Source organism: Mustela erminea, chromosome 17 (assembly GCF_009829155.1).
Source record: "Mustela erminea isolate mMusErm1 chromosome 17, mMusErm1.Pri, whole genome shotgun sequence".
NCBI lineage: Eukaryota > Metazoa > Chordata > Mammalia > Carnivora > Mustelidae > Mustela > Mustela erminea.
The window spans coordinates 46,107,275-46,177,009 of record NC_045630.1 but is presented as its reverse complement, the minus strand read 5'-3'; the positions used below and the strand labels follow the sequence as shown (position 1 = coordinate 46,177,009).

At 51.1% G+C, this 69,735-nt stretch overlaps 2 protein-coding genes and 1 long non-coding RNA gene across 6 annotated transcripts; 2 read left to right on the top strand and 1 right to left on the bottom strand.

Annotated features, from left to right (window-relative positions):
• Positions 1 to 11,965: 11,965 nt before the first annotated feature.
• On the top strand, positions 11,966 to 24,264 carry CTSE (cathepsin E). Its single transcript, XM_032318331.1, has 9 exons — positions 11,966 to 12,158; positions 12,823 to 12,979; positions 13,534 to 13,651; positions 14,627 to 14,745; positions 16,678 to 16,877; positions 18,969 to 19,091; positions 20,312 to 20,453; positions 20,532 to 20,630; positions 23,519 to 24,264. The coding sequence occupies exons 1-9, from the start codon at positions 12,088 to 12,090 to the stop codon at positions 23,681 to 23,683; spliced, it is 1,194 nt and encodes a 397-aa protein (XP_032174222.1). The 5' UTR covers positions 11,966 to 12,087; the 3' UTR covers positions 23,684 to 24,264.
• Positions 24,265 to 26,047: 1,783 nt separating this feature from the next.
• LOC116576276 lies at positions 26,048 to 28,672 on the bottom strand. The gene is made up of 3 exons (XR_004280100.1): positions 28,554 to 28,672; positions 27,873 to 27,951; positions 26,048 to 26,225 (listed from the first exon to the last, which is right to left on the bottom strand). It is a non-coding gene; the product is annotated as an uncharacterized LOC116576276 (long non-coding RNA).
• A 4,986-nt stretch (positions 28,673 to 33,658) lies between these two features.
• Positions 33,659 to 58,202, top strand: RAB7B (RAB7B, member RAS oncogene family). Of its 4 annotated transcripts, XR_004280099.1 has the most exons (7): positions 33,659 to 33,967; positions 41,253 to 41,321; positions 41,784 to 41,910; positions 42,614 to 42,829; positions 50,287 to 50,412; positions 51,547 to 55,323; positions 56,074 to 56,145. XR_004280099.1 is itself a non-coding variant. In XM_032318332.1 (6 exons), exons 2-6 carry the CDS (start codon positions 41,269 to 41,271, stop codon positions 51,649 to 51,651), a joined length of 627 nt encoding a protein of 208 aa, XP_032174223.1. In that variant the 5' UTR covers positions 33,659 to 33,967; positions 41,253 to 41,268; the 3' UTR covers positions 51,652 to 55,881. The 4 variants fall into 4 exon arrangements, 3 of the variants coding, with proteins under 3 accessions (XP_032174223.1, XP_032174225.1, XP_032174224.1); XM_032318332.1 differs by lacking the exon at positions 56,074 to 56,145 and having other exon boundaries at positions 51,547 to 55,881; XM_032318333.1 differs by lacking the exon at positions 51,547 to 55,323 and having other exon boundaries at positions 33,670 to 33,967; positions 56,074 to 58,202.
• The last annotated feature ends 11,533 nt before the right edge of the window (positions 58,203 to 69,735 follow it).

Below are 69,735 nucleotides of genomic sequence, written 5' to 3'. Positions count from 1 at the left end.
AAGAGGTACAAACTTGCAGTTATAAAATAAATAAGTCGGAGAGATGAAAAGTACATAGTAGGAGCTATAGTCAGTAAGATTGTAATAATATTGTTTGCTGACAGATGGTGACAGCAGTCAGCATGGAGTAATGTATAGAATTGTTAGATCATTATATTGTACGCCTGAAACTAACATGACTGTATGTTAATTACACTTCAATGAAAAACATTCTATATCCGGTGATAATATTCCTCGAACGTGAGAGTAAAATAAATGTATTTTCAGATAAATAAAAGCGGACAGAAATCATCGCCTAATATGTAAGGGAAATGATACAAGGTAGAATTCAGTAAAAACGGGCCAACCAAGCATGTTACAAAATGTGTATGTAAATAGAAACACAACTTTAAAATAATGCCAAATGTTCAACAGTACACAGACCATGATCTCATAAAATTCAATTAATGAAATTAATAACAAAAAAGAAACAGGCTTTCAAAACCTTACTACCAGTTCTGTCTGTCCCTTCCCCCCGTACCCACACTTTTGACCCCAGAGCCAAGTTTCAAAGGGATTTAGATTAAGGGTATATTCCCTGACCCATTTCTTTTAATGTCAAAGCCTCAAAAACGACAGCGAGTTAAGATATGGTTTTGCCAAGGTGGAGAGAGAAAAATCACTCTTCACCCTGAAATCCATTCAGAAGAACTAACTACTGCAGGATACTTAGACTGACCCTCCAGAGACTGGCGGCAAGGAATGGCAGAACCATCTGGAAAATGAATCTTCAAAGGCCTTGTCCTAAGCCATTAGTGCTCATTGGATCAAGAGGTTTGAGCTGGGTCTGCGCTGGGGCTGGGGGAGCTTCCAGAGCTGAATGGCCTGCAACGGACAGGTCAGAGCTGCAACCAGGAGAGCCCCGGGACTTTGTTTCCTCCTACGCTCAACTTCAGCGAGGGGACAGGCTCTCGGAGTCCTGAAGACAACACTCCTCGGGGCATCCCAGATTTGATGTCACTCTTTTAAAATGGCTATTCAGGGAGGATTCATAAGCAGGGTTATGAAGAGACTTGGCCTTCCCCTCCCATCTGCTAAACAGATAATGAGGAGTTCTAGTCATCGGAGCAATGAGACCAGAGCGGAATTTGCAAGGCATGAAGCCGTATGTACGAATCGGCTCTGGAAAACACTAGCTGCCTGGAGGGGGATCCTTGAAAATGAACTTGAGGTTTCTTGCCCACCCACACAACGCAGACTCCCTTATCTGGAATTTGGTTTCCAGCACATCAATAGCAATCTCGACATAAGGAAATAACAGGTTATCAGACTGTTAAAAAAAAAAAAAAATTCTTAAGTTAAAAAAAACTCAACTCTAGGTGTAACCCGGGAGGGATTAAGCAACAAGATCAGTCTCATTCGGTTTCCTCAGCCAACAGGATTGGGATCACAAATGGTAAAAGTCCTCTTTGTTTTCAGAGGTGGAAGCTATGCATCCTAGGCCATTTAGTTACACTGGGGCCATGCCAGGACTAGAATTTTCCCAGGTGTTCTGAGAACCAGCCCTGGGCTTGTTCCTTGTACAATTTAGAAATCGGTGACAAAGAATAAATCATCCAGGGTCTCCCTAATGACTTCCTTCTGTGTGCAGGCATAATAGGACTTATGAATAAGGGGGGGGGTGGTGGGAACCTCCTGCAAACTCTATTTCAAATATGCAAAAATAAAGCCACATGCTAGGAGTTGGGGTGCGGGGCGGGGCGGGGGGAACTGGCCTTCTGAGCCAGGCACCTCAGGTTTTGAGTCCTGACCCTGTGCTTCTTTCCAGGCGGGCGATATTGAGCAAGTTGTCAGAGCTCTCTGAGCTTCAGTTTCTTTATCTGAAAAAAATCAATAAGGTCTACCTCGCAGAGCTGTCCTGAAAATAGATTGAGCTGGTGCTTAATAAAAGTTAGTCCCCCTCCCACTTGCTGCCACCCAAATTCCTTTATCCTAGAACAAAGGGATAGATTACATGGTACGAGCAACACATTTGCGAAGGTGTAATCAGTGATTCAACAAGTATAAAATACACAGGAGATCTTACTCTGGCCAATAAAAGATTCTGAGGCCTTTACATGCCCCGGGCGAAGGGCATCTCTCTTCTGATCAGAGAGCTGAGAAAGAGAGAAGGGGAGGCAAAAGTCAGGGCAGCAGAGACCAGACACGTCCAAGAGAAATGTAACACGAGTCACACATGAATTTGAAATGTTGTAGTAGTCACACTTTAAAAAAAGCAAAAAGAAGCAGAGGACTTAATCTTAATAGTATATTTTATCTAACCTGATATATAAAAAAATGACTATTTCAACCTGTACTGATATAAAAATTATTAGGATATTTTTTGTTCTCTTTTCCTATCAAGTCCTTGAGGTCAGTATGCATTTTACATCTGCAACACATCCCAGCTCGGACTAGCCCCCTTTCAGATATTCACCGCCTCGGACCCGGCAGGTGCAGATAAATTTCCAAGTGCCAACCACTGTGCTGGGTTTCAGAGGACTAGAATGTCTAGACTAGGGCACGGCTGCTGCCCTCAAGGTGCCCACCGTCTAGTTTGGGATCGAGGACCCATGGACCCATATACGTCTGTCCCAACAATACACATCTGCCTGCTATTTCCCAAACCACTCATCGTAAGGCGCTAAGCCTGCAGCTCAGTCCTTTTCCTGTAAGCCTTTAGACGTACCCCAACCACAAGAACAGGATTCCTCTCCATTATCCGCATACACAGTTGTCAGCCGACGCCTCTGGTGAGGGGACTGAGGGTGTATCACAGCACCCTAGGGAGCGGCGTAAGGAGAGGGGGTACGTTGCTCTCATCCCGTTAAGCCGCAGAGTGTGGACTCTACGACAGGCACGCCGGGGGTTCCAGGCACGTAGGAAAGAAACTGAAAGCGCGCTCGCAGCGCTCCACGGAACCACTTACCTGACTCGGGGAGCAGCATCAGCGGCCACAGTCTTCCATCTGGAAGAGGCAGCTGCTCTCACTGTGGCCGCTCTCCTCCGCCCTACCCCATCGTCTCGCCCCTGCCCCTCCCTCGAGAGCCTCTTCATTTCCTCCCCGGCCTGGCTGGGCTCAGAGGGAGACTCACACCCCACTCCCCGCCCCCCCCCCCCAAATCAGAAGCCACTGGCTGATGTGGCCCATCTCCAGGCTGTGCAGGTGTGGGCCTCTGCAAAACCACAAGCTGAGATTTGCTCTAGATTCTCTAGCATCCGTTTGGAAACACTTTCTCCCTTTCCGCATCTCCACCCGGCCCACACCCTTTTAAATGCTTTCTTTATTCCCACTGGGGGCAGTGGCCTGCCTGGCTCAGTCGGAAGACCATGGACTCCTGAACTCAGGGTTGGCAGTTTGAGCCCCAGGTTGGGTGTAGAGATTACTAAAAATAAATAAACCTTAGAAAAACAGAAAACCATTTCTTTCAAGAAACTAATTCATTCTTAGGAGTTAGTGACTCCATGAGTCTTCTTTCTCTGGGTATTTGCGTTTTCAAAAGCTCAGATAAATAGCTAAGATTTATTGAGAGCTTGCTAAGCACTAGCCCGAGAGGAGAATGTCTAGCTCTAGGGGAAACATGGACAGTGGTGGAATTCCAAGCCAGGTGACATCAGGTAAAACAGAGGTATCTTCTTTCTTTCTTTCTTCCTTTCTTTCTTTGAGGATTTTATTTATTTGACAGAGAGACAGCAAGAGAGGGAACACAAGCAGGGAGCAGCAGAGGTTAGAGGGAGAAACAGGCTTTCCTCCAAACAAGGAGCCGATGTGGGACTGCATCCTAGGGTCCTGGGATCATGACCTGAGCAGAAGGCAGACACTTAACAACTGAGCCACCCTGGTGCCCCCCAGAGGTAGCTTTTATTTTTTTATTTTTCTTTTAAAGATTTTATTTATTTATTTGACAGAGAGCGATCACAAGCAGAGGGGCAGGCAGAGAGAAAGGGAGAAGCAGACTCCCTGTTAAGCAGAGAGCTCAACAGGCTCGATCCCAGAGGCTGGATCCCAGGACCCTGAGATCATGACCCAAGCTGAAGGCAGAGGCTTAACCCACTGAGCCACCCAGGCGCCCCCAGAGGTAGCTTTTAAAAACATACTCTGTAGACAGCTCCTGTGGAGACTTACCCATGGGGAATGGTCACCGGGGCATTGAGAAGCCTGTGCTGCTTTCTTCTCTCTCTTTTAGGTTTTAGAGCCATCTTCATTATTTATGGATTGGGGGTAGAAGGATTAAGTTGGTTTGTTTTCCTCCACTTGTTCATTTAACAGATGTTCGAATGCCTACTCTGAGCCAGGCACCGGTGCTGGGGAGACAACCCTGAGGCAGACCACCAGAGCTCGGCTCTCGGGGACCTCACGGCATGGTGGGGACACCAGCAACAAGCGTAACGGGCAAAGCGGGCGAGGGAGCGTGATGGAGAAAAGCAGAGTGGGTGGTGCCTCTTCCAGTCTGGGTGACTGAGGGGTCTCTGGGAGGAGGTAATGGGGTTTCCTACTTGCCCACCAGCCTCCCTCCTGGCTTCTTCAGCTCATTCTCTCCCCTCACCCACCTGCGGGCTTCAGAACACAGTTCTGGAGCTTCTCCTCCTCCCCATCCCCCACACTCTTCCTGGGTGTCCTCAGCCCCTTTCATGGCCTTAACCACTTTCTACACGCTGATGTCTTCCAAATTTGTATCTTCAGCTTCAACAAGTCTTAGGAGAGCACAAGACCCACACAATCACGCATCAATCTGATATCACTCCTGGGAAGTCTATGAGCATCTCAAAAGAATTTATCCAAAACAGACTGATTCTTCACCTCTCCCAACCTGTGTCCACTCCCCTAATCCTGTACTCAGGAAAGAACACTATTATCCCTCCCCACCAAAAGTTTATACCCAAAGTGGAGGAATCATTATTATTATTATTATTATTGCATTTAAAATGTTTTTGAATAGGTTATTGTGGTAGGCAGAATAGTGGCCCCCCCAGAGATGGCCGCATTTTGATCCCTGGAATCTGTGACTCTGAATTACATGACTAACCCAGGTGAAATCAAGGACTCAATGTGGGGAGATTATCCTAGATTACCTGGAGGGACAGGGCTGGATCTACTCCCACGAGTGCTGAAAAGATGACTTTCCCCCACTACAGTCAAAGGGGGATGAGTCTATGGGAGAGTGCTCAGAGACATGCAATCCTGCTGGCTTTGAATGTGGAGGAAGAGACCACAACCTGAGGCATGCTGACAGCTTCTAGAAGCCAGAAAAGGCAAGGAAATAGATTTTTCTAGAGCCTCGGGAGAGGAATGTAGCCCCGCCGACCCTTTTATTTTAACATAGTGAGGCCCAGGTGAGTCCTCTCACCTGTGGAGCCATAAGAGAATAAGCTGTCACTGTTTCAAACCGATGCGTATGTGATAATTTCCTATAGCAGCAAAAGAAAACTAATAAAGGAATAAAGCCACATGAAAACTAATGAAGGAAGATAGTCAATGCCTCAAAACTCAAAAAGTACAATACAGTATCCAACAAGCCTCTTCACCCCACCCCGCCCAGCTTCCCAGAAAGTACCTGATGCTACTGGTTTCTTGGTAGAGCCTACCAGAGGTGTTTTATGCCTATGGAAGCAAAAGGGACTATACACCTTCTCCCCCTTCTGTTTTCTACAATGGTAGCCTACCAACACAATGTTACATGCTTTTTAAGCCAACTATTATAGACTACAGATTCTTCTTTGGAGTTTTTCATTATTTTGTGACTGTCCCACAGCACTCCATTGTAGAACTACACCATAATCATTCAGCATCTCTTCCTAACCCCCTGTTTCCAAGGTGTCCCATCACAAACAATGTTTGATAAATAAATAGCCTGGACCCAACAGCATTTCACACAAGTCTATGTCTGTGAATGTCTCTGTCTATGACTCTGGGGTCCAGGGTCATTCTTGATCCCTCCTTTCCTCCTCCTCCTCCTCCTTCTTCTTCTTCTTTTTCATATTTATGTATTTATTTGAGATAGAGCGAGAGAGAGAACAAAGTGGGAAAGTGCGTAGAGGGAGAGGGAGAAGCAGGCTTCCCACCGAGCAGGAAGCCTAACGCGGGACTCGATCTCACGACCCCAGGGTCATGACCCGAGCCATAGGCAAACGGCGCCCAACCGACTGAGCCACCCAGGAGCGCCCCTGATCCCTCCTTTCTTTCGTCCCCATCCAACTCAAGATTGGGGCCTGCGTGTTCTATCTTTGGAAGAAATCTAAGCTCACCACACAGTGTTCCATCCCCACTCCAGTCCAAGCCACTGTCACCTCCTGCCACCACCACCACCACCACCCCCCCCCCCGAGAACTGCATGCGAGAGTTTGTTGTGAAAGGCCCTCGTTTCCTGTCCTTACTTTCCACCCTTGAGGCAGGAAAACTCTTCTTGGAGCCTTGGATTTCTTGTCTCTGAAAAAAAATCGGTGAGATTCAGTGTCCCGATTTTTGTGTGAGTAAATGAGTGGTGTTTGCCAAGACTTTGGAAATGGAGCTCCGTGTGGAGACTCTCCGATCAGAGAAGCTTGTTAAACCGGAGAGGAAGATCAGACGGGTATCTTGGCGTCCTGGAAGATGCCTCACCTTAACCACATCTCTAGAATGTGTTTTCCCTCTGGTGGGTTTCCAAGGCAATTTAATGGAAGAGGGACAAGAGTGTGGAGACACACACACTTTACAAAGATCCCAAGATTAAACTTGCGCCTTTTTTCCTATTCAGCCGCAGCCCAACTCCTACCCTGGGGCCACTTGCAGGAGTTCAGGATGGAACCAGTTCTGAGGCCGGCAGAGCTGGTACCAGCAGGAAAAGATTCAAGAGCACCGTTGGCTGAGTATCCCCAGGCCACTAGAAGTCTGCAAACGAAAACCCACAGAGATCACGAAGGAAAGGCATCCATTTCTGTCATAGTTGCCGGAGTGCACTCTCTCTTCCCCTTATAATAAAATTTTAATCAAGTGTTTACGACACACTCACTGTCCTCCATCCATTTTCCCAGATGCTTTTATTAATCTTCCGAACAAATTCATTGTGCAGATAAAGAAACTAAGGGTCAGAGAGCATTTTCACTTCATACATTTTATTTATTTATTTTGCATTTCCCAGCCTTTAAATAGTCGAGCCCCTGATCATACAAGAAGAACTACGACAGACAGAAGTCTTGATCGCTTTTGTGAAACGTTAAAAGACATAAAAGCATGGTGGTCTCTACAACGTATTTCAGGAGCTAATACGTATAGTAACCTGGGGCACCAGGGTGGCTCAGTGGGTTAAGCCTCTGCCTTCGGCTCAGGTCCTCATCTTGGGGTCCTGGAATCAAGCCCCACATTGGGCTCTCTGCTCAGCAGGGGGCCTGCTTCCCCCTCTATCTCCGACTGCCTCTGCCTACTTGTGATCTCTGTCTCTCTCTCTCTCTGCCAAATAAATAAATACTTTAAAAAATATATATATATACACACAGTAACCTATATATAGACTACAGACAGCAGTGAGAGTTGTAAAAGATCGTGGATTCATGGAGAGACTCTTTGAGTTTATGCTCAGGTCCATCATTACCAGCTGTGTGACCTTGGACAAATTCCTTTACCTCTCCAGGACTATTGACCTCATGGGATTATTGGGAGAATTGCACGAGTGAGGATTTTTAAGGCACTTCGCACAGTGGGTGGCATAGAATGAGTCCTAGTCCAGGTCCAGCACCTGCCCTGGTCCGTATGGTGTAGCCAGGGCTCTAGCACTAAGTACTAACTGGGTGTCAAGCCCTGGGCTGAGAGACACCTGGAAAGCCTTCTTCCTGAGGATGGTCCCACAGAGTCCTCACATCAGTCTGCAAGGAAATCCTTCCTCTTCTACCACAGAGCAATCTGATGATCCTGAACAATGCCAATATCACACGTCCCCCAAATCCTGCTTTGTCTGCTTCCAAAGCCTGGGCTCGGTAACAAGCAGAGAAACAGACCCCTTCAGCATGCCGTCCTTCCCTGAACCAAGCCCGCGGCAGGAACCGTCCCCCCTGTTCACAGGTATAGGGACAAGTGCACATGCGCACACGGGCCGTGTTCAAGCGAGGAACGCCCCAGTGCCTGTGTCCTCTGCAGGGCATATGGCAATCATTTCTGGTCTGAGAGGCGCTTTCCCAGAATAGGGTTGACAGTAGTTTTGGAAATGACTCACGCGAACTGAATTCTTGACATGGCAAGATGCTGGAGACATCCGATCCTTCTTTTTTCCAGTTGCATGAAAACAAGAGACTTTGCCAAACCGAAGCAGATGAAGCCACTGGGGAAAGAACACCTTTGTGTTGGGAGCTCTCTTACAGCAACAAGCAAAAAATCCACTTAAATTTTAGTTTCAGAAGTCATTGTCTGGGTCAGCGGTAACTAGCGGGGGCGGGGGGATTTCTGCACCTGTCAGCGGTACAGTCATGATCCTTGCTCAGAGGCTCCTTGAAAGAAAATAGGAGATATTTGCCAAAAAGAAACAATGACAAAATTTCTTATTACACAGCGCCTCACCACCCCCACCACCCTGCACACACCCTTCTCTCTTCTTACAGTTAAAAGTCAAATTTTCCATCAGGCAGAAAATTATTCTCTCTCCTCCGTTTCCCGTCTCCTCCTCCCTCCCAGCCTCTCTCTCGGTCTTTCTCTTACAGGAAGAAATTCTTGAACGTCAGACCCTCAAGATCACCCAGTACAGATCATCAGCTTTGAAGTCCGACAAACCTGGGTTTGAATGCTGATTACAGCACCTAATGCAAGTTGCTTAAACCCTCTGTGCTTCAGTTATCTCATCTGTAAAGTGGGTTTTAAAATAATGTCTACCGGCTAGGGTCGGTATAGGCGTAGAATGAGCTAATGCTTCCAAGGTCCTTAGCTCAGAGCCTGGCACTTAGCGTGTGTCCTCAAAATGTTCCTTGTTGTCCACCTTCTCCATGGTAGAGACAAGGAAACTAGATTCAGAGAAAAGTGATTTTGGTCATACGGCCAGTTAGTGGCAGAGCCAAGACTAGACCCAGGCAGCCCAGCCCAGCTCTCTTTCTACTGTACCACGCAAAGCATTGTTGACTTTCCTTCATTTATCAGCTTCGAGCAGAAGTGAGGTTGGGACATTTTCTCGTTGGTCACATTCGTGCTGAGGCGGTCATGTTGCCGGAGCCAGGGCCCCGAGCATCGCGAATTCTTCCTCCTTGCCATCAGGAGCCAGCCGAGCACGACGGAGAAGCAGCTGCTTGGGTCTTACACGGACACACTCTGTCTCCGGAGCCCTGATGAAGCTGATTTCCACAGAGCACTGAGTAACCGTCCTCTTATTACTTATTTATCTTCTGAAGCTGAAGCTCCAGAAGAGAGAAGTTGATTGGACGGTGTCACACCAAGAGCTTTCAGATGTTCTGGAAACAGACAAAAGCTCTGCATCTGACCAGCCTCCAACCCACATGCCTGAGGATCTCTCTTTCCAAAGACCTTCTCCCAGGGCTAAAGGACAGGATCATTGCCCATACTATGGCCTGTTTTTGCCCACATGGTACCATTTCACTCCAAAGGCTTTTCCCTCTCTCTTCTGAAAGGACATACACACAGACACCACAACAGGCACATATGCAAGGGCTTTTTTTTTTTTTAAAGTGTGCTCCACACCCAGCATGAGTCCAACACATGGCTTGAACCATGACCCTGACTGAGATCAAGCCTTGAACCAAGATCAAGAGTAGGATGCTTAACCGACTGAGTCACCCATGCGCCCCCTAGGGCTTTTGTTCCCAAATCATCTGCAGTGATATTTGGTTCCAGCCTGAGAGGCTCCCCTAATCTGCCACCATGGGAGGCGAGCTTTCTGTCATTTCCAGAGAGAACAGAACCCATTCGTCTGACAGACATCTCCATCCTCCTGCCTCGAACCTGCGTCAAATTTTCTGAAACCCAGCCAGACCCTGCGGCCCCACCCGTAGTGGAAAGATCTTCGGACTGGGAAGGAGGAGGCCTGGGTCCCAACCCTAGCCCTGCCACTAAAGGAATCACGCGCACCTGGGGCTGTCACTCTGCCTCTCTGTGCCTCAGTGTCCTCATCTATTACGTAAGTGGCCTTGCCCTAAAGGCAAGAAGAAGTCTCCCAGTTCAAGGATTTTATAGTGAAGATCTTCAGTCGGGTGACACAGTACAGTTTTTTTCAAGTGCTTCCATGTACCATATTTTGTATTTTTGATCCTCCTTAAAACTCAGCAATGTATGTAGGCTCTTTGCCAGGTAAGAGATCTAAGGGATGTAGCAGTCGGGCAATCATGGGCAAACCATGACAGAGCAAAATGTCACAGTGGCTTATCTCAACGTCTAGCCTCTTCTGGCTCAGGCTGCCCTCCTGGAGGTAGGCGTCGGTCCCCAGTGAAGGTCAAAGCCAACAGCCAAATGGGCAAATGTTGCAGAGGCTCTGTGCCTTTGGGGTCAGCACTTCAAGGGTCCAGGCTGTTCCCTAAGTCCCTTTGATGTCCTCCTAAACATTTTTGGAGCCCAAGGCAGCACTCTGCTTAGCTGCAAACTCCAAGTCTGTCTGTGGCTGGGGCTCCTCAGATGGAAACAGAGCCAAGGAGGTAGCTAAAACACTGTGGAGATGGCTGGCTGGTCAGAGCAAAGCTGACCCAACCCTGGTTCTCTGCCTTCGCTCTGGAGCCTCGACGGCCCGGGTTCAGAGTGTCCCATAAACCTGGATCTGGGTCCTGGTCAGGCGAGGGTGCTCCTCCCCACCACCCTCCACCCTCACTCAAGGCGATAAAGCCCTCCCTCTGGTTAGGAAGTTGAATGGCCATAGAGATGGGTTCATAGCAGTAGCTAATCATGCTGAGCCCCCACTGCCCCCTACTCCAGGAACAGACTGAGGCTTCTGCTGTCTTACGCACTGAATTGTAGCCCCCAAAACTCTTATGCTGAGGTCTTAACCTCCAGTGCCTCGGAATGTGACTGTATGGAGATATCAGGCCTCCGAAGAGTAATTAGGTTGGAATGGGGTCTTTACGGTGGGCCCCAGTCCAACATGGCATATAAGGACAGGAGATCAAGATGCAGACACACTCAGAGGAAGAAGAGGGAAGGCAGCCATCCCAACAAGTCAAGGAAAGAGGCCTCAGGAAAAACCAAATCCTGTTTGTACCTTCATCTTGGACTACTAGCTTCCAGAATCCCGAGAAAATAACTTTCTGTTAAGCCACGCAATCTGTGGTAAGTCGTTATGGCAGCCCTAGCAAACAAATACAGGCACCCGCTCCAGAATCATTCCCCCCTCCCCCCACCCCACCAGGAGCTGTACCTCCCCACCCCCATCCCCAGCCCAGGGCTGCCTCTGTGTTCTCCAAACCTCCCTTCACAATGCAGCCCCACATTCATCAAGCCTTCGAGATGCAAAAAACCAGCTTCACAGCCCAGTCTCCCACGTCAGGGGCTTTGAGGAGCACTAGTCTCTGCCAGAGTGGACGGCGGGGGGAGGGTCAACCGCCCTGGAGGCTCCTGAGGGAATGAGGAGAGAGAGGAGGGAAATCAACCTGATTGATGGTATTCTGAGTTAGAACCTGTCCCACAGGTGACCACCGGGCTTCCAACCCCACAGGAGTCCTCAGCCAGACCAGTCGTGGTGACCCGTGAGCGGAGGGGTCCCGGCGTCCGTGGCCCAGGGCTCTCTCAAGTCATAATCACAGGGTTTCTAGGGGCCAGGAGAGGACACCCAAACTTCTGGGAGAAGCTGAACCTGCGCCGCCATCCTTCTCTTAGAGGGTGCGCAGACCCCCGAGTCCCACCCCAGACCCACGAAGCCCGCGCCCCGGCCCCTGCAGGAGGGAAAGGGGGGGCGGAGGGGAGGAAGGGATACACCCCGTCACGCTCGCTCTGTTTGTTCTGGGCCTGGCCATTGACGCAAGAGGCCTTATCATTGGGTCCTCGGGCTGGGTTGGGCAGGGCAGATCAGATCTGAGAGTTCGCGCGATTCGTCCCCGCTGGCTTGCGGGAGAGAGGAAAGGAGAGGGACCGGGGAAGGCCGCGGCCGAGCAAGGAGGAAGCTGCCGGCAGGGCCCATGATGAAGACACTCATTCTTTTGCTGCTGGTGCTCTTGGACTTGGGGCTGGCTCAACAGCAGCTCCACAGGTGAGGCCACGTCCCCAGCACCCTGTCCCCAGACCCCGTCCCCAGACCCCATCCAGTGGGCGCCGCTGCTTGCGCTCGAGCTTAGGGCTGCCCTGGGAGAGGAAAGCTGACGGGGAAATAAAGAGGAGAACGAAGGGCTGGGGGAAGCGGCCGTCTTGTGTTGGCCTTGACCTCTAGCCCATGACAAACCATCCCTCTGCCGCGACCTCTGACGGAACTCCCTGGCCAAGCCCCAGGGAGCTTCTCACACTACTGGAGAGCGGGAGCCTGCTGCTGTCGTTGGGGGCTCGGAGGACCGAGCATGTCCCCGAGGGAATGACCGTGGCTGCCCCCAGGAGTCTTTCTCTCCCTTTAAATCAATCCTTTATGAGGTTTACGCACAACGCGGACCGTTTTCCTAGACGACCTCGAAGAGCTCATGTCTGAGAGGGAGGGCCACTTCAAGTCTAAGGTTCTAAGACTCTTAAGGAGCAGAAACAAGACTGATAGGCCAGGGGCAGAGAGGGCACGAATTCTGGCCAAACTGTGGCCAATTCTGGCAACTCTGCTGCCTTGCAGACCTCCTCCTGTGTAATTTCCCTGTTTACCTCTGGAAGAATGGGGTAGGGAGGGGGAGGGTCTGAGGCAGAGCTGCACCTGTGTCTCACATGCGCTCTGTCCTCAGGGTGCCCCTCAGGAGGCGACAGTCCCTCCGGAAGAAGCTGCGGGCACGGGGCCAGCTCTCCGAGTTCTGGAAATCCCAGAATTTGGATATGATCCAGTTCACTGAGTCCTGCGCAATGAACCAGGATGCCAATGAGCCCCTCATCAACTACTTGGATGTGAGGCACTCCTGGGGCAGGGGCTGGGGAAGGGGGAGAGGTCTGGGGGATGGCTTGGCCCCTGGGCATGGCCAGTGTCAGGTCAGCGACACTGAAGGCCAGGGAGGATTTCTCTTCTAGGATAACCCATAGGGACCGACCCCCTGTGTCCCCGTGGATATGACCGAGCAAGCCCCGATGCGTCCAAATGGGCAGAGCTCTCTGCAGAAGAAAAGGTCTCCCAAACAGAAGGGTCCTGCTCTGTGTCCTTGGCCAAATGATTTAACTTTCGTGAGCTTCCACTCCCTGATTGTAGAACAAAGGCATTACAAGTCCTCGGTCTTGCTCACAAAGCAATTAAGAGAAATAATGCAAATGAGAGCTAAAGAAGTGCAGGAGACTTGATGTCCCCTGTGTCTGCTCTTCTACCTTCTGTTGCCACTCCCCAGGCTCTGTAAGCTCCAGTCCGTGCTAGCCCAGGCTCTGGTCCCAGAGAGCTCTCCCAAGGCCCCCTGGAGAGCACCTTCCCCTTTCCCACGCCCCACCCTCTGCTGCCTTCCCTGCATCCCCTGTAGATGGAATACTTCGGCACCATCTCCATCGGCTCTCCGCCGCAAAACTTCACAGTCATCTTCGACACTGGATCCTCCAACCTCTGGGTCCCCTCTGTGTACTGCACCAGCCCAGCCTGCAGTAAGTAGGGCCGGGAGCCCCAGCAGGGAATGACAGCTAGGGTCTGGCACTCTGGGGGAGGGGGCCTTGACTTCCAGAAACTGGCATGCATGCCACACCACCTTCCCTTCTCCACCTCGAGTCTGCCCGGGGAGTGCCTATGGTAGAGACAGTGCTGGGCCAGGGAGAGAGCTAAAATTGACTGCTAGCCAAGCTAGCAACTTTCATACAGATCAGAATTAATAGGAGAAAACTCAGCCACTGAAAATACAAACTCAGTACAAATCTTTGAATACACAATGACTCACTCTCTTTGGAACACCCAAAAGAATGTTGGGGGTAGGGAGAGTTCCATTCAAATGCCTGTTTCTGGGAGGGTAGGTGGGCTGGGTTCCAAGGCTGCCTATTCACCTGCTTCAAGAGGGTTTGGTGGCCCATCCCAGGATATCAGAGGTTTGACTGGTGGGGCACAATACAGGGGTGGGTCCATTGGCCCAGAGGTAACTCAGGCGTCTTTGTTAGCACTGGAAAGGGTAGAGCTAAAGACAGATGCCCTAGTCTATTCTGGATAAGTTCTAGAGACACGATGTCTCGGAAGACCTCAGGATTAGGTGTCTGCAGGCTAAGCAAGGAGTTGAGAATCGTTGCCTAGAGTGGGGTTTGTTTACCCCTGGGTTTCTTTTGAATATCAGGCTTGGAACCACACTAGTCGACAGAGACTTCTGCTGGCATCTGATACAGGACACTTATCTCGGTGTGCCTCATGAGGTCACTGTGGGTGGTCATGTTTGCCCAGAGATGACTAGTTGGTCCCTGATTAGGCCACCACATGTGGCCTACAAGTAACTCACTAAGGTGGGTCATGGCCAACCTTTCTAGAGGCCTCCACTCCATCTTGGGAGTTGAGGGAAGAGAGCTTGCATCTGTGGGGTATCAGAGCAGGAAAAAGGGAGTGAGCTGGCAGCCCAGGCAACAGCAGCATCCTTGCTTTTCCAGAGACACACACCAGGTTCTACCCTTCCCAGTCCAGTACATACAGCACACTGGGGAGTCATTTCTCCATTCAGTATGGGACCGGGAGCTTGTCTGGAATCCTCGGAGCTGACCAAGTCAATGTGAGTACAATTCCTTCATCTCTTCTCTTTTGGACAGAAGCTTGGGAAACAGAATATTCTTCAGAGCCATTAGGGGAACACATTCAGATCTACCTCAGGAAGAGGTGGAAACAAGGAACTGGCTTCCAGGGAAAGGGAGAAGCCCAGCCAGGCGGGAATAGTGCTTCCTGCTTGAGATCATGGCCGCGGGCCAGTCTGCTCAGGGTGCTGGGTTCTAGAGTGGCAGCAAGGACGAATTCCACCGAGAAACGGTGCACAGGGAATGAGTTAAGGCAAGAAGGAAGGAGAGGAAGGAAGAAGAGGGCGGAATTAGAGGGAAGAAGGAGAGGGAAGCCTGAAGAAGGAGAAGAAGAAAAGAAGAAGAATGAGTCAAAGATGCTCTCAGTGCAGTAAGGCGAGAAAATAGAAACTAGGGGCCTTAAGATTGTAAAAGAAGAAGCTCTATTGTCATTATTCACATATAACAAGGTGCTATACGTAAAAAGTCCAAAAATATGTACAGACCCTTTGGGTTTAATAATTATTTAGCAAAATTGCTGAATACTAGATTAACAAAATCATTTCTATTTCTGAATATCAGGGAAAAACAAATGGAAAATAGATTTCAGAGACACTTGTGATTACATCAGAAACATCAAATACCTACAAGTAAACTTAACCAAAAAAATGTGCAAGATCTTCACTCTAAAAACTGCAAAACATTAGTGAGTGAAATTAAGGAAGACCTACATAAATTGAAAATGACTAAGTATTTCATGACCCAGTATTATAGATAAGTCAAACTTTTTCAAATCCACTTATATGTTTAATGTCACCTCAGTCAAAACAATAATGATTTTTATTAGGAATTGATGAGCTAATTCTAAAATGTATGTGGATACATAATACACCAAGACAATCTAGATGAAGGAAAACACTACAAATATCAAGGCCTACTTTAAAGCTGTAGTAATCGAGGCAGTGTGGTATTGGCACAAGATAAGCCAAAGGACAAAAGGAACAAAATGGAAAATTCAGAAACTACTCTGAATTCTGTTGACCATGAAAACTGCAGGGGAGGAAATGAGAGTGTATTTATTAAATACAGTGCAAGGTCCTTTGGATAGCCACATAGTTAAATTAAACTAAAATTAAAGTTAAAAAAAAATCTTGACTCTGACCTCACACATTATCAAACTCACAATACACTGTAGATGTTTTACCTCTAGACATGGATATGTCCAACAGAGGTCTGCGTGCGTGTCCACCAGAGGACATGTCCAGGCAGCACTGTTAGCCATAGTCTAGACAGGAAACAACCCAAATTCCCAGCAGTGGTAGAATGGATAATGACAGTGTATTCATACCGTGGGATACTGACAGTGAACGAGATTACAACATAGTACCTGGAAGCCAGCAGACGGGTGTTTTTGAGGAAAGGTACAACCAGTTAGCAGCGTGCCTAAAACGGCTTCTGGTCTGGGAGCTCGCTGACCAGGGTGAGTTTGTGAAAACTCACCGAACTGTACACTTAGGATTTCTGCATTAAACTTATATTTTTTAAAAAGATTTTATTTACTCGAGAGAGAGAGAGATCACAAGTACACAGAGAGAGGCAGGTGGAGCGGGGGGGTGGGGGGGGCGCAGACTCCCCACTGCGCAGAGAGCCCCATGTGGGGCTCCATCCCAGAACCCTGAGATCACGACCTGAGCCGAAGGCAGAGGCTTAACCCACTGAGGCACCCAGGTGCCCCTAAACTTCAATTAAAAAAAAAAAATTTTTACATAAAGAACACTGAGGGTGTGGGAACGTGGTGAAACCCCTGGGCTCATGCAATCAAGGGAAGCTGGGTGAGGGAAGAATTCGCTTCAGACCAGAGGGAGAATCCGGGAATCTGAGACTCTGTGCCGGAGAGCTCCCGTGCAGTTTTCTTTCGGGCTCTCTCCCGTCAGGTGGAAGGACTGGTTGTGGTCGGCCAGCAATTTGGAGAGAGCGTCACGGAGCCCGGCCAGACCTTTGTGAACGCGGAGTTTGATGGCATTCTGGGCCTGGGCTACCCCTCCTTGGCTGTGGGAGGGGTGACCCCGGTGTTTGACAACATGATGGCGCAGAACCTGGTGGATATACCCATATTTTCCGTGTACATGAGCAGGTAGGCCCGTCAAGCCCACCAAGGTGAAGGTCAGTGACAACCCCAGGGAGATAACATGGTGCAGCCAAGGGAGCATCAGCATTTGCAGTCAGACGCCTGGTGTGGGTCCCTTGCTTCTCCTATTACCAGCTGCGTGACCTTGGGCTTGCCCTCTCTGGGCATTGAAGAAACGGGGTTTGCCTTACTTTGTAAACTGTAGTGCACTGAGCCAATGGGAGGAATCTCTGGGGTTGGCTCTTTGTTTGTGCAGTGAATAAATATTTATCAAGTCCCTATTACATGCCGAACATGGTGCCAGGCACCGGGAGCACCGTGAGACCAGGAAGCCAGTCCCTGCCCTCAGGAAGCTGGATTCCCAAGGGAGGAGACGGGAAAAATTCAAAAGGAAGCTGATGATAAAATAATGGGTTGTTAAGGGCATAATAAGATGCAGAATTTATTTATTTATTTATAAAGATTTTTAAAATTTATTTATTTGACGGAGATCACAAGCAGGCAGAGAGGCAGGCAGAGAGAGAGGAGGAAGCAGGCTCCCCGCTGAGCAGAGAGCCCGACGTGGGGCTTGATCCCAGAACCCTGGGATCATGACCTGAGCTAAAGGCAGAGGCTTTAACCCACTGAGCCACCCAGGCGCCCCCAGAGTTTATTTAATATAGACTATTATTCAGCCTGAAAAAGGAAGAAAATTCTACCACAGGCTACCAGAGGATGAACCGTGAGGACCTTAAGTGAAACAAGCCAGTCACAGGAGGACAAATACCGCTTGATTTCACTTACAGGAGGCTACCTGGAGTCTCACATTCACAGAGACAGTAGAATGGTGGTTGCCAGGTGTGGGGGGAGGGGGCATAGGAAGTCGCTGTTTAATGAGTTCAGGACTCTCCGCGTGGAAGTGGAGCACAAGGGACAGGGCTTGCGAGAAGATGGGGTAAGCCGACTGGCCTGTGGCCACTCCTGCCTGGGATCCTGAAAGGGTCATCTCACCTTCATCCCTACACAGGACGGAGATTTCGGACCTTTCCGACTCCTCCCCTGTGTGATCTGGCCTCAGCTCACCCTGTGTTCTCATAAGCCCCTGTCCCTTGTTCTCCACTTCCACGCGGAGAGTCTTGAATTTCCTCTGTTAAACTGCATGACTGAAATTGGGCCCAGCCCGGGCAGAAATGGGAGCCAGAGGGCAGCTTGCCCAGACCCCTCTGCCGCCCCCCTGCAAAGCTTCCTGCTCCCTTCCAGCCCGGAAAGACGGGGGAGGATGGGAAGGAGCAAAGGCTTTGCCCTCTGGCTGACCTGGACTGAAGCCCCGAGTCTCGGTTTCCTCAGACGGACACGAGGTTGATGTACGAAATAAATAGGATGAAGCAGGTAAAATTCTCCACCCAGGGCCCTGCACAAAGGCCGCCAACAAATGGGAGTCCTTGCCCCCACCTCCCTAAATCCGCTTTCCTAAGATGCCCTCAATACCTGCTTCCTTTCCCCTTTACCACTGTGCCTCGCGGCGCCCCGAGTTTTGTATTTTTCTGATCCTTTTCCTCCTACAAATGAATCAGTTTCTTGTCCTATTTCCCCAGAATCCTGTTAGGTGCCAGATCCTAGTCTGAAAAAGCAGCACCAAGGAAAGTAAATAGATTTTCCAGCTCTAGTAAATCATGTTGCATTCCCATGAAGTCTTCCTTACCTTGGGTCGCTGGGATGAGTCATACGGAAACTCCAGGCCCCATCAAAACAAAAGTGGGAAAGATACTTAGGGGAAAAGGCTTTTGGGGGGGGGGGGAGCACGTAAGTCACGTGGTGTGTGCACACCCCAGTGGTCCTAGCCTCGGTTCTGCATGATCGAGCAGCTGTCCCCACCTATTTCCTCCCTTGCCCTTTTATCAAAGAAACAAGAAGACGTCCACAAGCGATCAGGCAGAGCTATACTTCAACCTTTTGCTCAAAAAGGCCCAGATTAATCAACTTGCAGTAATCAGGAGCCCTGATCTCAAAGCCCGGGCTGATATTTCTGTCTGTCTAGATGCTTGAGGTAGGCGACCAGCTTGTTCCCACACTATCCCCGCGGCCCTTCCCCGACGATCTGCCTTTCTTTCCATGTAGTGACCCAGAAGGCAGTGCGGGGAGTGAACTCATTTTCGGAGGCTATGACCACTCCCATTTTTCTGGGAATCTGAACTGGGTCCCTGTCACCAAGCAAGGCTACTGGCAGATTGCCCTGGATGCGTGAGTATTCTCCCCAACGTAGTTATGGTACGAGGCAAGAACTCAAGACGGGCTCAAGGCAAATCGGGTTCAGTGAGTTGACCTGAATCAGCGTGCTGGTCCCCAGGAGAGGAGCGGGGGGCGGGGGCGCTCGCCGCATGAGGCTGGAAATGTGGAGGTGCAGGAGGGGGCCGCGGTTGCCAGGCCACTAGGTATGCGGTACCACCTCTCAGCTTCCCTCCTGGTCCACGTGCTGTGCCCTCAAGTCAACACGATAAATACAAACCCTCCGCCAATTATCCGAGGCTCGTTTCACATTAATTCACACACAAGGCCTGGGGTGGGTGACACGGGGTGCAGGAATGAACCAGACTCAGATTTCGCCTCCACGAAGTATGTCCGGAAGATCTCACACACACACACACACACACACACACACACGTCCCACTACCATCGTGAAATGGTTGGTGGTCAGTGGTCTGAAAGACCACCAAAGTGGCCCAGCAGAAGGGGCGGGACAGCTCCTATTCTGCTCAAACAGGGGTTTCCCGGAGGAGGTGACCTGGACTGGACCTTGACTTACATACATGCAGACATTGGGGGGGGGGGCATGGAGCAATCAGGGACATGGGACCAGATGCCCGTCACATACTGAGCACTGTGTCAGATAATGCAGGAATTTAAAGAAATACAATTCACGCTTCAATTCTGCCAAGGACATTTTTCTGCAGGTGAGAGCCTGTGTGAGCCACAAGGGACAGAACAGCGGAAAGCCTCAGGGCTCACTGTCTGCTCAGGGTTTTTCAAGCCAGCGGGTCTAACCCACTTCTGGGTCATGGTCTCATTTTAGGGGATCATGACATACATTTTTAATGAGATGGAATAAAATAGAAGATATCAGAGTGCACTTCACATACTAAGGTTAAGCCCTATTTTGTGAAATTTTTATATTGTGTGTGTGAGTATGTGTACGGAGTCTAAAAGTAAGTGTATTTCCAGTTATGGATCTCAGTTAAACTGACAAATCAGTTAAACTGAGATCAGTTAAACTGATCTCAGAAAAACTGACAAATATTGATGGGTGAGACCATCAGACTGGGTATCATTACTGTATGTTTGAGAGCCCGGCAGAGGGTGAGAGCCGCTGGGGAGCCTGGGGAACTCCGGGGCCGAGGGGAAGGGGGACTGATGGGGTGGAGACGGGGTGAGGGGTTGGCTGATGACATTTCTTTTGTCCTCAGAATCCAGGTGGGAGGCGCGGTGATGTTCTGCTCCGAGGGCTGCCAGGCCATCGTGGACACAGGGACTTCCCTCATCACAGGCCCCTCGGACAAAATCAAGCAGCTGCAGAAGGCCATTGGGGCAGAACCCATGGATGGAGAAGTCCGTGCCTGCTGGGTAGGGAAGAGGTGGGGGCGGGAGAGGGGGAAGGCCTCTAAAGGCCTCTGTGTTGTGTTTTAGTACAGGGTGGAGTGTGCCAACCTCAACGTCATGCCGGATGTCACCTTCACCATCAATGGCGTCTCCTACACCCTCCAACCAACCGCCTATACCCTGCTGGTAAGAACTGTTTCCTCATTCTGCAAGTCATAGGGCCTCCCCCACCAGCCCACCACTTCCTCTTTTCAGTCGCCTGCACTCAGGCTGCATTTACCCCGAGCCCCCCTCCCATCTTCTCCTGCACTGAAGGGGCATTCCCTCCAGAAAGGACAGAGCTGCCTGTGGTGGAAAGATGGTGGCCAGGCTGATTCTCTCTCAGTTCCCGTCCTGCCACGAAGCAGCAGCAAACCTTGGACAAGCCATTTAGTGACGTTTTCTGACAGGATTGTAGACTTTTTAACGGCCAAAACTTTAGCCCCTCAAACACCCAGTAGGATTGGATATTATTATCCCATTCTGTGGATGAGGATATCGAGCCCCGGAAAGTTTAGGAGGCTCAAGATACGAGCTACTTGGGAAGGAGGGACAGAATGAGGTTGTAATCGCATTCAGATGAACATTCTCCTCAGACAAGTAAATGTCTTTCACTGCAGTAGATTCCTAAGTTTGTAGGGAGAGGTAGAATTCCCCAGAAAGAGAATTCCTGGGGGAAACCTGTGATCTCTTCACACAACAGTTGGCCCAGATTTTCAATGTCACATGCGGTCCTTTGGTGACACTCAACATACAGACTTTACCAGAGAGTCACCCACAGGCCCAAGGTGATTGCATCAGAATGGAGGTGCTAAAGTGTAGACACTTTAGAGACTTAACTACCCCCCACACCTTGATCTCCATTAACCCCTTCCCCAAGCCGCCAAGCATAAAGACAGTGCAAGTGAAAACAAATGTTCTTTTAAAGTTTTTATTTAAATTCCAGTTAGTTAACATACAGGGCAATAATAGATCCAGGTGTTACAATATGGCGGCTCACCACTTCCATACCACCCAGTAGTGAACACAAGTGCCCGCCTTCATCCTCAACACCTGCCTCACCCATCCCCCCACCCAACTCCCCTTTGGTAACCATCAGTTTGTTCTCCGTAGTTAAGAGTCTGTTTCTTAGTTCACCTCTCTTTCTCTCTCTCCTTTCCTCTTTGCTCATTTGTTTTCTTTCTTAAATTCCACAAGTGAATGTGATCATATCATAATTGTCTTTCTCTGACTGACTTTGCTTAGCATTTTACCCTCTAGCTCCATCCACAACATCACAAATGGCAAGACTTTTTATGACTGAGTAATATTCATCTATTTATATATATATATATCCCACATTTTCTTTATCCATTCATCAGTCTGTGGACACTTGGGCTGTTTCTGCAACTTGGCTATTGTCTATTGTGGAAAATGCTGCTATAAACATCGGGGGGCATGTATCTCTTTGAATTAGTATGTTTGTATGCTTTGGATAAATACTTAGTAGTGCAGTTGCATAAAAATCCTAGAAGAGAACACAGACAATAACCTCTTTAACACTGGCCACAGCAACTTCTTTCTAGATACATCTCCTGAGGCAAAGGGGGAACAAAAAACAAAAATAAACTATTGGAAACTCATCAAAGTAAAAATTTTCTGCATGGTAAAGGAAACAATCAATGGAACTAAAAGGCAGTCTATAAAATAGGAGAAAATATTTGCAAATGATGTATCCAATAAAGGGTTAGTATCCAAAATATATAAAGAACTTATAAAACTCAACACCCAAAAAACAAATAATTCAATTAAAAATGGGCAGAAGGCACAAGTAGACATTTCTCCAAAGAAGACATCCAGTTGGCCAACAGACACATGAAAAGATGCTCAACATCACAGATCATCATGGAAATGCAAATCAAAACTACAATGAGATGTTACCTCACACATACCAGAATGGCTAAAATCAACAAGGCAAGAAACAACAGGCATTGGAGAGGATGTGGAGAAAAGGGAACCCTCTTGCACTGATGATGGGATTGCAAACTGGTGCAGCCACTCTAGAAAACAGTGTGGAGGGTCCTCAGATAGGACAACCCCATGATCCAACAATTGCACTAGTAAGAAAACAAATTTTTGCTTTAAAACACAGCTTCATGTCAAGCCCCCTAAGCTTCTCCGACAAAGGGATTCTGGGGATGCCACTATGAACACCACACTGGGGACAAGCTAGACACTAGCTGTGCCAAGCTCATCAGCCTATATACCCACTGGCCCCCCATTACCCCCAGTCTCTCCCACCTGCACCCTGTGTGAGTCCCTGCCCTCCCCACTTCTTTCCCATTGCCCAGCGTGGTGCCCTTGTCCTTTCCTGCCAGCAGATTTCAATCAGAGCCCTCTCAGTCAGCCAAGGATCCTGTAACAGCATTGCGTGGTCATCCCCTTCCTCCCCAGAAGGTGCATTAAGCCCTCTGTAAACTTCCCAGACACTCATCAGCAACCTCAAATCTCAAAGAGTTGTTGGAAAGACCACACCTGCCTAGTAGACCCCAAGTTTTTGTCAAACAAAAGTAAGTTTGGGGGAAGTAACACTCTTTCCGCAGGACACTGGATGCCTACCTGCCTTGTTCTCCCCCAGAACATCAAGAAAACAGCTGTGTGATTTCTCTCCTTAAAAAACGAAGTTGCGCTTCACTAGAAACTAAAGAAATCGGAATTTAAGCCAAGATCTTTTAAAGCCAACCCTTTTGCTCTTGCAGTCATGCAATAAGGTTTCGCTTTTTCCAGTTGTAAAATGGGAGGCAGGGGGCATGTATGAGAGGTGAACTAGTCTCAGGATTGTAAAACTTAGAAGCCCAGGTCCACATATATAAGACTGTGCAGACACTTTGCTGAGCAAACAAGTGGAGGGGTGTAGAGCAGGAGGAAGATCAAAACGAGCCAACACTGTGACTGTCCAAGGCCATTCGGTATAGTCACCACCACTACCACACAGTACAGCCCTCCTACTTCCCTATTCTCCCTCTACGTCACTTACACCTCCTTCCCCTCCCCAGGACTTTGTGGATGGAATGGAGTTCTGCAGCAGCGGCTTTCAAGGGCTTGACATCCAGCCTCCCGCTGGGCCCCTCTGGATCCTGGGAGATGTCTTCATTCGGCAGTTCTACTCGGTCTTTGATCGTGGGAATAACCGTGTTGGGCTGGCTCCGGCAGTCCCCTAAGTAACAGCCTTGTGCCTGTGCCTGCGTGTCTGACACCCCTTGGAAATCCAGCTGCGCCCGTTGGGTTGGGGCACCCTTCATGGAGATCAAAAAGTCATTTTCAGGAAGCTACAGTTCTAGAGCTGCAACTTGAATTAGGTCCAAAGAGAGTAAGAACACACACACACACTGACATACTTCACACACACCTCACACACACCCGCGTGCACCCACCTCCACTGCCATCATGATGGAAACATTAAGGTGTAATGCTTCCTATTGTTGCTAACATTGCCTTTTGGAAACCTCCAGACATGTACACAAGCAAAGATTGTACACAGAGATGACCTGCACGTGGCCAGGCCTGTTTTATCAGTACCCGCCACCCCTCCTTTCCCCAGCCCACCTGCCTGCATTATCCTGAAGCAAATTCCTGGCACCACATCATAAATCATCACATCCAAGATTTATCCATAAATCCCTGTAATACTCTTAAATAGGCAATCGGTGTTCAGATGTTCCCCATTATCGGGGAAATGTTGGGTCATTTTTATCGGTGACTTGTGTATCAGGATGCAAGTAAAATTCAAATTTGAACTGTCTCTAGTCGACCGCATTCTGAATTTTGCAGGTTGAAAGCCCGAGATGTCCAGCGATGTGGCTCTCTTGAGTCCATCTTTCCTACAAAATGGCTGTGGGCTCTAGAGCCTGGCCACAGTGCCGGGCACATTCCCTAGCAGCCCATCAGGAGGCAGATCATGCCTTGAGCCTCTTTACTCACAAGGTTAGGACTGATGAGTGGGTTCGGGAGCTGTTGGGCTCACACATCCATCCATGAGCGATTTCCTTCAGCATTTCACCCAAAGATTTCAGCAACCACTAATTATCATGGCCGAGATCCACACTATCATTAGGGCTGCAAAACAGATTTTTTTTTCGAATTCTAATTTTTTTTCACCTGGGTTGTTTTGTTTTGTTTTGTTTTGGTCAGAGCTGTTCTGTTAAAAAAAAAAAAATGTGTTCATCAACTATTTGCTTACTGTTAGGTATAGTTCATATAGAAAAGGCAAGCTTACTTGGCTTTTTCCCTTTATTTACCAGCTTTCAGAAAAGTGAGTGTGCTTCAACTTACTGTAGTCTTGTCAATATTCAAAGCACCCCACACTTAGCCAGAAGGTGCCCTTTCGAGGTAGTTTCTGTGAACTTTTGACTTGACCCCAATATGAAAAGATGTTCCAGGCACAGTCCCAAGGAATCCTGGTTCCTGGTTGTGTGCTCTTAAGTTTATTGTAAATGAAAATATTTCAGAATGTGCCAGGAGTGGCTGTGGGGAGAGAGGGGCTCTGAATGAACCTTTTTCTCCGATGGGGCCACAGGGCCCATCCTGAGGGAGCTGACCTGGTAAATCCAGGTCCAAGTTGCATCCTGGTGGGATGGTGGAATCTATTCTGGGGGATCTAGTGTCACCAGGAACAACATGACTTTCTTTTCCTTCCTTTTGCTCTTGCTTTTTGCAAAATGCAACTATCTTCAAGGATTTTCTTATTAAAAAGTAAGTGAAAGTCCTCAATGATTCTAACCCCCAAAGATAAGCATTATTATTAATTTGAAGTTGTTTTATGCAGACTTTGTATACACAGAGATAGCCATAGGTAAGGAATTATTTTTTTCCTGCAAAAAAAAGGAATCATGGGGTGCCAGTGTGACGCAGTCAGTTAAGTATCTGTCTTCAGCTCAGGTCATGATCCCAGGGTCCTGGGATCGAGTCCCACAGCGGGCTGTCTGTTCATTGAGGAGTCTGCTGCTCCCTCTCCCTCTGCCGCATCCCCTGCTCATGCTCTCACTTTCATGTGCTCCCTCTCCCTCAAATGAATAAACAAAAATTGGGGGGGGGGTGATGCTACACACTCTTGTGTCTAAACTGCTCACGTAACAGATTCCACATCAGCACAGTCAGCTCTTGGAATGTCTTCAAACATCTGCACGGTGTCTATTTATTGATCAGATCCTCTCTTAATGAACATTAGATTCATTTGGGTTTAATTCAACCCAATCCCATAAGTATTTTGTGCCAGGCACTAAGTGAGTTACTCTATGATCGGTGGAACAGATCCCAACTGTCACTTTTGGCACAGAGGTCATGAAAGACATACCAGGTTTGCATTTGAACTTAAACCTGGATTCGCATTTGTGCCTTGCCCGGATCAATCTGGTGACCTTGGCTAGTGACTTCATGTCTCTGAGATGCCCACCTCCCAGAGCTATGGGTTTTCCTGGATGGAAGGACTTAGCTCATCATGTTAGCTCCCCTCCCCCTTCAGACTTAAAGTATGAAGTCATGGTGATCCCGGCTTCACAGATATACACACACACTTTTTTGGTTTTGTTCATTTTTTTTTTTTAACTAAATTATTACTTCCAGAGTTAATTCAGAACAGCCTGAGCCAAATAAACTATCAAAGGAATAAACTAGAGCAGTCAGCATTGCAGGCTCCGGAATCGTACAGGCCTGGGCTGGCTTCTCGATACCAGTTGTGGGAGCTCTGCACCTCAGTTCCTTCATCTGTAAAATGGGCATGTTAACAGTAACCACCTCATGGGTTATTGTGAGGATCCAACAGCTACAGTGCCTATGTGTAAACACGCATCACCCAGGGACCAGACCCACACTCAGCATGGGCAGAAGGGCCTAGAGCAAAAAAGCTTTATGACGCCTCTAAAACAAGCACCCAAGAGCTGTGTGGGAGGTCACCGGAACATAGCATCCCAGCAGGCTTGCTCCCTAAACGCGATCTCCGTGCAGCGGGCTCCCCCGATGGATTGCATGTGCCTCCATGTCCCTGCGGACCTGGGGCCTGAGTGCTGGAGGCCTGGGGCATGAGGGCGGTGCTGGCTCTGTGCCCGCAGGAAGTGAGAGCAGGCCCGAGGCTGCCGAGAGCCAGTTCTGCTCTGAGTGCGCTGTCTCTCCAGGCAGAAGTGATGCTTTCCGTCCATGTGGACTAAACTCTGCTGGTTCGGCACCGGCTTAGCCCCATGGGCTTCCCAAACCTGACCTTTGCTCTTCGTGACCCTCATATCCGTGCTGTTACCCCTGAAACTTGGGTCCTTGTCCCGTGTCCCATGTCTGATCTTAGGTCACAAACCTCTCAGTGGTAGGTCAAGAGCTTTGGCCAAGCTTTGCTGCACCTTGGGAATCCGTAAAGGATGTGTATTCAGTTCCCTGGAGCTTCCATGAAACAGTGCCACAACGGGGTGGCTTAAAGCTACAGGAACGGACCAGCTCACAGGCTCCCGAAGCTAGAAATCCAAGATTAAGGGCTCAACAGGGCCATTATCTCTCTGAAACCCATAGGGGAGAATATTTCTTGCCTCTCCCAAGCTTCGTGAGACAGCTGACAGTCCTTCATGTTCCTTGTCTTACAGCGACCACACTTCAGTCTCTGCCCGGTGGTCCCCTGTGCAGCTGTCTTTTTGTCTCTTCTCTTCTAAGGACACAGCTGTATTGGCTAAGGGCCTACCTACTCTAGTATGAGCTCATCTCAACTTAACTAACTGCATGTTCCAAGACCCTCTTTCCAAATGAGGGACTGGGGCTTATGACTCAACATGTATTTGGGGGAAACACAATTCAACCTCTAACAGATGCGTCACTAACCAGCGGCTCTTATGTATTTATTTTCGGCTTATCGAAGTCCTTTCAGGAGCTTTTGATATTTTGTCCTTCTTCCCTTTTTTTTTTTTTGTTTTTCCCCCCTCAAAAAAAAAAAAAAATCTGTAAATTAGAGCAGGTCTTATTACCCCGTTCTCTAAATGAGGAAATTGGAGTGATGAAATAATGAAATGACTTGTCAAAAGTAATAGTGAAATTAGAATCCACGTCTCCAGGCCCCTCATCCCCATTGCTAATTTTTTTTTAAGGTTTCACTTATTTATTTGCCAGAAAGAGCATGCATGCACAAGCAGGGGGAGAGGCAGGCAGAGAGAGAAGCAGGTTCCCAGCCGAGCAAGGAGTCTGATACAGGACTCGATCCTAGGACCCTGGGATCATGACCCGAGCTGAAGGCAGCCACTTCACCGACTCAGCCAGCCAGGCATCCCCTCTGCTTCTAATTTATTCCCCTTCCCCCAAGCCCAGGTATCTGTCAGTTCAGGATGTCTCCAGGGCAAGGAAGACTGGTAGATTTTGGTCATTCCCTCCAATAATAGTTACCTTTTAAAATAAAAACGCATTTGCTACCAACAAGTCCACGGTTGCTGATCCCAAGACGCTCCAGACACCCTCTTCCTGTCTGTGGAAGAAAGACCCCACTGTGAGGGTTCCAGGGACCCTGTTGTGTCTGGGCTGGGCATCACCTCTTTGGAGGTGCTCTCTCCTGTTCCCTCTCCTGTTCCCAGGTCCCTCTCCTGTTCCGTGGGAGGCTGGCGGGCAGGCAGTCCTGTCATTAGCACCCACATTCCAGGCACAGGCCTCAGTCAGCCCACCAGACTCTCTCTCTCTCCTGGGAAGCTGGATGTTGAGGGGCCCCACAGGGAGGATGGGTGTTGGGGCCTGGCAGGCACCCGGGGAGATAGCTCCCAAGTCCACAGTGCTGAGACCGCCCCGACTACCCTGCCTCTGTCCTTCCCAACGTCCTGTCGTCTGTCTCTTCCTGCTGCTTCTGTGTTCTTGGCTGAGGAGCTCCGGCACGTGCATCTGCCACAGGAGGGTGACCAGATGACTGTCCCGCGGTGAGAGTCAGAGGTCTCAGGACTGTGAAGCCTGATCCCTTCTGTAAGTGAAGCTCGAGGGCAGGGCTCGGCCACCTGGCTGGGCAGCTCTTCCAGAAGAATCGTACCCACGGGGATGGTGAGGGAAAAGACACATGGGAGAACTTACTCCCGGACCACAAACCTGGGGTGTGTGAAGGACACACAAGGCCGGGCCTCGGGACCAGAACGTGCTTCTGCTCCTCGGCTTCACCATCCGCCTCTTGCTTTTCCCACACTCACCAGGTTATGACGCAGCACCAACTACTGTAACAGATAAACCCCGAATCGCAGTGCCTCGACACAGTAAAAGTGTCTCTCTCACGTGAACCGTCCGAGGGACGAGTCGCACAACTCAAGAATGGGGATCCCTTCTGTCTCGTGGTTCCCACAGCCCTAGGACCTCAGGGTCATTCTTTGTGTCCCACAGACACAAGGAGGGTGGCCGAGCTCGCTGACACACCAGATCTGAAGAAGGCGAAAGGACCAGCAGGACATCTCCCCCATGTCTATTCAACTTGAGCTCCATGAGGCGGGAACTCTGTCTGGTTGTCGGTTCTGTCCACCAGCTCAACCGTAACCCCTGGCCACACGTTATCTGCAGGTGGCCTGACGTGGGGGGGGGGGGGGGGCCTGAATGAACACCAGTGGCGTCTGCCTTGGCAGGCCTGCGGCTGGGATCTTTTTCTTTCTCCTGCTTCTCAAATGTGAGCATGTTTCCAGTTCCTCCTCAGCCTTCCTCTCTCTCCTGTCTCTCCCCTTCCCTTAGGAGATGAGGTGCTTCTTGCGCGGGTCTGAGCCACGGACGCAACCCCCATGTCGACCTTTCCAAGCAGACCGTTTGTAAATGTCTGACTTTTTCCAGTGAAGTGTTCGGTCTTCAGTCGTTCCCTGCGTGGTGGAGTTCGAGCCCTCTAACGCCCCCGTGGACCCAGCACGTATTTGTGGAGCCCTATCCTGGCCCAAGTTCCCTAACAGGGAATTTTTTTTTTTTTCATTCTTGAGTCAGAAGATTCTATTTAACATTTTACTGGGAAGTTCAATGTGGAGGAAACAAGAGCAGACAAAGGGCAGTGAGGAAGAGAGAGAAGAAAAACGTACAGGAAGGTGACTCGGGCCGACGCCACATTTGCAGCAAGCTCCTGTGCTGCTCGCTTCCCCAGGCATCACCGCAAGGCCGTGGGGACCGGGTGCAGCTCAGAAAGGTCTCATGACCAGGTGGCAGGGTGGTGGGTGAGCGTGAACTCTCTGCAGGTTTCTGCTTTCTCCTGTCCCCGCTGGTCAGAGTCTTGCCCGCAGGCATGGAGTCCCGGCAATTCTGATGTTTCTGGCCTCCCCAGGAGGCTGCTGGGGGGCCAGGGGCTCTGCCCATCTTCCAGCCCAGATGCAGCCCCGTGTCTGCTTCTCCTGCCCTGGTGCCCTACTGGCAGGCTCCGAGACCTGCGGTGGCTGCGCTGGTGGATTTGAGACGGGAAAACAGCAAGAGCCATCACCAGAATTGCTCTGGCGGGATGTGAGAAGAGGGGCAGGGGCTGGGCCTGGGTAGGGTCGGGGGGGGGGGGTCAGGGCCAAGCACTGAGCATGCGCCCCCCACTATGCCATGGTCTGGGGACAAAAGCATGCACAAGACAGGGAGAGCCCGCCCCGGCAGACCTTCCAGCACCACACATCCCTGGTGCCACAGAGACGTCCTGCTGGTGTCTCAGCCTCAGTTTAGACAAAACAGAAGCTCCCATATCCCGTTCCCAGCTCTCTGTTTCCACTCTCAGCGAGGGCATCGGCATCCCCGCGGTTCCGCAGGCTCAGGGAGCAGAGCCTGACCCAAGCTCATCCCTCCATCTGCCCGCGCTCCTTCCTACTCCTGCAGCACGTCTCCCGTGGTAATTAAGGTTTACTGAGAGCTTGGGGCGCCCACCTGACTCTCGATTTCAGCTCAGGTCATGATTTCCAAGTTGCAGGATTGAGCCCTAGGTCAGGCTCTGTACTGGGTATGGAGTCTGCTTGGGAATCTCTCTCCCTCTGTCCCTCCCCTACTCACATGTATGCGCGCGCTCTCTCTCTCTCTCAAAAATAAATAAAGTCTATTAAAAAGGAAAAAAAGACTTCCTGTTGCCCACTGAACACGTAACACCTGGCTCAGGGCTGGCTGGGCAGGAGGACCCCTGTGACAGCAGTTGAATGACCCAACAGTCAGGGATTGAATCTTCATGACAGCCATGTTGGTTGTCTTTTTTTTTTTTTTTTTAAGATTTTATTTATTTATTTGACAGAGAGAGAGTACAAGCAGGAGGAATGGCAAGCAGAGGGAGAGGGAGAAGCCGACATCCCGCTGAACAGAGAGCCTGATATGGGGCTCAATCCCAGGACCCCAGGATCATGACCTGAGCCAAAGGCAGACACTTCACGACTGAGCCACCCAGGCACCCTGCTGTGTTGGTTCTGTCACAAAACTGCCTCTACAACTTGTTTCCTTGTCGCCATATCCCTGGTCATTACCTTTCACCAGGTGTATTTCAAGACCGTCATGATGCTCTGAGTTTGGTCTCTCCTCTGTCCACACACACTTCTGAAACCCAGCTGGACTCACACTTCCCCATGGTCCCGACTCCCCAGTGGTCCCACTGCACGCTGATGGAATCCGAGCTGAGATGAGGGCTCTCTAGGGCCGTGCCTCAGTTTGACCTACTGTCCTCCTCTCACACCTGTTCTACTCCGGATCCAAACCGTCCCCATGTTCTCACTCACACACTTCTGCTCCAAGGAACCCTTCTATCCTGTTTACAGAGGAGCAGTTCCCGCAAAATCATCCCTTTGACAACAATTGTTAAAATTCTGGTGAAGAGACGTTCGACACAGTGCCTGGAGAAACCAGACTGAAATCGCTGTCCTGCGTGGTCAGCCCTGACTCGGAGCCTCCTCTCTGCACTCTCTCCTGCCACACAGACAGTCGGCACCTCCTTCCCTCCATCCACCGATCACTTCTTACGTTGAACTTGGCTCCCTCCTCTGCTTGTCGCAATCTGCGCATGGTCATATCCTGCCCATCCTTCAACCTCCAATTCCAATCCCTCCTTTCCACAAAGCCTTCTCCTCCTCCAAATCTGCTAAATTCTCACAACTCCGTAGCTGCACTTCCTTTTTTTATTTTTATTTTTTTAAAGATTGTATTTATTTATTCAACAGATGGAGAACACAAGTAGGCAGAGAGGCAGGCAGAGAGAGAGGGAGAAGCGGGCTCCCCGCTGAACAGAGAGCCCGAAGCGGGGCTCGATCCCAGGACCCTGAGATCATGACCTGAGCTGAAGGCAGAGGCTTAACCCTCTGAGCCACCAGGCGCCCCCGTAGCTGCATTTCTTAAAGCATTATCAGTGCCGTGTCTTATTTCCACTGATCAAGTGCATGTCTCGCGCCCCAAAGGGCTGGACATACTCAGATGACTGGATGAACGCAAGCAAGAGGAAAGAAAGAAGGAAGTTCCGTGAAGGCACCGTCGGGGCCGCCCCTGCAGGGGAGAGGCGGCCGGTCACCATGTTCCACTGCGGCATGTGTCAGAGGAAGAGAAGGAACGTTGCTGACCCTTGATCCATGCGGACAGAAAAAGTGGGAACTAAAGCCTGTTGGTGGCTTTCAAAGGTGTTAAGGACGGTTCTGCAAACATCCCCTGAAAGTCTAAGTTTCACTCCTGTGTTCAGAGACTGTAAGGACTAGGCAAGGGGACTTCACTTCCCCTCCCCGAACGCACCCACCACGGCAGACCCTGTGGTCGGCGACTTTTACGTGTTCTCTCCGAGAGGCTCACGTCTGTCTCCTCGCTCTGCGGGGGTTCGGCCTCCCTCCCTCTCACACACACACATTCATGGGGAACCTGGTCTCAGGAATTCTATTCCAAAAACCAATATGGCACTGCATGTTAACTAACTAAAATTTAACTTAAAAAAAAAAAAAAAAGAAGAAAGAAAAGGAAAATAGAAAAAAATATAACCTAGTCTCAGAAAAGCAGAAGAATGTAGGGCAGGGAGAGGCCGGTGGATTCTAAAGAGCAGCCACGTAAGAAGAAATAAGATGTCCTACACCGGGGTCCTCCCCAGGGTGGATGGGTGCGCCCTTTCCCAGGCAAACAAAGCAGAATGTGATGCATAAACGTGCTCTGGAGTTCTTCCAGCGTGGTGCCTCCTGTCCGCTAGCGAGCTTAGCTTCGGGAAGATCCGCCTTCAGGGAGATCCGCGTGCCCTCCCTGCAGCGCGTATGCTAACGCCAACAAGGGCCTGAGCTTCAGCCGGAGCTTTTGTCCCACTGAAAACTCCTTACCCAGGCCTGTCCTGGTGCTGCATGTGGCAACATGTGGGGTTCAAGGTTACTGGCTCTGCCTCTGCGGAACGGGAGCCCAGTGGACCGGTCAGACAGACAGTAACAAAGGGGCGGGGCCAGAGGATCAACGGGCGAGGAAGATTGAGCAGAGTGAGGACCCTCACACTAAGGGACAGCCCACCAGGGAGGAAACAGCCGATCTAGGAAGGAAGGAACGTGGGGCAGGAGGGCGCCATCGAATGTGTTGCAAGCCTTAAGAAGAGCCCCGCGGAGCTGGGAACCCATTTAATGCAGGCTTGTCTAAACTCACTTTATTCCCCTTTTATCTGCCAGCCGTGGTTACCCAGGGCATGGTTCCAGCAGCTCCAAGAATACCAAACTTGGCCGCGTGCTAACAGTGCTGAAAATTACCGCAGTCTCTTTAAGTACTTCAAGTGGAGACGCACACCTTCATCAGAGAGCCCAGGGAGATGTCAGGACTTGCCTCCCCGTCCTGAGGAGAACAGGGTGCTGTGTGCAGTGTGTGTGCATGTGTGTTTGCGCACCTGCGCGCGTGTGTGTGTGTGCGCGCGCGCAGTGTCCAGGTGGTGCGATGCAGTGGACGGATGGCACTAGGGTGAGGACAGGCGTGAGGACCAGAACATCTCCCTGCCAGGCTCGTGGTGGGACTAAATCTGCTGCACATGGGAATCCAATCCTTCCACAAAGAAAAGGTCCCCTTCCTGGGGGGGCTCCCAGCTGCCCCGGCAGAGGTTCCTAACCCAGCCGGAAGGTTTGCACGGCGCCCACAAACCTGTGTCTTTCCCGGCGGGCTCCGAGCGGCACGCTCCCACACTGGAGCCTCCCATTCCTTGTTCCTCCCCCCGCCCCACCCTCGGGGCCAGCATCCTGTAAACCCAATTCTCATGGGGCCCACCCCACCGAGGGAGCTCTGAAACCGGGCTTCCCATTCCACCCCACCCCCTCCACCCACGCAGCTGAGCTCACCCGGGGCGGCCTCTTTTGCAACTTTACCAAGTCTGTGCATGAGAGGGAGAGGAGGAAAACAGAAGGAAGTCGCTTGGCCTCAACAAGCCATTCTGATCCAAAGCCTTTTTCCTCTGAACCGGCCGAGATCTTTGCTCTAAGAGGAGACCCCCGGACTCAGAGAGAACGGCGCCTGCCCTCGGAGGCTGGATGCTAAGCAGCCACAGCTGTGAGCGCCCTGGAAGTTCTTTTCGGTTCTTCTGTCTGTCCCAGCAACCCCCAGAGGTACTGGGGTTTTGGGGTGGGGTTGAGGGGTAGAGAGGCAAGGCACGCAAGGATGAGGCTTAGAATCTGGCAGCTTCAGGGCTTAGATCCAACCCAAAGACCCCCCACCCCCACGCCAGAGAAACGTCTCCGGCTGGCAGCGAGCCCGGCAGCAAGGACTTCCCCGCCCAGCCCAGGGAGCTGGGGCCCGGCTCAGGGCTCTGCACGGGCCATCCGTCTCAGCGGGAGGATACAGCTACTGGCTCAGTCGAGGAAGGCCAGCTAACGCCCTGGGTCGCCTTGCCACATCAACGGGGCACCTTCTTGGGTGGAACCTGCTGGCCAGTGGATCTCATCGGGGATCAAGGAGCTCCTAGAGTAGGAAAGCATCCTTCTTGTTCTAAATCAAGACTGTGTCTCCCGGCACAGCTCTGCAGTGCTAAGTAAGCAATGAACAGAGTCGGACAGCTCTGAATTCTGGTCTCAGCTTGCCACTAATTCATTGCTCTTGACTCAGGAACCCACCAGACAGTGCGGGCATTTGTAAACTGCCAAGTGCCCTATAACTGCAAGGCATTATGCATTAATAAAAATAATTCGAGCTTGTCAGTCGATGCCCCATCACAGAAGTCCCATAGACATAGTGACTTGTCTGTAGCCTCAGATCTATACAGTGCTGATGCCCCGTAGACACATAGTACATGTGCTAGATGGATGGACGGATGGATGGATGAATGGATGGAAATGAGTGAATGACTATTTCTTGAAGATTCATTATTCCGGGAATGGGTCAGGCTCTATGGAGGGATAGAGAAGTGGGAGGCAGTGTCCTGTCCTCGGGGCACTGACAGCCTACTTAGCGAGACGGGACCAACACTTCAGGAACTTAAAGAACACTAGCAAGTGCTGAGCCTCCTGAAACCAGGGCTATGAGTACGCTTCCTGGAGGGAGCAGGTCTAGACCTGCTGGGATTTAGGAAGGCAAAGCAGAGTCACGAGCCTTCCCTCAAAGCAATAAAGCTTTTCACTCCATAGATAGCTTCCTTTCAAATACAAACTTTATTCCCAGGATCCTAAATCCCATTATTTTTAAGGCGCTATATTTATCGGTTTCCAAGATGTGGGAGCATGGAGGGGAGGCAGTGAAGGTGCGGTAAGGCGGTAGGAACAAGGTGGGGAGACTGTCTGCTTCAGAATTCACATCTGCCTCTGCTCACTGGTCTCCTAGTCCGCAGAAATGACACGGCACCCAACACCAGCGACGCGGGAGATTGTAATTGGGTCCTGATGGGGGCCAGCTGGATAGGGAGAGAAGGAAAGTGTGAGGGTGAGAGGAAAGCAGATCCAGGAGTTCTTGTAAGGCTGGCCCCGAGCCCCAGGGCTGTTGGGGCAGACGGGGGGTGGGGTGGGCTTCAACCCACTCTTTCTTGCTCCCCAGGGACTGGGCTACAACCATAGCTTTGGCTGGTGGGCAACCAGGGCTCCAGGCTTAGAAGGGATGCCAGGCAAGAAGGGGAGAAGAGTTAGTCACGTGCAGTAGAAAGTGAGTCTCTGCACACTCGGCTCTGGGCAGACCAGGGCTGGCTGGAGGCAGGGCTCTGCCTCCCAAGCCAGCTTTTCCCTGTTACTTAACAGTGGAAGGTGATGACTCAGCCTGAACTTTAAGAGGATGCCCAGGTTTGAAGCATCCAAGGCAGCTGAGGGAGTGGGAGGAGGCTCAAAAGGACAGCTGTTGCCAAACTCCGGCCAAGGGCAGAGCCCAGAGGACATGGGAAGGGACTTTGGCCACCATCTGAAATCTGCCCATGCCTCCTTCATGAGCCCAGCCAGTGTCTTCTGCCAACCTGCCTTCCCTTGCTAGTGATACGGTCCTGGTCACCCTCCTACTAGTTATCCTGAGTGCAAGGACCAGGCTATTGTAAAAAGCCAGCTCAGAAAATTCTGCCTTCTTAGGGTGGGGTAGGAGATCTGCAGTGGCAGGATACTTTCAGGGCAAATCTGTGGAAGGGGACTGGGGTGGGGGTAAGGGAAGGAGCTCAGAGTCAAGGCCAAGGTGAGTCACAAGGGTCTAAAGAAGAAAAGACTCAAGAAAGAGTCAAGTAGTAGACTTGAAATCTCAGAAGGTCTGGCATGTGGCAGAGGGAGCGAGCATGTTTGTGTGGCCCCAGGAGAAACCCACCATTGGTGGAGGGAAGGAGTTCTATGGGGCAGGTCTAGTTCTGTCTTGCCATGATGCAGTCAAGATGGCTCAGACACTGGGCGGTGTTGGACTAGATCATCTCTGAGGTCCCTCCTCCAGTGTGCGGGGACGGGATCCACACCGGTGGCTTGAAATCAGCCACGGCAGGAGTGTCTACACCATGGAAAGCGGCAGGTGCAACAATTTCCGGTCTCTGCCACCAACCGCCATTCCATACAGTTGTTGACCATTTATCTGGGTCTTCCCCAGTTGGGGGAGCCTGTGCTGCTCTAAGAAATGAGGCATGCCGCCCTGCAGGATAAGCAAAGGCCATGAGCCACGTTCGTATTACGCAGGAGGGAACATACTCACCAAGGTCAAGCAATTCACCAAGGTCACGAATGTGTGGAGAACTTGGACTCCAAAACTCGTGATCAGTCCCTGCTACCAGGGATTTGTCTTTTCAGGAAGTCACATTCAGATGACGTTGGGCCATCCACCCATGTGCTCTTTTTAAAGAAATTGTAAGGTTTTGTATTTGATATTGTTTAATTACCATAACAGCAGAACCTTATGTAACAAATTTTAAAACAAGATGCACATAAAATAAAACAATAGCTCCCAGCTTCTCATCTGCCTTTCCCCAGCTCCTGTCAATCATTTAGATGGAGAGTATCTCTCCACAGCTTTCTGGGTATACAGGACAAGCAGAAATATAATACTAAACATATGGTCCACAGCGGGAGGTGGTTGTTTTTGTACAACTGAGATCATAGTATACAAAATGTTCGGGGATGTTCTTTTTAAATTGCTCTCATATTTTTTTACTTCATTACTTAACTCTTTCTAAAACCGCCTCATATTCCAAAGTCTGAATGGATCACGATTTATGTAGAGAATCGCTCATCGATGAACACTGGGTCACAGCAGTGTTCTCCAGCAGTCATCTTTGTACAAAGATATGTTTGCGCATAGGTGCGTTTCTGCAGGATAGATTTCTAAAATTAGAATCTGGGATATGACATTTTGCCATTATCTAATTTCCCTCCAAAAAAGGCCATGCTATTCACAGTCTGTCCACAATATACAATAGCAAATCCCCTGTACATTTGCCCACACTAAATGTAACCGTCGGTATTTTTAAATTTGCCATTCTCTGGCAGGTTAGAAAAAAAAAAGGTATTTTTCAATATTATAGGTCTCTAAAAATCAGTAAGGTTGAGTATCCTTTCAACCATTCACAAGCCTTCTGCCGGTTACCCATTCCTATGCCTTGCCCACTTTTATGTTGTATATTACCTTTGATTACCTGTAGGGTGCTTCCCCAGTAGTACTACTGATTCTCTGTTACAACGCCTACTGTCTACCTCCCCTGCCCTCACCACCAGCTTCCCCGTCGTAAGCATCCCAGCTCCGCTGCCCCACATCAAACCCACACACCACCCAGCCTGTAGCCTCGCTAATGGGGCTCTGAGTGGCTGCTGTCCTAGGCTTCTGGAAGACACTAGAACAAGCAGGTAGGCCTAAATTCAAATTCTACCTCCAAGTCCAGGCCCTACCACTTCCAGGCTGTGTTTTTAGAGAAAAACTACCTCCCGTCTATAAACATCTGTTTCTTTAGTGGTAAAATAGAGACTGGTTGTGTTAGTCCCAAAGGCGCCTTCTGTGTGCTATCAAGAGTCATAAAAGAGCTAACATTTCTTGAACCTTTCATTTGGGCAGTACATGTATTATAATAATGTATTCTCTCATTTAACTTCTCCGCGAGATGCCTATTTGTATTTTTATATTCACAAAGTCCTCCATACAGTGCCGGGCAAACAGCGTATGGCGTGAGCACAGACGACTCCAAGATGGAGGCATGGCCCTGTCACAGCCTGCGAACCCATTGCCCCCCACGTCCTTGTGCCGAATCTTGACCCTAGTTTTCAGTCCTCACACAACAGCTCTCGTTCCGCAGACTGGTCCCCTCCAGTCCCATTTGGAACCTCTTGTCGATGTGGTTGCTTTTCTCTCCATCTCCTCCAACTCTGCTAGGGTTTGGTTGGGGCGCACCACACCCGAGCCCAGCACCCCAGATCCCATGCACGCAGATTCTATGGGTCGAGACTCAGGAGCTCAGGAGGCAGCATGGCAGAGGAACCTTCTGTGGCCTTCAGTTCAAACCCTGGCTTGCACTCCTACTACCTGGATGGCCTTGATGGGGTATGAGTGACTTGGCTTCTCTGAGTCTCAGGTACTCATCTCACAGGACTCTTGGAGGATTCCCCAGGCTCTGAGAGAACTCAGAGCAGCCCATGCAGGTGGTCTGCAGGGTCTCGTTCCTTTGCCAGTTGTCCCTGCCTCCCTGTGGTTCTGACTCCCTTTCTACGGCACTGCATTATCTTTCGAAGCTAAGTTAGCATCTTGCACCAAAGCCTTTACGAAAGAGCTCACCATGGCTCCCACTCCCCTTCTGATATTGAAACTGATGCTTGGAGACATGCTACCTTTCAGCAGCTTCTGAGCCATTTCTCCCGTGGGTGGTTTCCCTGTGAGCAGTGATACCCATGATAAAAAGTCACCATGACTAATACCTGGAATGATCTTCCTCTGCCTGTCTGAAGCATAGGGAATGTTTGCTGAAGGAACAAAGGAATGAATGGACAGAATCTTGGCCTGATCCCCATGACCCCTCTTAAAACTTGCTGCTTCTCCCTGCTTTTTCCTATCTCCATGCCCTTTACCTCACCCTTCCCTGAAGCAAACCAACCAACTTGTCCATTCACCTATTCCCAGAGTTCTGATTACTTCAACCCTCCCTCTGAAATATCACCCCCTAACCACAAGTCTCAGGGCCCAGTTGGACTGCCAGCTTGTCTCCCTACCTGCAGATTCCCACAGAACTTTCTCTGTGCACCTGTTAGGATGTAAAACTGCACCTTCTTTCTGGCACAACCACTCAGCCCTGTGCTTTCTCCCATAATGACTCCCTAGTGGGCAGGTCCTATTTGTTCCATGCTTGTGCTCCTCCCTGTATCTAGTGCAGGGCTTTGCAGCAGGGAACAGGGAGGTATTTCTGGAATGACTGTCATGGATCACCAGGACCTGTTGCCCGCCATGCCAACCCAGCCCTCCTGGGTTATGACAGAAGGTCCAGTGACACTAGCTCTGGCTCTTGGGACAAGCAGCTCTGAGCAGAGCCTCAAATCATTCTTGGGCTATGACATGCTCATGGAAGGACACGAGCAGCCCTCAGCCTCCAGGACTCATTGTTTTAGCTTTGCACTCACTAGGCACCCCAGGCAGGGCCCGTGTGGCCAATGAGTTATAGCTCCAGTAGATAAAGTATGTTTCAACCAGAAGGGACCTTGAGTCTTTGGGGCCCAACCTGTCCACTCTCCAGTTGGAGAGTCAAGACTCCAAAAGTGGAAGGAACTGGCCCAAAGCCCCTCAGTGGCAGAGTGAGAGAACAAGACCCAAGGTCCGAGGACATCTGCTGTAGAGCTTTTTCCCAGTACCAGGGGAAGCTCAAGCTCTTCTGACACCTCAGCCAGGACGAGTCAGATCAAGGTTTGCTCAGTACACCTACCGAGTACATCCAACGACGGGAGACTCAGGAGCTGGGAATTCTGTTTGCGTAAGTGCGCCTGTAAGGGTAGAACCCAGAAAGCCAGTTAAGCAAACCCCTTGCGACAGTTTTGCTGTAGCTTGTTAAATAATAATAATGATAATAATGATAATATACGCATGCTAGAGAAAATGCACACACACAGGTGCATGTATTTCTCTTACAGGAATAATACCTGTTTGCCATGTTATTTTAAAAAAGGAACATACTAAAAAGCACAGAGAACACATGTTAAATTGTGTAATTTCCTACCACCCAGAATTAACCACTTAAATTTGTTGTATAGTTCTTTCTAGACCTTTCTCTATACCAGTGGGAACTTGTGTTCATAATAGTTGGGGTGGTATCATATATACAGTTCAGTGTCTTCTGTCTTTCATTTAGACCTCAGGAGGTTGAGCCTGGGTGGCTCAGTTGGTTGGGCGTCTGCCTTCAGCTCAGGTCATGATCTCAGAGTCCTGGGATCAAACTCCACATCAGGCTCCCTGCTCAGCAGGGGTCTGCTTCTCCCTCTGTCCCTCCCCCTGCTCTTGCTCTCTCTAATAAATAAATAAAATCTAAAAAAAAAAAAAACAACTTTAGACCCTATGGTATAAGCATTTTTCCACATTAATATAATATTCTCCAAAACTCCACATTAATGACTCATTGCATGCCATGATTTATTTGCTCACCTCCTTTTTTTTTTTTTTTTTAGATTTGTATTTATTTATTTGACAGATACAGCAAGAGAGGGGACACAAGCAGGGGGACTGGGAGAAGGAGCTCAATCCCAGGACTCCAGGATCATGACCTGAGCAGACACTTAAGGACTGAGCCACCCAGGCATCCTTTCCCACTTCCTTGTTGTTGAATGTTTATAAATAATACTGTGAAGAACATTCTTGAACAAGAATCTGTGCCCGCATTTCAGATTATTTCCTTAGGACAAATTCCTAGAAATGGAGGGCAGAAACATTTTTAGGGCTATCAATACTTGCTGCCAAGTAGCTTTCCAGAAACATGTACCAGTTACACCCCCACCAGCTGCATTGGAGAAGAGCTTTTTGATTCTGGGATTGCAGGGACACCTCGGGCTGGGGGAGGGGCGCTCTCCCATCTAAAGCCTCCCGGGCAGTCCTGACAATAGACCCCTTGTCCTGCCCCCATCTCCTCTTCCCACACTGCCCTCCATCCCTGGCTCCGGGCTTGACTGTCCTTGAGGCCTCCGTTTAGTCCTGTCTGGCCTTTTTGGCGCTCCAGGCTGCCTCCAAGAGCGGGGTTGGTAAAGCTGAAGGGTAAGCCATGTGCCTGTCCTGTGGGGCCACCACACTTACAGCCTCAGGGAGGCCCCAAGTGGAAGCTGGTGAGGGGGCGTAAGGATTGCTGATCATCCGTCTCTGTGGGCCAACAACCCCACCTCGCTGGGCCCAGAGCAGTGATCTGCACATCAAGGAAGGGAAAGCAGAGGCCAGCCCCAGCAGCAGCGGCTGCCGGAGACTCTGACCAGCATGCAACTGACTTCTGTTTCCCTGCAGGCTCTGACATCCCTCCATGAATCCCCGGAAGAAGGTGGACCTGAAGCTCATCATCATCGGAGCCCTGGGGTAAGTCCAGATCGGCTCAGGGGATGGGGGTTGGGAAGCGGCCCCTACCCAAGGGCAGGGAGACCTCCTGAATATTTCCCACCTACCATGGGTCCCTCTCTGATTCAGAGTGGCACCAGGGAGGACATTCCACCCCCAGGAAGAGAGAGAGCTCAGATGAGCAAAAGAGCCTGAGAGCTGGGCTGCCTAGTTTCTGGTTTATGTGGATGAGTCCCGGCTTCTCGAGTCCATTCCCTAGTCTCCTACTTCCCACTGTGGTCACGGGACTGCAGGTGTTAGATATTCAGACTCTCGGAGAGATGGCGGCAGGAGGGCATGGCAAGATCTGAGAATGGTGGGCTGTGTCTGTGTGCGTGTGCGCGCGCGCGCGTGCATGCGTTGCTGAATGGTGGGCTGTGTCTGTGTGTGTGCGCACGCACGCGTGCATGCATTGCTCACGTGTGTCTGGGGGTTTGTTCTCAGTGTAGGAAAGACTTCCCTCCTCCACCAGTATGTGCACAAGACATTTTATGAGGACTACCAGACCACGCTGGGGGCCAGCATCCTCTCCAAGATTATCATCCTGGACGACACAACTTTGAAGCTGCAGGTGAGCAGCTCAGACTTTCCCTCTTTAGCATGCATGGCTGGCAGTCATCCCACATTCCTTAGCTAGCCACTCACGGAGCAGTGTGCACCACGAGCTACAAAGGTCTGGAGCAGAGATCAGCAGACTTCAACTCAGGGGCGGAACGCGGTCCACTACCTGTTCTTAGTAAATTAAGTTTCACTGGAACACAGCCGTGGCCGCTGTTTACTTAGAGCCTATGGCTGCTTTCCCCGCTACAGCAGAACTGAGTAGTTGCAACACGCAGTGTGGTCTGCAAAGCCTACAATATTTACAACATGGCCCTTTAAGAAAAAAATTGCTGATCCCTGATCTGGGGGCATGGGGTGGAAAAAGGACAAATCTTGGAGTTGGGAGGCCTCACTCCTAGTCTCAGGTCCTCTGGAAATCTTGGTAAGTGGCCTTGAGCAAGTCACTCCCAAGGTCCAAATCTGACAGATGAGAATAACTGTGCTTGTCCTAATGAGCCAGGGGAAATGTGCGAGCTCAGACGATGGTGCAAAGATGCTGTGGTGTCCATGGGTGAGAGGGCGAAGATGCCCGTGTGTAGAAGGACCCCAAGTACCTGTGCCAGGGCTGTCTTGCTTCCGACCCAGAAAAGGAATCTTTGACATCATGTGGCCCTATTGGGCCTACCTCCAGGCCCTCATCACGGCCTGATGGGGTGGCTGCTCTTTCCCTCCAGATCTGGGACACAGGCGGACAGGAGCGGTTTCGCTCCATGGTGTCCACATTCTACAAAGGCTCCGACGGCTGCATCCTGGCTTTTGATGTCACCGACCTAGAGTCCTTTGAAGCGCTGGATACCTGGCGGGGTGATGTTCTGGCCAAAACTATTCCAATGGAGCCCTCCTACCCCATGGTGGTACTGGGAAACAAGATTGATCTCGCAGACCGGCAGGTACTGTCCATACTTTCGGTCACCAAACATTGTGTGAGCACCTACTATGTGCCAGGCCCCATGGTAGGTCTCACACATACCGAGCTGAATCAGACATAGTTCTTATCTCTAGAATCTCGCAGTCTAGCAGTGGATACAGAGACTCTAAAAGATGATTATGATAAATGCAATGATAGAGATAGACCTATATTTGGGGACCCCAGTGAAAGGATCTACTCAAGCCTAGAATAGAGAAAGGGCTTCTCAGAGAAGGTGGGTTCCAGGCTGAAAAAGTAGCATGAGCAAAGGCAAGAAATAGCATGATGGGAGCTGAGAAGTGGAAGCAATTCTGTCTAGAGACAGGGAATGGAAGAATTAAGACCTCAGAAGAAGGCAGGTGGAATTTCAATTAACTTGTAGAATAGTATTTCCACCCAGGGTCAGACAGGGGATTGCAGTTATATATTCTTGACTCTATAAATTTTCTGGGAAAGTTAGTAATACATATTTTTATTAGCATTCACGTATTCTGGATCATCTGGCTAATTATATGACAGCCTGTCTACTCCATAGCTATAGTGACCCCACTCATGTAGGTGTTTACTGCTGTAGTGGGATTGATTAGAGCTCTTTTCTTCTTGCATACTAATGAGATAACAATAGAGGTAGACTTAATTTGTAAAAGATGCTCTTGTGCCAGATGAAGCTTAAATGACCCTGAAAAGAGCCATTTGAACAAGGTTGTCTTGGTGTTTCAAATAGAGAAATGAGGGAATGAGCCGTCATCTTTGAGCTATATTTTCACAACGGTTCAAACAGAGAAAAGGATAGAACTGAGGCATCATTTGGAATGATGGGTGGATAGACAGACGAACAGATGGACAGGCTGGATGGATGGATAGATGGATGGATGGATGGATGGACCAACACGTGGATGGGTGGATCGATGGATGGATGGATGAATGGGTGGGTGGATGATGGTGCTTCCAACGAAGTTACCACTGTCATTAAGAAGAGTCTCCTGTTCAGAAAGAGTTTAAGGAACTTGTAGAACAACGAATTAGAGATGACAGTAGGATGTAGAATATATAAGAATAAAACTTCAAAGGAGATGTCTGTGCTGGGAATAGAAATCTAGGCAACATCGATTCTGTGGTCACTTCAGGTTGCAAATTTAGTGTCAGTTCTCTAATTGCAAACATCCAGTCTCAGGTAATAATCAAAGTCCTAACTTCATTGAAAGACCAGGTGTCTTTTTCCAGCTTGGGGCAGTTATAGGTAGAACATTGTGGTCTAGGTGGGGGAGATGGTCCTTTGCATCTCATTGCCAATTGTATGTGTCCATGCTTCCTCCCCCTCCCCCAGATAATTCTGGCTTCAGACGCTGTCAGAAACCAAGCAAGAGGGATGGGGCGCCTGGGTGGCTCAGTGGGTTAGAGCCTCTGCCTTCGGCTCAGGTCATGACCCCAGGGCCCTGGAATTGAGTCCCCCATTGGGCTCTCTGCTCAGAGAGGAGCCTGCTTCCTCCTCTCTCTCTGCCTGCCTCTCTGCCTGCTTGTGATCTCTGTCTGTCAAATAAATAAAATCTTTAAAAGATAAAAAAAATTTAAAAAAGAAGCAAGAGGGAGAAGGCAGGAGATGAGGAAAATCCTGGTTTGATGGGTACTATCATGAGATACTTTCTACTTTCTGGTCCTGATAGGTGTTTCAAGTTCTCTCTTCCACAGGTTACCTTTGGGTCCTTAAGCGGCCTCCACAGGAAGCATTTACTGCCCCTCCCATGACCAGCGTCTTGCATCCCCGCGCCCCCCCCCCCATCTCCTGAGTTTCCATCCTCCACCCAGCTGGGGGCACCAGATCCTGCAGGCAGTGCTGCTGAGGGAATTTATAACAGCTCCAGGCTGGCACTTGCTGTGGAGTCACCACCCCACCCCCACCCCTGTCTGCTTCATGAGGCCTGCCCTCGAGCTCTGGCTCCCTCATGGGGGGTGGGGGGGAGGAGGATTCATTCTCCTGGCAGTCTGTTCTCTCTGCCCTGTCGCCTTTTGCCTTAAACCCCTCAGGGGCATGTCAGGCACCTGTCCACTGTACCCACCAAACTGCAGGGGTCGGATGCTAGGCTTTTCAGGGGGCCTCCTTGTAGCCTCCTTTCGGCAGAGGCCAGGCTTTACCCTGTTCTCTTTTGCAGGAGGGGAAGGTGTATACCCACAACACAGCTATTTCCAAAGAAATCCTTTTCAATCCTTTCCTGTCCATGCTGTGGGTCTTAGAGTCATCTAACAATTGCTTGGTCATGAACTTTTGGAAATGGGCAAGCTCCTGGGACGGTCTGTCCCCCAACCTGCTTTCTGTCTGACATCCACCAAAGTGTAGCACCTCTGCCGAAACTCCCATTTTAACATCCTGCTTCATGAGCCTGCAGGTCAGAGTGGGAAGTTGAAGGATTTCAGGCCTGAGAGTCTGAGTTTTTTTCTCAGTGAAATCAGAGGCACCAGCTTCTATTGAGCAGGAGGAGGAAGGGAGCCAAGTAGAAGTCTCAGGAATCACGGTGAAGCTTTGCCAGTTACCCTGGAGAGAAGTCAAAGTCAAGGATAAGAAGGGGTGGGTGACACTAGAGGCTCAGGTGACGGAGACCAGGAGTTAGAGCTGGCATCTACATGGGTTTTTCTCCAGTAGCCACATGCGGGTTGAGAGCCAGGAACGAGGGACCGAGGACTGAGGTGTTTCCAGACAGGAGTGGCTGAAGGGTAGCGATGTGGGGGCATGGACAGCCACCAAGGGAAGAAGAGAGCCGAGGAGAGGTTTGAAGGAGGCGGCAGCTGCGGTGTCCACGGCGGAAGGGCAGGGCAGAGAGGGGGAGGGTGGGAGGAGGTTGAAGGGAAGGAGACTGTGTCGCAGAAGGGGAGGCCAGATTCAACACTTGACAGAGGTCCCCTGAGTCAAGACCTGGGAAGAGGAGGCTGAGCTGGAGAGAAGATTCAGTCTGTGTTCCGCTGGAGGGGCAGGGACGGCGAGGCTGCCCTGGGAGGCGCGGGCGATGGGGGTCAGGATGGCAACAAGCAGGATAGAAAGAACAGGTGATGACTCTGAGGGGTGGACGGGTGTCTGTCCAAGCCTCACGGGCATGGGAGATGTCTTCGCTCTGCAGAGAGGAAAGATAGAGACTTGAAAGAAGCAGAGAGGACCCAGGCAAGCCCATCCCCCTCTCTGGGGTCTCTAATGAGCATCATTTGGAGGTAACGCCCCACTGGTGAGGGTGACACACCAATCAGAGACTCCAGGGAAAAACTGGGGCTCAGCCAAGGTGGAGAAGTGAGAGAGGACCCTGGAGGAGGGCGGGCGAGGGGAATCGGTCTGTCCACGGGCAAGCCCTGGGGAGCGCATCTGTGGAGGGAGGCAGAGGCTGGAGGTGGGGAAGCACTGGGCAATAATGAGATGCGAGCAGGGAAGTGGAGAGGGGGAACTGTCAGTGAGGAGAGGGAGGCTGGGAAGCCACTGCCCCTCAGTGTCCTCGGTCTGCTCCCGCTTAGCAGAGGGTTTGGGGACAGAAAAGGCCGGCTGAGGTAATGCTCTGCGCTCTCACTTGCGCAGGGCTGAGTGGCTAAGAGCCAGGGGCCCCCTGAAGAAGTGCCTTCCCTGGGCTCAAATCCGGGGAACAGGGAGCTCAGACACAGACCTCAGGAGCTGGCCTGGGGCTAAGGAAGTGGCACCATAAGGCACATGAGGGTCATAATACACCAAAGTCGCTGTCAGCCTCCCTCTTACTTCCTCCAACCGATGGACTGAGAAAACACGGGAGTTTTTCCCACTTAATAAAAAGGAAGTAAATGTTTAAAACTGTATTGCTAGATTTAGGATGAGGAAAAAGTTCTGGAGACCCATCCATTCCTACCCACAACGCGAATGTGCTCAATGCCACCAAACTGCGCCCTAATTTTATGTTTATGAAGATGCTGTATATGTTACCACAATAAAACACGTATGTGTTATATATGTATGTATCATATATACATATATTTACCACCAGAATGATTTTAGAGAGATTTGTTGACCTAAAAAAACAAAACAAAACCCTATTCCTGCTATAGAAGGTCATAGTGGAAAAATACCAGTTTGGTAGAAAGAACAGCTCCACTAGAACCCATCCTTACAAGGAATTTATTCACTAGAATGTGAATTCTTTGCTCTGTGCCCAGGTAGGCAATTTCTGAGTCATCACCAACATGGGAATTCTATTTTCTGAAAATATTCTCTCTTATTTTTGCTAGTGGTTTGAGATGTATCTGACACACTGTTAGCATTTATACAGTTGGTCGTTTAAAATGTATACTAGGGGTGCCTGGGTGGCTCAGTCGTTAAGCATCTGCCTTCGGCTCAGGTCATAATCCTGGGGTCCTGGGATCGAGTCCGGCATCGGGCTCCCTGGTCAGTGGCAAGCCTGCTTCTCCCTCTCCCACTCTCCCTGCTTGTGTTCCCTCTCTATCAAATAAATAAATAAAATATTTAATAAAATAATGCATACGAGATGGAAAGGTGTCATACATAAAATTATGCAGACTGAGCTAGATTTATCAAACATTTGCTCTCTGACAAACAAGATTGTAGCAGAAGAAAAATGTTAATAGTATATATTGTCAGCCAAAAGCAAAGTTAACCAAAGTAATGCTTTCAAAAATTTCCTATTTCCCAAGTCCCCAAGCAGCACACCCTGAATTGATTTCCACAGTCCGAGCCTAAAGATCTGTCATTTTATAAATAAAAGACAAGATGATTGAAACAATCATGAAACCACAGCAAGAGCTGGAAGCCAGTAGTGAAAGGCGGGTCTGGGAGGCTTAGTTCCCAGGCCGGCTCACTGAGTTTGAGAAGGGAAGGGGAAGGGACCTTTTTTTAAGGTTTTTTTGTTTTTGTTGTTTTGTCTTTGTTTCTTTGAGAAAGAGAGGGAGCATGAGTGAGTGAGAGGCAGAGGAAGCAGCAGGCTCCCTGCTGAGCAGACAGCCCAGTATGGGGCTCCATCCCAGGACCCTGAAGTCATGACTTGAGCCAAACCCAGGTGCCCCAAGAAGGTTAATTTATGACATAATCTCAGCTGACGTTTTGGAGCATGTATTTAACTATTCAGTATCAACCCAACAGAGTAAGATCAGAGGCACATAAGATAAAATGCCTGTTAGAACCAGGCAGGAGACAGGCCCTGTCACTGTCACTGCTCAGCCCGGTGTCCAGCGGTGGGAGAGGGGAGGGAGCCGAGCCGAGTGGGTTGCCGCTGCAGGGTTGCCATCCCGGCTCTGTGGTTGCTGGGCCTGTGGGCACTCATCCCACTTCTGCGTCTCCTGCCACGAAATACAAGAGATGTCCCTGTATCCTGGAGAAGCGGAGGCCTTGACTTGTTTTCACTTGACTTCCGTTTTTACTGCCTCTTCCTCCTGTGTATCAGTGGTGTGTCTCGTCAAATGCTCATCACCTGGGGGGGCAGAGGGTTGGGCGGGGGCGCAGGGGGGCTGGACAGAAAGAAGGAAAGCAGGAAGGCACTGGAAGGAGTGTCGGTCCCGTCCTCGCCGCGGGAGGACTTGACAAGGCAGGAAGCCCTTTGCGTTACTAAGGAGCCATCCAGGTACAATGAGGAGCTCCTCAGGCCTATTTATTTGTGGTTACCGGTGAGGACACTACAAATCACCAGGCACCCTTGACCCTTCCTCCAAAGAGTGCAGAATGTTCCTGAACTGTGAGACTTCGTGGTTGCTCACCAGGACTTGGGCATCCGTGCTCCGTGGAAGGAAGCAGTCCAGGCCAGTTCTGGGGCCCTCCCCAGAAAGGCAGGAGGGTCTCAGAGCTCAGACGCCAAGACCAAGGCCTAGTGTTTCCCCCCAGGACCTGGGCATGGGGCGTGGAGGCGTCTGCTAGCACCCCAAAGGACAGGCTGCTTGGCTTTGCACCCCTCCCACCGCCGGGCGATGCTGGTGTCAGCAGAGGCCCTGGGAGGGACAGGTGGGAGCCCCCGGTGCTGCCGTCACGCCCGAGACCCAGGGAAGCAAGAACCAAAGCGACAGGGGATAGGGATCCTTCCTTTATTTGATCCCAGTGAGACAGTCATTGCTAGGACATGCAGGGGTGAGGGAGGCCGTCTCTGATTTCCCCCCAGCTGCGCTGTCTTCTGGGAGAGAGGCAGAATGTCCTTTCTCCATGGTAAAAACCCTGCCCCCTTAAGTAAAATGAAATCATGGTTTCAAAGTACCAAGCACAGCAAATGTTCACTCTATGGCCATTTCCTCCTCCCGGAAATAATTCGGCGTGAAACAGAATGGCTCCAATTGTCTTTGGAAGGAACTCGCAGGGCTGCCGGGTGCTTTCCAACATGCTCAAACCCTGATGGGCCTTTTGCAGTCAGGGAGAGATGTACTCATTCCACCCGCATTGAGTGGCCTGTGGTGCCAGGTCAGTAGCTGAAAAGACCTTGAACCGGAGCTCCAGGAGCCAGTGGTCTAGCGGGGGAGGCAGGAGGGGCACGGTCCTCATGCGGTGCCCTACAGAGGGCGGCCCTGATGTCACTGGAGCCCTGAGCTGGGCTGCCTTCCTGCTTTGCCTTCTTAGCTGTGTGACCTGAGGCAAGTTGCTAAACCCCTCTGAGCCTCTTGCTCTTATCTATAAAGTGGAGCTGATAAAACCCATCTCCCAAGGTCACGGGCGAGACTGAATGAATTAATAGGACAAGACGTCCAGCCCGTAGAAGCAGCTTACCCACTGTTCCTAGGACTCCACCCTGGGGAAAGAGGGTTAGCAAGGACCTGAGTCTGTCCTCAGCAGCAGACCTCTTGGGCCCAGGCCCTAGTCAGCCAGCTCCGGGGATGGAAGTCCTCCATCCCGGCTAGTGTCTGCAGTGTTCATCTCCTTTTGAAGTGACAGGAGGAGGAGCCAATGGCAAGAAGAGGTGCCTAGTGTGAACCTTAGGAAGGCAATATAGTACAGTGAGCGCTAATTCTCTTCCAGGTCTGTGCTCAAGTCCTGCTCAACCCTATACACTCTGAGCACGGACCTCAGTTTCCCCATCTGGAAAATGGAGCTAATAGTAACCACTTCATAGATTTATGTTAAGAAAGAATGTATGTAGGGGCACCTGGGCGGCTCAATGGGTTAAGTGGCTACCTTTAGCTCGGGTCATGATCCCAGGGTCCTGGGATCGAGCCCCACATCGGGCTCTCTGCTCAGTGGGGAGCTTGCTTCTCTCTCTCCCTCTGCAGCATTCCCTGCTTGTGCTTTCTCTCTCTCTCTCTCTCTCTCTCTCTCTCTCTTCCCTCCCCCATCTGTTTGTTTGTTTGTTTGCTTGTTTGTTTTTAAAGAGTGCATGTCAAGTTTCGGAAACATGGAAGATTCTTGATAAATGGGAGCAGAGGTGGGGATATGGTGACGGGCAATATGACGACGGTAGGGATGGTGGCGGTGATGATACAGGGTCAGTGATCACGTCTTCCCTCATTCAGGTGCCCCAGGAGGTAGCCCAAGGCTGGTGTAAAGAGAAGGATATCCCCTACTTTGAAGTCAGTGCCAAGAATGACATCAATGTGGTGCAAGCCTTCGAGATGCTGGCCAGCCGGGCTCTGTCCAGGGTGAGTGGCTGTGGGGACAGTACCTCCAGGACCGGCCCCGGAGGATGAGGAACTCGGGAGCTTCCAGAGAATACACTGGGTGCATGTATGGCCATGTGGTAGGACAGGCTTGCTCGTCGTCCTAATGAGTTACGCAATGGGCTCAGCCGTACCCTGATTCTGAGCCCCAGAAGGCCAGAAGTATGAGGCTTCCTTGGGGGGAGAGCTGGTGCTCCTCTGTCTGGCAGAGTATCATCTATGCAGTTTCTGAAACAGACGGTTCTGCCCCTCACCTCTGGACATGCTCATGCAGTAAGGTTTGCGAACGATGATCTAGCTCAATCCGGGCTGGTGGGAGAGAAGCCCCACAGGCCCGAGCATCTGTCCAGGGGGAGATCAAGTCTGCCACAGTTGCTGACATGCTCCAGTCAAACAGCCGGGTAGCTGTGGCCCCCGTGTTGAGTGTGTCATCTGTGCGGGGCAGTGCACAAAGCTCGGGGCCCCTTGCTCTCTGGAGGCAGTCCGATAGGCCCACGCATGGTCACAGTACAGGTGTGTGCTGGGGAAGGATTTAGTGGGGGGGGGGCCCTGAGAAGCGGCGCGCACCCCAGCTGTGGGGGGCGGGGAGGGCGGGACGATCAGGGAAGACAGGAGCAGGGTTTTCATCCCCTTCGGATACGGAGTCTGGAAACTCAGAGGAGGGTTCCTGAGTGATCAGCACAGGGCACGGATCAGCTTGCCTCATCAGCCTGCCACATGTAATTGGGGTGGGCTTCTCAGAAGAAGGGAGAGGCTCATGGCAGCAATGATTTTGAATTGAGGAAAGGAGCACGAGAGATGGAGGGTTTCCCCTCCATGCAGGTGCCTGCTGATGTCGTGGGGGACCAGCTGCCGGGCCCCGAGGCCCTGCCTGGGGGCATCGCAGCAACCCCCTCCTAGCGGCCGCCCACCCGGAGAGATGCCCCGTGTGTGCCCCCCAGACACCTCCAAGCCTTCATCCCGGGGTTTGCCCCCACAGGCTGTCTTTGTGCTTCCCCTCAGCCCCCAGCCCCTGCTGCCTTGTGTTAAAGGGAAGCTGGGGGCGTCCGTCTCTAGCGCATGATCGAGAGGTGTGGTTTTATGACACAGTCCGCAACGTTGGCTCTTAACCCACAGCTGTGCCTGCTCATGCCGTTCCGCTGGAAAGCGGAGGAATGTTGTCTGACCCTGTATGGCGCTCTGATTCTCCGCAAACACTGTGCAATGGTTGCCAAATGCTGAGTCACGGGGAAGCGCCATCTGCCCACAGCCCGTGTCTGTGTGTGGCCGGCATCCGCCCTTTCTGAAGAAGGAGTGTCCTTTATTCTTAAAGTTACATCTTTCTTGCTGTGTCCACTTTATGAAGTTCTCTACTGATGGTGGTGGTGGTGGTGGTGGTGGTGTGTTAATATCCTACCTGGTAAGAGAATAGCATAGCAAGCCCAGGTCAGTCCCTCATGTCGATGGTGGAAACTTACCAATGAGAAGTCTGGAAGTCACAAATACGGTGTCCACAGCAGGCTGACCTACATTCGAATCCCGCTCTGGTGCTTCCAAGTGGACCCCTGGGCAAGACATGGGACTCTCTGGGCCTCAGTTTCCTCGTCTGTAAAATGGAAATAATGCAATCCCAGAAACATTGATTGAGTTCTCAGGCTAGGGCTGGAGCTAGGGACCTCAGGGGCTCTAAGGTCAGGTAGGGGAGTAAGACGTTCACAGACAGGCTGTCGTGGAGCTACGTGCCCCAGAGGGAGCAGGGTCAAGGCACAGAGATGACTCAGTGCAGGCTGGCTGGTGGCAAGGGGGGGTGAGGATGCTGTCTGCAAAAGCAGCATGTGACCTGGGTGTTGAAAGACAATACGCAGTTTGCTGGTGGACACGGGGGCGGGGGAGCGCAGGAGAAGGACGGAGAGAAGGGCATGGCCAGAGGCCCAGGGACCAACCCACAGGGCTCACGTGAGGAACCAACTGTGGGTCGGTCTGTAGAAGGAAACATGGCATGACGGGAAGCAGGGGTGTGGTGCAAGCAAGGAAGATCCCCAAGGTCAACAGCACGGATCATGAGGTCCTGGAGAGCCCCAACAGGGACTTAAAATTCATGCTGCGGGTGCGGGCTCTCCAGATCACGCCACTGGACCCGAGGCATGTGAGGGCTCACCCAGCACCTTGACACCCCACCAGGCGTGTCTTATACTCAGAAACTGGAAGGAGAAATATTTTCACATTAAAATGAAACAAACATAATTACTAGAGCGTAGAATCTAAAATTCACGTGGACGTTTAAAGCGAAACTGGAGATTGCACATTTCTAGTTTAAGGTCAGACACGTTTTCAAAGACATTTTCTACCAAGGGCTTTTCTCTCCTTCCCAGGGAGGAGGTGGAGGGAGTGAGAGAGATATGAGGGGTCGACGGGGAGGAAAGCCCCAGGCTGGGGCTCCGAAGCCCAGTGCATCTGATGTTAAGTCCAGACTCTACCTCTTAACTGTGTGTCCTAAAACAAGTCATGCAGCCTCCATCAGCCACCACTTCTGTCTCTTTAAAGTAAAAATAATAATATCTTCCTACTGGAGTTGTTGCAAGGGCCGAAGAAAGCAATTCGTCGTAGAGAGACGGCACTGAACAGAGGGTAGCTGTTTTAACACCAGAGCTCTGCATAAGGGTTTCCGCCAGGGGAGCTCCCTGCTTCGTGGAGGGCGGGCCCCAGGGGCAGATGAGAAGGTACTGCAACAGTCCAAGCATGACAGAATGGAAGTGGCAGGACTGGGTGGATTCAGCAGACTTCGGAGGGAGAGCCTCAGCGGTTGATGATGGATGTAGGAGAGAAGGAACCAGTAGCTGTTTAAAGTCGATGACCAGGTTCCCAGCTTGGCAATCGGAGGCAGGATTAAGTACAACGCTAGGGATCAAGCTAGAGAAGAGAGGGGAGAACACAAGCATCTAGAGGAGGGAGTGCTGCGGTCCACTGGGGCACATGACACACTCGTGGTCCCTCAAAACATCGGAGTTCTGCAGTAAACTCTGGTTGGAAAGTGATTTGTGAGTTCAACACCAGAATAGATCCGTGGCTAACATTTTGAAAGGAAAGGTGGTAGGTACTTCAGTATCCTGATCTGGCCACTTTCAAGGATGGGGCTACTTAGTTATTGCAAAATACTAAGAATGCCCTCATAATCCAAGAAGGGATACCGCCTGCTTCAGGGGTTCTGGGATGATGAGAGGTTGCTCTTACCAACTTGGCACACTCTCTGGGCTGGGAGCGGTCAGGCCTGGCCCCCGTGGGCGTGACCTGCAGCCTGGAGGCCCAGTTCTTTCTAAGCTAACAGGAAAAAGACACAATCGCCAAGTCCAGGAGGGAAGCAGGCTGGCTGGTGAGCAAGTAAGCTTGGTGAAGGGGCAGGACCTTTCTGAGGTCCCCCAGAGGCAGGATCTAAAGGCAGGGCCATAGCGGTGACCAGGCTTGCGAGGACAGATGCCACAGTCAGTCACAGCGCTTGGGCCCACAGGTGCGTGTGTGAGGATGGTACTGTGTGACTTTCCAGTTAGACGCACACATTGCCAGGGTCACAGAAATGATGTCAGAAATGGGAAGGACTCTGGTGACACGGACCCAGGGAGGTGTGACTATTACTGGGTGAAGATGGCTGGTGTGAAGACCTCAGGCTTTGCCAGTGTAATGAATGAGGAGGTTTCTCGCACCTTCCAGAGGCAGTGATCTGTTTGACTCTAGAATAAAATGCAGAAGAGCCAGAAAGCTTGGCCGCAGCCCACCCCCCCCCCCGGGTGCACCCAGTCTCTTTCCCCAGAGGCTGGCGTTGTGGACAGTGGCACAGGCTTCTGGTCACGAGGGGCTCTGGGGTCCCATCAGGGCCTTGCATGGACGTGAGGGTGGGGCACACTTGGGGGGATGAACCAGCAGGCCCTGCCACCTGGGCCCAAAGATCCGGTTAGGAAAGTTCCAGATCCCAGCCAAGGTCTCGGGCTTTCATGATGACGGAGGGACCCAGAAAACACCAGACAATAGGAGAATCCTTCTGAAACCTTCCTCTCAGGGAGAGCCGGCTCTCTCGGTGTAATGGGGGCCTTAGTCAGCGACGCTGTGCTTTTCCTCGGCCCTCGCAGGGAGGTTCGGAAATGTCAGGATGGTCACATTTCGCTCTGTGGCGTGAGGGGACCCCGCACCCAGCAGAAAGGGCCAGCGGGAGGACTGAACACATGCGGAGCTGCCCAGGCCGGAGCCCGCACTCCAGGCTGCATGGTGCTGGCGAGAAGGAGCCACCTGGCCCCATTTCCTCTTCTCAGACACCTCGGGTGGGGTTCTGTTCTCTCAGGGAAGCCCTGGGATGGCCCTGGGTCAAGCGTGGCATCCACCCCGGCCAGGGGAAGACCGATCTGGGGTGTGGAGACATCTCCAGAGTGATGGACCCCTTGCAGAGCAAACACAGCCCCTCACCCCCGGCACTAATCCTTCCTGTTAAAATTATTATCATTGTTATTATTACATTATATACATTCTAATAATTCTAAATATTAATCTGTCCAGGGATACCCAGGCTGACGAAGGCCCCGTAAGACCCTCCGTGGGAGGGCTGAGGGACAAGGGCTCTCAAGAAACAAACTATGTGGAAAAGGGCCGGGTACCGGCTCTGCACGTCAGGCTAAATGACCTCGCTGTCCGGGGGTGGCAGGGAGTCCTGGGGCCTCAGGGGACCATCTTCTGTGTCTCAGGGTGCAGTAGGGGAGCCCTGACACCACCTCCTGGGACCCAGGGCCACAGCGTTAAGGGCTGTGACATTCACCGGGAGTGACGGGGGTGCTTGGGTCCACGCCAAGGCAGCAAGAGGCCCTCGCCGACTCGCACACTCACACACGCAGTACCAGTGGCGCGGGCTCGGACGCCTAAGCCTGCTGACCAGTGAGAGCCTGGCAGAGTAAAGAGGTGGGGTCCCCGGAAGTAGAGACCCTTTCGCCCTTGAATTCATCTCCTGGAGGAAGGGTCCCCTTGTCCCACGCCGCCCTCACCCTGAGCCAAGCAGGGTGGGTCCTGGGAGAGAAGCGGCCTGCTGGGTGGGGAGAGGCTTTCTCTGGACATTGTTGGGACTTTGGGGAGGTGGGCGGAGAAGCAAACAGCCCCTCAGAAATGCTGAGTCTGTTTCAGGGGGGACAGAGGCCATGGGAAGGGCCGAGGACTGACGGGGCCCCTCCAGGTGCCCGGGAGGTGGTGAGGGAGGCTGGGAGGCAGACGTGGTGGGTGTTTGTGAGGAGAGGTCTCCAGCAGAAAGGAGTGGGTTGTCATGTCTGCCTGAGGTCCGATGTCACCTCGGTTTCTCCCTCTGGAGAATGGAGAGTTGTGGGACCTCGTTGGAGACTCATGCCGTCCACCTGCTCTGGGCTCCGGGGAAGAAGCTGGAGGAGGAGGGGAGGGAAGAAGCCGGTGGGGAAGATCAGTGCCTGCCCCCCCACCCCCCTACACCCCCATTCCCGCACCCCCCACCCCCTATTCCCCCACCCCCCCAGCCCCCGCCCCCGCTCCACCAGGACCTCTGCTTCCTCCCAAAGCATTAGGGAAGGAATAAAAAGCCCAACCACCAGCAGCCAGACCGAAGGTAGGTGAGGCGCTTCACCTCTCAGGATGTGAGCTCTGGCTTCTCTTTTCCCTCCTCAGTATCGCAGCATCTTAGAGAACTACCTCACAGACTCCATCAAGCTCTCACCAGAAGACCAGTCCAGGAGTAGATGTTGCTGATCGTTCAGACTCCCGCCCTGGTGCTCAGACGAAGCCTGCTTGAGACCTGGGCATCCCGGCCCCGGCCCCCAACCAGCCCACACCCCCACCCCGCCGCACCTGCCCGAGCCCAGCCCCAGCAACCCAGGCTCTGTGGCTGGAGCCCCCAATCCCCTCACATCTGTGCCGGGCCCAGATCAGAGTGCAGCCCCCACCTCGGGCTGAGTGCAGTGAGGACACGTCTGGGCCCTCAGGGGCCCCCATGGAACCCAGAATGTCATAGCCCAATCTGGACCCCGGAGGAGTCACCGATCCCTCGCTGGCTCCAGCCTTCCTGCTTCCCGCCCTCCCCAACACAGTCGTGCTGCAGAAGACGCAGCACTGCGGGCAGATGGGCCGTGGTCTCCGGAGTCCTGTTCTACGCTCCTGTGAGCTGGCCTTTCGTCCAGGCCACCACACACCCGCAAAACCACAGGACAGCTTGGGATCAGGCCGCAGCTCAGGGTCCCTTGGTCACCAGGCCAGGAGGGAGGGCCTGCTTCAACCCTTGGCAGCCATGGTTCAGGCCTGGAACATCGCTCTGTCCCCCCCAGGGTATGGAGCCCAGGAAAATGCACCAAGGACTGGCTCATTCCTCTCTGCCGGAAGCTCAGACGACTCCTATAAATCTCTCTCAGCCTCGGCTTGCTAGTTGACCCAGTGGGAGTGGTGTGTATCCCGCCCACCTCAGGTGTGATTTCGAGGACCTGAAGGTCAGCTTAAATCTCAGTTACTCTCATTGGTACGCATTTATTTATTCCTTCAGTGAGTATCATTGGGTATCTCTGAGGTACAATGCATGGAGGTCCAGTGACAAATGAAACCGACAGGGACCCTGCTCTCTGGAAGCCCACGTTCTGATAAGGGAGAGAAGTCACAGGCACAGAATTGAAACCTATTCTCAAATAGTAGATACGCGCTTGAACAAAGCATACAAGGAAATGGGGTAGAAAGAAACAGGAATGGCAGTTGGTGCTGTTTCAGACAAAATGGTCCAGGAAGGCTTCCCTGAGGAGGTGTCATTTGGCATAAGGACTAGAGAATGCACAGGGGACTGGAACTGGAGATCTAGACAAAGAGCATTTCAGGGAGAGGAGGCAGCAAGAGCCAAGGCCCTGAGGTGAGGACAGGCTTGCTGTGGTCCAGCAACAGTGCAAGGACAGTCATTTACCTGAAGACTCAAAGCTGCTGCTGTCCCAGAGACAAGCAAAGGGGGCCCCGCCCCCACAGCGGCTCCTTGAGCCGCCACTGATTGGCCACCAGAGGGCAGCCGTGCTCCTTGCAGGCTGAGTGGCCAACGGCCACTGCCTGACACTTGAAGCAAGGGCTTTTCTCTCCGTGCCAATCCTCAAAGCTGGTCCTCAGGCTGTGGGCATGTTTAACCCGTGGGATCTGAGGGGTAGGAGAATCCCAGTTTCCTCCACCTGGCAAGAAATGGGCAGAAACTGAAACATGAATGATTCAGGCCAGAAATCCACATCAGTGACCCCTACTAGGATGAGGGTTCTGGAAAACTCGTAGACTCCCTGTCCCTGCAGACTCTCTGGCAACAGAGAGTACAGGCAGGGCCCAGCTGACAGGGGTGGCCGAGATGACCATTCGGAGGCTCCCAGGCCACATGACGGCCCGCCACGGAGGTCTCCTGTCTGCACCGACGTACCCTGCCCTCAGCTCCGAGCAGAGCTGGCGTGCGAGCACAGGACTTCTGATGTCCTCTGACTCCGACGATACTCCCGAAGGTAGGGAGTCCTGGGGGGAAGGGGTCAGCAGGAGAGTCTGGGGAGCCTTGTCTCCCCACCCAGCTGTAGGATAAGGACTGGCTCATCCTGGGCAGCAGCATATGTCTGGCAGTAAGGCACTGTCTGTGTCCTTCATGGGAGTGGTCTGCAGGTCACGCGGGCTTCCTGAGTGTCCCCCGGACTGTGGCTCGGACATACGGTGTTTGGGTGTGTGTCTACAGCATCTCGTGCAATGGGCGTATGAACTGTTGCAAGCTGTGCGCCACAATAATAAATGTGTACTTTATTGTTCTTCTTTTTGGCATTTTATTAAGTTTCAAAAACAAACAACACCTGGGTGGCTTAGTCGGTAAAGCGTCTGCCTTCCGCTCAGGTCGTGATCCCGGGGTCCTGGGATCGAACCCCGAATCAGGCTCCCTGCTCAGCGGGGAGCCTGCTTCTCCCTCTCCCTCTGCTGTTACCCCTGCTTATGCTCTCTCTCTCTCTCAAATAAAGTTTTTTTTTTAAGTGAAATAAAATGCAAACAAACATGTTGCCAGAGTTCAAAATTCAAAAGATACTAAAGAGAAGACACAAAAAGTTAGGACAGGCTTAAGTAACTGGGGGCCTCGGGGCAGCAAAAGGAAAGCCCCCGCCTCTTGTTCCAAAATGAATTTCAAGACGGTGACAGCGGATCTTTAAACCAAGGGCATGGTCTTTGGAGAGTGGGTTACACTCACCCGGAGCTGTCCTGAGGAAGCAAGTCTGTGTTCAGTGTTCTGCAGAATGCCAGAGCCCCCGGCCAGGCCCATTCGGCAGCAGACACACAGTGGCTTGAAGGTGAGGATCTGTCTTTGCCATAACCACGCGGAGAGTCGACCCCAGGCCTAAACTGGCCATTCTGCATCCTCCCCAGCATCAGGAGCAGGACAGAACTTTCCAGTGACTCGGTACAGACCCGGTAAGGGCAGGTCCCCGCAGAGGGAGACCTCCTGTGGGGGCTGCAACTCTGGGCTAAGTGAGACCACCAGGGCCCAGCAGGGTAGCACTTCTGGGGGCCCCTTCATCACCCTCCCTTCGGAGAAGAGGACCCCAATAAATAAGACGGCTCCGACCCAGGCCACCCCTGTCCCACCCGCAGCCCTGCTCCGAGGGGCGCTCCAGGCTGTTACGAATAACAGGGAGGGTCTAGGCCCAGGCTCTGGGCAGCACATATGCCCAGGCCTTGGGAAAAAAACAAAACCAAATATTATTACCAAGTAAACCTGGGCTGGGCCTGGGGGGGGGGGGGGTGCACGGCCCCCAGGGATTTGGTGGAATGCTGACTTTCTCTGCTGCTTGCTCCCATTTGGCAGAGGCTCCCCCGCTGCCCTGTCCCCAGCCACAGGCGACTCCCAGCAGTCAGATGGGTGACTGGCACCCACCAGGCATCTGGTTCCCAGGAACACACAGGCCAGTGGCTGCCCTGCTGTCACCTCATGCCCTGAGGACACGAGGACCTGCTCACTGTGTGTGTCCCTGATGGCTCCTTCTAGGATGTGTGCTGGGGGGGGGGGGGGGGACAAGTGTGCCTTTAGATCTGCTTGGTGTGTGTGTTGGCTGGGAGGGTTTGTGTGGCTGGTGGGGAGGGGAGTAGGGACTGAGAGGGCGAGACAGTGGGTGTCCCTCATTGAAGTACAGAAAAATTCTAAAGAAGCTCTAAGATTGGATGACAGCAGTACAATAGTTGTAGAGGTGAGGGGTGAGGGGTGGACCGTAACCGAGGAGGGCTTTCCCTGTGTCAGCGAGGCCCCAGAAGAGCCCATGCAAGAGGGGTCAGCCTCAGGCTCAGAGGAGATGGCTGAGGTTCCCTCATCCTGGCCCACACAGCCCACCGTATCCTGGCGACCCCCCCACCCCGACTCCCTGGGAAGCCATTCCCTTCTCCCTTCCCCTCTGCTCTACCGTGGCCTGTCATGCCTGGACCACCCTCGGCACTCCCCGGGGCTCCTGCCAGGCCTCTTGTTCTTGTCCCAGCCACTCCACACTCCGGCCCTCCCCGTGGCACCCATGGGGACAGATCCCTCTGTGGTCACAAGGCCCTCACCGGGGTGCTGCCTGCCCGGGCCTCCGCTCTGGCCACCACCCCCCCTCAGCTCGGCACTCAGGAACTTCTCTGGGTTCCCCAAAGATGCCTCCCTCCAGCGCTTTCCCTGGCCAGTCCTCCTCAGCTGCTAGCCAGGCTTCTCGGACCCCCAGACCAGGTCGGGGTCTTCCATGGGCCCCCCACAGGCCACCCACTCTCTGTGCCAGACCACCAGCTCTGCCATGGCGGGGGTTGGCAGGGGTTGGCGGGGGTTGGCGGGGGTTGCGGCTCTGCTCCCCATCGTCTGCCCTGCGCCCAGAGCACTGCCTGACAAGTCCGTGATTCCCGATAAATGTTCTGGAAAGATCAGCTCCTGGAATATTTCATCCTAACCGTTCGTCCACGTGCCCTTGGACTGTGGGCTCCCTAAAGCTGGCCTTGATTCACCATTAGCCCCCGCAGTCAGCAGAGACGTGTGTCAAAGAGGACGATGGAACGTTCTGGGTGGTGACACAGAGTACAGCAGCCGGAAGCATTGCTGCCTGAAAAGGCAATGGTGGAGTCTTATGTATAAGATGCTATCTTTTCGGTAAAAAGAGCACTAAGTAAGACTTTAGATTGATTTTTTTAAAAGATTTTATTTCTTTATTTGACTGAGAGGGAGCACACACAGGGGGAGCAGCAGGCAGAGGGAGGGGGAGAAGCAGGCTCCCTACTGAGCAGGGAGCCTGATGCAGGCCTCGAACCCAGGACCCTGAGATCATAACCTGAGCCGAAGGCAGACACTTAACTGACTGAGCCACCCAGGTGCCCCTTTGCTTATACATAAAGAAAACTCTAGAAGGATGTATACAAAATTAATAAAAGTGACTACCTTTCAAAAGGGAGGCTGGGCAGGTGGGAATCAGATACAGGAATCAGAGTCTGCTTTTGTCATCTTACACTTTGAATTTTCAACTCTTTGAATTTATTATGTGATCAAACATTTTTGAAAAGGAAAATGAACAGGGTCGCCTGGGTGGCTCAGTGAGTTGGGTACCTGCCTTTGGCTCAGGTCTTGATCCCAAGGTCCTGGGAAGGAGCCCCAGGTCAGGCTCCCTGCACAGTGGGGAGTCTGCTTGTCCCTCTCCCTCTCCCCCTCTGCCTGCTTGTGCATTCTCTTTCTCTCTCTGAAATGAATAGATAAAATCTTTAAAAATGAAAATGAACATTGGTGGAAGGAAGAAGAGGCAAAAGAACAAGCAGGGAAACGGGTCAAACTCTAACCAAGACCCAGCTGCCTTCGGTCAGTTACAACACAGAGCCCTAAATCCAGGGCTGACGAATTCGGACTCTGTTGTAGAAGGGCACACATAAGAAATCCCCCAAGCCCACATGCTCTGGCCTAGGAGCCAAGTCTCCCAGGTGGGACAAGATTGTCTGGGTTTTTGGTTCCCCTGGGATGTTGGTCAATAACTGAACAGGTGTTTCCAACCCCAGAAGCTTAGCACGGGAGAGAAACGATCAAGTTTGCACACTGCTCTGTGCATCACCATGTGAGTGACTATACACAGGGGTAGGTATTCCCCAAGCCTAATATCAAGACTTACCAGTTAGTCAACACTCTGGAGCCCCCTTTCCTAAGCCCAACCCTGACCCCAGAAAAGATCCTCCTCCAAGGGTGAGCTCCAAGATCAACTGAAACAGGTACATCGGGGCTGTATTGAATAAAAACACGGCATACAGGCTCGGTGACCCTGCAACTCCAACCCGCCTATATGTAACCCTTGCTGGTGGGCACTTAGGACATGATCGAGAATTTTCTCTGTAGCACTGTTTGTAATGGAAAAAAGAAAAGGAAAGAAACAAAACAAAACTGGAAATGACCCAGTTGTTCTACAGAAAATTGGATAAATAAAACGTGATACAGTCAAACAATGGAATTTCACGGCAGTGGAAACGAATAAACGAAAGCCTCTCGTACATCGCCTGGGGGCATCTCAAAAGCGTATGGAAGATAACAAGCATGGAAGGAGACAGACGGTTACCGTTTAAGTAAAGCTCAAAAGCAAGCAAAACTAGACAGTTTATCTTCACACATATTTATCACAAACACATCTGGTAAGACAACATAGAACAATAAAAAACATCCAAACGGGGGCGGTGAGCCCAAAACTCAGACAGCTGTTACCTTGGATGGGGGTCAGGTTTGGGGAGACACACAAGGCAACTGGACAATGTGGGGACCGTCCAGTCCTCCAGCGATGCTGGGGCGCCACAGGCAGTCCCCTTACTACGACACTTTGCATCTTAGATGTGTGGTACACAGATGCTTTTTATGACTCAAATATTCAAATTCTTTTTGTTTTGTTTTTTAAATATTTATTTATTTATTTACTTGACAGACAGAGATCACAAGCAGGCAGAGAGGCAGGCAGAGAGAGAGAGGGAGAGACGAGGAAGCAGGCTCCCTGCTGAGCAGAGAGCCCAATGTGGGGGCTTGATCCCAGGACCCTGAGATCATGACCTGAGCCAAAGGCAGAGGCTTAACCCACTGAACCACCCAGGCACCCCTCAAATATCCAGATTTTAAAACTTCAACAACAGCCTGGGCTCTGGAGTCAAGCTCACTTGAGTTTGAACCCTGACTCTCTCTTCCATCGCTGTGTGACCTTGGGCACATGACCTGACCTCTCAGAGCTTCTGTTGTCTCAGAGTTTTCCGTTGTAAAGTGGGAATTGTGATGCTAACCTTGCAGGGTTCTAGTTAGGTACAATCGGTCCCGCCCCTTTCCCATACAGGATACATACCTAGACCCTCCCTCCTGGGGATGCCTGAAACCGCAGATAGTACTGAACCCTATGTATTACGCTGTTTTCCTATACATATCTACCTGTGGATGTATATTTATAAGTAAGGCACAGCAAGGGATTAACAGCAATAACGAATAAAAAAATAGAACAATTACAACAATGCACTATAATAAATCTCTAATTGTACTGTACTCACCCTTCTTGTGATGATGGGACATGATAACGTGTCTACCTGATGAGATGAAGTGTGAGGAGTGACTGAGGCATTATGGCAAACCATGAGGCTGCCCCTGACCTGAGATTTGTCAGGAAGTTCACCTGCTTCCGGGGAGACTGTATGTATGGTGTCTAATTCGTGCTCAATATTCAATAGATGGTGGTTTGCACTGGGTCAGGAACAGTTGCAGGAGTGTTTGTTTTAAATCTACGTGCAAATAAAGGCGTAAGACTCTGGCATCCCTGTCACAGGCTAAGGGTGAAGTAGATGGGAATTAAGTGAATGAATGAGCAAATAAATGAATGAAATCCTTCATCCGTATTTCTACGCGTCCTCCCCTGAGTGAGCTCCGAGATCCAAATGGTCTGCTTAGCGTCATGGTCACTTCAAACAAAATTATAATACCATTCTTCACACCCACCCGGAGTTGCTAGAAACAGGCAGCCAGCAAGCTTAGGGGTTGATCCTGCTTCCGCTCCCCAAACTGAACCAAAGATCCCTGGGGGAGGAACTCGCTATGTCCTCCCTGCCCCCACAGTAGCTGGCAGAGTTCTGGGCCCACGCAGTGCTCACCAAGACAGCTGCTTTGGAAGATGAGAGACCTTTTGTCTGCAGGGAGCTTCACGGACCTTCTTGTAGCCTTGGGCCGTCACCCCTGAATCGTAGGAGCTTCCCTTGACCTTCAAGTCTCAGCAGCATTTGTCTTACACACAATGACAGCCCATGAATAGGGGAAATAGAAGTGGTTTTCCAAACCCTGAAAATAGGAGAGACTGATATTTGTAGGCCTTCTGGAATCCCTATCCATCTCTGATTAGATTTTTTTTACCCCGTTTCAGAGGATAGCTCTGGGGGAGGGAATTAGGTGTGAGATCATGCTAGAGTTGTGTATTTGAAGTCAGACCATCTTAAGCCTTTAGGTGACCTTCAGCCTTGAAGTCTAGCATCATGTGGTTTCCTCCTCTAGAAAATGGGGCAATAATTATTTCTTGCCTCCTTCACAAAGATGATGTGAAGATAAAAGAAATCGTGACTATGTGGGTGATTTGGAAATTCTCCAGCACTATATAATATGATGTAGAGAAAGAATATTGCGTTTAGAGTCAAGAAATGCAACTGAGGGGCACCTGGGTGGCTCAGTGGGTTAAAGCCTCTGCCTTTGGCTCAGGTCATGATCCCAGGGTCCTGGAATCAAGCCCCGCATTGGGCTCTCTGTTCCGCAGGGAGCCTGCTTCCTCCTCTGTCTCTGCCTGCCTCTCTGCCTACTTGAGACCTCTGTCTGTCAAATAAATAAATAAATAAAATCTTTAATTTAAAAAAAGAAAAGAAAATGGAACTTACTTGGTTGGTTGATTGGTTGGTTGGTTGTAAGCTGTCAGTTATGTATCGAGACTTATTTACACACCATCCACATTCCAAGCATTTTATGAATATTAACTCATGTAGTCCTTGCCAACAATCCTACGAACTAAGGGGCGAATGATCACCCCCATCCGACAGCTGGGGGGATGAGGCACAGAGATGTTAAGTAACTTGCCAAAGTTGCACAGTAGTTAGCATGTTGCAGAGCTGAGATCCAGACCCAAACGGTCAGGCTCCAGAATCTGGCCCTTTTCTGCTGCCTGCTTGAGAGTTTTGAAGCCTACCTCTGCCATTTACCAACTAAAATACGTACGCCACGTATATTTACCGAATGCTGCCCCAGGAAATGAGACAGACTGACGCAGGGCCTGCATTCCAGTGTGGGAGATCCACTCGCCAAAATCCCGCAAGGTGTCCAGAGCCGCGAGGGCAGTGGAAGAAAAACAAAGCAGGTGTCATAGTCTGAGTTGCTATAACAAAATACCACCGACTGGGTATAAACAAAAAGAATAAACAGCAGACTTTTATTCCTCACAGCTTTGGAGGCCGGAGATCAGGGGCCAGCAAGGTCAGGTTCTGGTAAGAACCCTCTTCCGGGGCACAGATGGCTGACTTCCTGCTGTGTCTCTGAAAGGTGGAAGAAGTGTGCTAGCTCCCCTGGGGTCTCTTTTCTAAGGGCTCTAATGCCAGTCAGGAGGGTTCCACTCTCATGACTTACCTGCTAACATCATCGGCTTGGGGACTAGGATTCAACACATGGGGGCGCCGGGTGGCTTGGTCAGAAGAGCTGGCCACTTTGGATCTTGGGGTCATGAGTTTGAGTCCCTCGATGGGCATAGAAATTACTTTAAAAAAATAAACAAATGAACTTTACAATTCAACATATGAATTTAGAGGGACACATAAACAACAGGGCAGGGGAATAGAGGATCCAGGGGCCAATGTTGTCATCTCTTTGGGCCACTGTTTTCTTGTCGAGTGGCCATACTGAGACGGGCTTTGTCTCGGGAGGTCTACGTGGCATATAAACCATAAAAGGCTCTCCTGACACAGGCATTGTAGTGTTTGTGGTTTTCTCTTTGTTCCTGTACTGCTTGGTTCATCTCTCTACTTAGTGTGTCCCCCTGTTGTTTTCATAGTTGGTCATGTAGTTTTCTGTGTCTCTCAATAAACTATGAATTTTTTAAAAAGATATTTTTATTAATTTATTTGAGAGAGAGAGAGAGAGCACGAGGAGGAGGAGGGGCAGTGGGAGAGGAAGAAGCAGGCTCCCCACTGAACAGGGGCTCCCCAACACAGGGCTCGATGCCAGGACTGGGAGATCATGACTTGAGCCAAAGGCAGACTCTAAGTGACTGAGTCACCCAGGTGCCCCTAAACTGTGCATTTTTGAGGGCAGGACCAGATCCTGGTACACAAGAAGTAGGATACAGAGGTACAATTATTCATGCCAATAATTGCTCTTTAATCGCCCCTACTAGTGGCAGACACTCATACATAATGCTGAATTTAATATTCCTTGTAGATGTTACTGTTATCCCTGTTCCCAGAGGAGGGACAGAGGCTAGGAGGACAGAGTAACTTGCCCATGGCCATTCCCCAGTGAGTGATAGACCCATGACAGGAAGCTGCATCTCTCTGACTCCAAAATCCACGCTCTGTCACCAACCCCAAGCTGTCCTTGGATATTGTTATCCACACTCACTCCTTCGTGCAGCAAATATTTCACGAGCACTTTCCAGGAGCTTTACATGGAGATGGAGGAGGCCAGCGAGGCCGACGGAAGGCACAATGAATGATTTAACAAATGAGGAATATTGGCGCTGCTGTGACACTCCGAGACTCTTGTCCAGGGAGGGAGACTAAGGAGGATCTGCCTGAGAAAGCGCCTGCAGACTGAGACTGCCCCGTGGGAAGAAGCTGGTCTCCAGCAGACCTTGCAGAAGAACCAACAAAGACAAAGAAGCCGAGGTGGGAGTGAGGTGGGCTTCTCCAAGCCATAGGGTGGCCATTGAGCCTAAAGAGTCTGGAGAGGGGCGCCTGGGTGGCTCAGTGGGTTAAGCCTCCAACCCTTGATTTCAGCTCAGGTCATGATCTCAAGGTGGTGAGATTGAACCCGGAGTCAGAGTGGGGCTCTACACTCAGCACAGAATTCACTGGGGATTCTTTCTGATCCCTCTACCTCCCCCGCTGCTCTTCCCCCTCTTCTTCTCCCCCTTCCCCCAGCACCACTCTCTCTCAGATAAAATCTTTTAAAAAATAAAAAGTTAAGGGGCGCCTGGGTGGCTCAGTGGGTTAAGCCTCTGCCTTCGGCTCGGGTCATGATCTCAGGGTCCTGGGATCGAGCCCCGCATCGGGCTCTCTGCTCAGTGGGGAGCCTGCTTCCTCCTCTCTCTCTCTCTGCCTGCCTCTCTGCCTACTTGTGATCTCTGTCTGTCATATAAATAAATAAAATCTTAAAGAAATAATAATAATAATTAAAAAATAAAAATAAAAAGTTATTGAAGAGTCCTGAGAAAGGCAGACAGCTGTAAGGGGTGAGGTGAGAAAGGGAGCCGGACCCACACCGTGCGGGTCCTTAGACACGGCCAAAAGGAGCACCGGGGAAGCTTCCAGAGTTTCCAGGCAGAAGAGGGATGTGATCTGATTTGTGTTTTAGAAGAGATATTATTATTGTTTAAATAGCATTGGAGGGGGTCCTGGCTGCCTCCGTGGGAAGAGCATGCCGCTCTTGATCTTGGGGTCGTGAGTTTGAGCCCCACGCTGGGTGGAAGTAAAAACTTTTGAAAATATATAAATAAATAAATAGCATCGAGGTTTGTTAATAGTAAATATAACAATATATATTTTAATGTGTTTAGAAGAGAGTGAACAAAAGAGGGCAGAGAAGGTGGAGCAGGGTGGGAGTGGAGAAAGTCGTTCGCGAACAAAGGACTTTGCAGGTGTTTTCCTTCGGCTCAGCTTCGACTGAATTCAGCCTCATTCATCTTATATATAATAATAATGGGCTGCAGATGGAAATAACTAAATCAATGTCCAGGGTTCCATTACAAGAGGGATCAGATTTCTTCTCCCTTGTCTTTCCACCCCAAGGAAAGAGGTGGCTCATAACCCTGGGGGAGAGGGGACCCACCTCCTTCTGTCTGGAGGAGGTACTGTTGAGCCCTTTGGGGGAACCTTCTTCCCAGGAGCAAGGCTCTGGATTTCCCCATCAGTTCAGTCTCCCTTGGAGCATGGCCTGGGAGTCGGGCTTTCTCTGGGTTCTTATCCTATAACCTTGGCTGTCCTGTGGGAAGTGATGGGAAATGGACAGACAGACCCAGCCTCATCTCAGTGCCACATCTATGAATGTACAAGCGGAGACAAGATCCCACAGAGCAATGGCCAAGGGAGGGCTTTAAGAAGGCATCCCACACACGTCAGGATCCTTGGGTGTCCTGGGTCCTGGCAGAGCCCTGCCTCTCTTCTCCAAGTCAGGCATCTAACAGCCAGGCTTCTCCCTGTCCCCTTCTCTGTGCTCCTATCTAGCCCTCTCCTCCCTCCTAAAGAGAAAGCAGATCCGCATCTTAGGAAGCTGATAAGAAGCAAAGGGAAGAAAACTCCAAGAAAGCAACTTTTAAGAAGCAAAAAGATTGTATTTCAAAATTTCTAGAAAACAGAATCACCCCACCCCCACCCCCGTCCCCGCCCAGCAAATCACAAAGAATTATGCAAATTGCAATGCCAATCAGTACACAGTCACATTTCCTCTCATTATTTCCAACCTCAGCCTTTGTACCCCTGAAGTTGTTTGGGGGTGAGGGGATTCTGGCAGAACCCCCTGTCCTAATAATGAAAAGCTTGCGGAGTTGGATTTTTCAACCTCTCCCGTTAGGACTGCAGATTTCTTACTTGGGCTATTTCCCTCCACACCCGCCATAGGGCAAAGCCGAGTTCCCACCACCCCACCCCCGCCCCACCAAGATTTCCCTTTGTCCTAGGGACTGGATAGGACATTCTTGCACCGGACTTAGAGATGATGGGGCAGGTTTGGAGGAGGGAGGAGCTGAAAACAGGCTCATGCTAATAGAGTCTTTTTATGCTAATGATATGCAAATGCAACTGAGTTTTCTTTCCTTGGCCCCCTGGAGCCAAGAAATGACTTGTCTATGTGCAGTGGACCAAAAAGAGGCCCAGAGAGTGAGCTCGAGAGAGGGAAAAGGAAGAAAGAGAGGCCCAGAGCCCTGGCGGACACCCCACCCCCAGACTCAGCTGACCCCCCGGGCAAAGGACAGCGTCCAGGTCGCCTGGACGGAGCTGCAGAGCCGATTCGGATTCGGGGCACGGATTCGGGGCACAGAGCCGGAACAGGAGCCCAGCGGTGATGGGTGGGGGTGGGAGAGTGTCGCCTGTGCCCTGAGCTTTCAAGACAGGTGCTGTCCCCTCCCCCACCCCACCCCCCAGTGCCTCTGTGCCTCTCACCGCCTCCCTCCACCTGTGTAGAGCTCTTCCCCCTCGCTGCTATTATCTCCTACAGTTGCTCATAAATGACAACACCCCCGCCCAGCTCTTGAACCCCTTCTAGCTGAGGTGGCTTGCCTGAGGATTAGCTCCTCTTTGGAGAGCCCACAATAGCCCTCCACATCTTTTGTGCCTCTGTTTGCTGCAAATATTAAAGCTCTCTCCTGAAACCCATTACAGGCAGTGGGGACAAAGGCTTTCCACGGGTCTCCAGGACAGAGCCAGCGCCAGGATGTTCCTGGCTATGTACCTGCCGCCTCACCTGCCGCGTCTTCTCCAGTTACCCCCGGAGGGAAATAGTCCACATTCGCACGGACATCTCCAGGCCAGGGCAGTGGGCAGGCGGATGCAAGGGTGCCCACACCCCGCTTGCCCAGCAGACAGGAAGTGGGGGCTGGGCACGGGGGCAAGGGCACCATATAAATACTCCTTTCCATCAGGCCTTCCCAAATGTTATTACCCCCGCCTGGAACATTCCTCCCTTCCATTCATCAGCCTCATTTTCCAAAGCTAGTTTTCTTCATCCTTCTGGTCTCTGATTAGATTTTGCCTCATCACCTCCTCCAGGAAGCCATCTTTGCTTCTCAAATTTAGGTGTCCTTCCTCAGTACTCAAACCTGGGAATATAACCATCAGTTCGGAGTCCGCTTCCCTGCCCCTCTGACACCCACGTCTCTGAGCAACCCGGGGGGGCAGTTCCCCACGGCTCCCCAACACGGCACAACTCCCAGAGCGTGGCAGGTGAGTATGGTTCAATAAATGAATGGCTGAATGAACTCAGCAGGTGTGGGCCATGCCTGGGCCTTGAGTCCCCAGAATTCTGACCAAAGTGATGTGGAGTCATGAAGGGACCTGGGGAGGGGAAGGACCACGAATCTCTCAGTCTTTCTGGAGGCATCTGTCTGGTGA

Bases quoted from the DNA above. Each gene is read 5' to 3' on its own strand.
- CTSE (XM_032318331.1), top strand. From the start codon at position 12,088: ATGATGAAGACACTCATTCTTTTGCTGCTGGTGCTCTTGGACTTGGGG. The intron at 20,454-20,531 runs GTCCGTGCCTGC...GTTGTGTTTTAG, and splicing joins CAGAACCCATGGATGGAGAA to TACAGGGTGGAGTGTGCCAA. The intron at 20,631-23,518 runs GTAAGAACTGTT...TCCCCTCCCCAG, and splicing joins CAACCGCCTATACCCTGCTG to GACTTTGTGGATGGAATGGA.
- RAB7B (XM_032318332.1), top strand. From the start codon at position 41,269: ATGAATCCCCGGAAGAAGGTGGACCTGAAGCTCATCATCATCGGAGCC. The intron at 41,322-41,783 runs GTAAGTCCAGAT...GTTTGTTCTCAG, and splicing joins ATCATCATCGGAGCCCTGGG to TGTAGGAAAGACTTCCCTCC. The intron at 50,413-51,546 runs GTGAGTGGCTGT...CTTAACCCACAG, and splicing joins CCAGCCGGGCTCTGTCCAGG to CTGTGCCTGCTCATGCCGTT.